The 61,347-nt window shown below is 40.6% G+C and overlaps 1 protein-coding gene across 1 annotated transcript; it reads right to left on the bottom strand.

The window, feature by feature from the left end:
* Positions 1-22,271: 22,271 nt before the first annotated feature.
* PPA2 (inorganic pyrophosphatase 2) lies at positions 22,272-56,772 on the bottom strand. Its single transcript, XM_010223559.2, has 12 exons — positions 56,621-56,772; positions 55,182-55,246; positions 53,551-53,595; positions 45,089-45,142; positions 43,483-43,602; positions 41,011-41,097; positions 39,638-39,764; positions 32,336-32,463; positions 30,466-30,551; positions 28,891-28,960; positions 24,150-24,189; positions 22,272-23,097 (listed from the first exon to the last, which is right to left on the bottom strand). The coding sequence occupies exons 1-12, from the start codon at positions 56,760-56,762 to the stop codon at positions 23,066-23,068; spliced, it is 996 nt and encodes a 331-aa protein (XP_010221861.2). The 5' UTR covers positions 56,763-56,772; the 3' UTR covers positions 22,272-23,065.
* Between the last annotated feature and the right edge of the window lie 4,575 nt (positions 56,773-61,347).

Raw genomic sequence — 61,347 nt, 5'->3', positions numbered from 1 at the left:
GGTGACAGGAGCCTGCCAGCCTCTCTGCCGGGGCTACTTGAGGGGATCCAACAAGTTTTTTAGGGGCCCGACAGATGTCCACATGCACTATGCAGAGGGCCAGACACAGATGGCATTTGAGCAGATGGGAAGGTAAGCAGCTGTTTTCTTCCCCAGCAATAAGCCTGTCGCCAGCTGACGGTGCCCAGCTCGCAGCCCTCTCCTTGGCTGCGCCCCGCGCCACAACTCGGGGACTGCTGCTTGGCCCAGCACTGTACCTGGTGCCAGTCAAAAGCCAACCCCGAGACCTGCTGCCCTCTGACACCCGCCTGCTCGCCCCCTTTGATCCAAGGAGGGGCTGCTGCCAGCGAGCCACCCTAAAGGGCACCGAGGAATGAGCAAACAACATTCCTGCTTGCTCCCTTAGCTCAGGCCAACCAGTTACAGTCAAAAAGAGAGATTGTGTTAGGCATGACCTCCCACCACACGATCCATCGGCCACCAGGCCCACAAGTGTTCTCCCCACACGCAGCCAGGTCGCTTTGAGGAAGCACGGGGCTCACTGTTAAACTACAGCAGAGGAGATCCATGTCTTCAGCAGGGCCCAGGATGCTCCCCTCCTCGGGGAGTGAGATTGCTCCTGCCATTCGCCTCCTGCTACAATAGCCTATTTGCTGAGCCAGAGAGGGAGACTTGGCAGCGCAGGCCTGGAAACCTCTGTAGCCTCCCCGCATTCCTGTTCACGGACCCGATCCCAGTGCCAAGCAGCACATCACAGACCCTGCTCAAGGACAGCACTTGACCCAGGCCATCGTCTCCAGAGATGAGCTTCCTCCTCACCGTCTCTCTCCTCCTGCTGCTATGCTTTAAAAACGGTCAACACAGAGGGACTTGATGCTTGCCAGGAGCTCAGCTCTCATAAACTACAAACACTTTGACTAGAACTTGGGTAGAATAAACTTAGTTTTGGGTCAGGTCACATTTCATCATGAATTCATCTTGAGCAATCCTAGGCACGTGCACAAGCAAAATCCACTTGTTCAGAGAGATGCATCATCTCCAGGGCTAGAGAGGGATTTTGGCATCTAAGTTCTGCTTAGACCCTGTGTTCAGTATCCAATTCCCTTCTTTCTAGGGGTTTCTAAGTCACAGTTCCCTTGCAAAGGGGTCTGGCAAACCAATACTTCCCAAGCCATGCAAGAATGTCCTTACAATAAACACATTTAAAAATTAGATATTTAGATATTACCATAACACAGCCTGAAATATGTATCCTAGAACTGGGAGAGCTCAACTGTCTTTATGTTATTTTTCTTCTGTCTTACTTCAAACTTGCACCCTTGATGACAGAAGCCCGATTAAAATACTTTGCTTTTTCCATGTCTTCCCCTCAGAAAATGCCTCCTTCAGAGAACCATGCCATTGTCAACCTGCAATTTATCAAATAAAAAATAAAAGAGGAGCAGGGGAGCAAGAGAAAGAGAAGGCTTTCTATAAAATCTTCCAGTTCATCTAGCCCATCTCCAAGCAGGTACAGACAAGAATAGCTGCTCAGTGTGCGTGGAAAATTGTTTTACTAAATGTGGAAGGCGCAGCATTGATTCAATCTCATGGCCATGAGAAGCCCAAATTGCAGAGAGCTGCCATTAGCGTTCTCGCTGTGGTGAGAGCTGAAAGGATGCAAGCGGCCACTCGTTCCGAGGCCAACATAAAGGCGACGAGGGAAGCCAAAATTGCTCCTCTGAATCTCTTCTCACTGCTGCTATAATTGGACCCCCCCCCAGGTATTCTCTTCTCAGCCACAATGGTGAGCAGTCAAACCTGTCACTGCATATATAGTAGGCAGCACAGAATTGACAGCCGGGGCAACTTTCTGATTGATTTCTCATAACGTGATCAATAAAGTATTTCATTATGGCCCATAAAATCCTGTGTGCATCACCAAGAGATGGGAAAGATGCTGTCATGTCTGGGAGAGGATGAAAAAAAAATGTAGATTTGCTGACTTGTTTCCAGTAAAAATCCATACGAAATTATTTCTTTCCCGACTTCCAATAATACTGCATCAAATGCTGGATTGCTGGAAAAAAACAGTGACCAGAATTAACACAATTTGACAGTGATGCTTCTGGGTGTCTCAGACAGAAAAGCTGAATGCAACAGGGACAGCTCTCCACATTATGCCTGTGCTGTACTGCTGAGATGGGGAAGAGCTTCAAAAGAGAAGAGAAAAAGCTGAGCAAAACCCCCTGTTGTGCCAAACTCCTTCAAACCCTCTTTGGAAAAGCGCCCTGCTGCCATGCCATGAGCAGCCTGTGCGAAGAGGGCAGCCCCAGCACCGCCCCGTGCCCTGCTGCCACCGCGACAGGAGGATATTCTGCTCACATGCCCCCTCTCGTCTATCAGAGCAAGGTAACTGGACATGAAGATATTTAACCTCTCTTCCTAAAGTTCAATTCCATGCATGTTGAATCCACCTTTCCCCCCACTGCTCCTTTTTATTGCCAGGGGAGGGAAGGAAGCAACACCTGAAAGTCTGTAGAAAGCCCAGGGCCAAGCTGACTCCAAGCTCTTGGAGCCATCAGAGTTTTTCAGAGTGCACAGCTTGAAACCTTTTAAAGCTACCTGGAATATAGACAGGTACTTCGGCTGCTTTTTAATGTCTCACATTTACCATCCAGCAGTCAACTAGGCACTTTGGAAAGTATTTGAGTGACAACATAATGGAGACCAGACTACATAAACATCTCTCCATTTCAATACTTCTTAAAATGCCTTTCCTCCCCCCGCTACCCACCTTCAATTACAAGTTTAAAGAGGTAGATCTGTTTCTACAATTTTGATTGTTCCCAGAATAGTCTGAGATAGGTTATGTGGATTCTGCAAGATAGAGAAGAAACATGCATTTAATCAACTATAAACAGAGCCCCACTTCCAACGTCAGACTGCAAGGGCTATCTAAGAGAGCTGCCCAAGCCCTCCCGCCATTTCAAGACACAAGCAGCCCTCAACAGCTTTGCTCGCCAAGGGTCTTTCCAGAAAGGCTATCGGTAAAGTTTTAGAGAAGCAAGATCACACTGGATATGGGACTCCGGTTTGTGGGAAAGGTCAAGGCTGGGCACTGTAACCATTCTAGAGAACAACCACAGATGCGCAGGAAATAACACGAGTGAAACACACTCACCGTTGCTTGTTTGTTACAAGCAGTATAGCCATCCAGCAATTCTTCCTTAACTCCAGCCAGACCCAAGAGAGATTTTACTCCTAAATACACCCAGCCACACTGAACTACATCCAACTACACTGAACAAACAGCAACATCTTGTAACTGCTGGCAACTAAAACACAGTGAATGCATGACATGTGACAGGGGAAAGACAGACCGAAGGTAGAGAAAAAGGAGACAGTTCTGTCCAATTCAGTTTCCTCCTTAAAAACAGAAACAGTGAAAATTGGCATAACCCTGGCACAACAGAAGCAGGGAGGGGAGGAGGACAGTCTGATGAGCGAGACTGCAACACTTCCCTGCTCTGGATGTGATTTTACAGTTGCCTGTTGCAATGCTATAGGAAGCCAGGCCAAAATAAAGAGGATTATTTATAAAGCAAAGGTAATCTTATGAGTACCAGGTTTCTTGTTTATAGCATAGCTCTCCATCTGAGGAGCTCCATAAGCAGAGGCCTGAGCTGCAGACTGGGAGCAGAGGCGGCTACCTGCCGCACGAGCAGCTCACTTAGAGGTCAGGCATGAAAGGAGCCCTCAGGAACAGCAGGGACGTTGCTTTCGGCAGCCAGAGCCTAGCCTCAGAGCTGGCACCACAGTCACTGCGGCAATACTGAGGTATCGATATGGAGCACAACCGACCAGCACTAGCTGTGCATACGAACCGAGGAAAAACATGCACTTCAACACACAGCAAGAATGTCTCAAACCCCTCCTGGGACACACTAGCTTCTCAAGTTTCCAAACTCCTGTAGGACTGGAGCAAAAGGGGAACTCGGCCCATGCTGGAGGATTTGCTCCTCTACATCTATTTGCAAATGCTCCTGGGGTCAGTTTGCTCACCACATCACAAACAGGATCGCCCCCACAGAACACAACACTCATGTCCTCAGCGCGCACTGCTGTGCCCAGGCTGTTACCCCTGCTTGGGACCTCCAGATCTTTAATGCATCTGTAGCCAGACCTCTCCTCTCTGCTATAGGACCAGCCCCTCCTCACTCCTCCACTCTCAGCCCTTCAAATCTCTGTGTGCTGCCTGCAGCTTTCCAGGGAGCTGCAGCTCTCCAGGTCCCTGCCACTCCTGCCACCCTAACCGACTCCATAGCACAAGTCCGAAAAGAGAGGGAAGAAAAACCACAAGTCTTTCAGAGGAAAAAAAGCATTAAGAGAAGTTTTAGATTACTATTTATCATTATTTCTGTTCAGAACAGATTATTTGGGTAAATTGCTTTGCAGTCTCACTGTGCATGCTTGCCTGCTGCCACCAGCCTCCGGGGCTGCTGATGCCTTTTGTGGTGTTTGCTTGCCAGGGAGCTGCACTAGCATGACCAGGGGCTCCAGATAATGGAGAGGGCCGGCCACGAGCAGCAGCTCGCTCTGACACCAGAGGGAACATCCTGCCTTTCCAGGCTCTGTGGCCCCTGAGACTTGGGACAAGTGCTCTTAGCACTTATAACTCTAAATATTTCCAGAAGATCAAAAGTCCACCTGTTTTTGCCCTGAAACCCTCTTTTCTTCCCTCCATAGGGCTCAATAACCAGCTTACCATTTCTGCATAAGGTAACATCATAAAGAGGAGAAGAGTTGTAACCTGCAAGGAAATGAGTAGCAAGAGTTTTCTCAGAGTCTCAGGGAATGAGATTTAAATTGGCACACTAGCCAAAATTCACCAGTATTTCTTTTGAGCTTTTTTTTTTTTTGTAGCCTGTTGTATATTTAAAGAAACATAAAAATAGAAACATCAAGGCACTTGATTTTTTTTTTATACCTTTAAAGGAAAATCAGTGAACAAAAAAGCAGTCAAATCATCCACTCTCACATGAGAGCCACCACACCCAAACTGCAGAACTTTATACTTAAGGCTCCTTGAAAATGGGAAAGGAAAAAAGGAGCCAAGGATGACTACGACCACCCTTAGGCTAGAACATGGCAAGACTGCTAGATCCCTAGTAAAAATGAGTGACATTTAGAGAGCCTACAAAATAAGTAGGCATTAAGTTTCAGGTAAAAAGAAAACAGGAGGAAAGAAACATCTGAAGTGAATGTCAGGACTTTCATGCATATTAAAGCTACGCATGCTTTTTTTCAGTATCTTTCACAAGAAAATACACTTAAATAATAATAATAAAAAAATCTTGTAAAGTGACCTGACCCACTGTGGATATATTCAGCAGGCAAGTTTCATTTACTTGGCAGTTCCTGGTTTTGTTGTTGAAACAACCAGCGTGTTGCCTAAACAGGGTAGGACTATTTACTCGCTCCACCTGCCCAGTGCCAGCCTTACTAGCACAAGGCTCCTCCACACTGGCGTCTGGGAGCACTCAGTTTGTGCTGAGCAGCCCTGAAATAACGCACAGAAAGCATTAACAGCAAGAGTAAACAGGGAGAGAGAGCACCAACAGCTAGTTACTAAACTAATTTATGCTTCTCAGCAGAAAGTCTGCCTTCTATAAATAGGAAGAACCTAGCTAAAGCTCGAGAGATCTCCAGTCGCACGCAGTTTCTCCCTTGCTTACAATCTCAACTCTCTCTTTAGCAAACCACGATTAAATAGTATCCTTCCTCTTGACAACGTGTTACCTGTTTCCTTGGGCCCCGGGCCACAAACTTAATTTATGTACACAGTCTTTTGTGCTCGCTGCATGTTTACTTCTAAATGTGTTAAATAATAGATTAAAACAGCAGTTTCACCAGTATTACATCAAAATCTCACACAATCATTAATTATTAGAACATTTAACCATAGCCTGAAAACACTTCAGCACTAATGCAGGCTCTTCCATACCTTACAAAACTTTTCTGCATCCACTGAGAACACCGAGCCATTCTATCTTTGGCAGCATATCCCCCAAATACATAGCCCAAAGAAACAAGGTAGTCCAGCAGCACTTCATTTCTGATTCCGGGGCTTTGAGCAGGGTTTTGGGAGTGCATTAATATGAGCACTAAGTTTACCCAAAGGTGACAGAGAACTTGCACAGCTACAACCACCTCGAGACAGGCACACTACAGTCCTATGCAGGCCCATCAGGGTGCTCAGTCTACAAGCAAAAGCAGCACAGAGGTACAGATGCCATGGGAAGGGCAAGAGGCAGCAAAGGGACAACTTTGCTTCCCTCGAATGAACACTCGCTCCTACACTCAGGCTTCTGGCCACTTAAGATGCTTAGGCTTTCCAGACACACACCAAGCGCAGCCATCCTGTTTTCTCAAGTGAACCTGAACTTTAACTAGGCTGACGTGAAACTTTCAGAAACTTAGCACGAACGCTGGAAAAACTTTGAAACTAGCACACCGTAACCTTTACAAAACCCAAAAGTACTAAACTGAACTCACCCTGAGAACTTGTTTCTCCCTTAAAGGTTGCTTAGCATCTACTTTTAAAAAGAGTCCTCCCTCCTCTGCTGCCATTTGACAGCACGACACAGGAAACAGGGACCTTTGCACAGCAGCCTGGCCAGTGGAGCAAGAGAAACCCTTACACCTGTGGCATGCTGGGCTCACAACTCCCTCCCTCCCCAGCAATTAGCACGAATCCCTCCCACACTGCTCAGCTGCAAATGCTCTCCAGGAAGGAACAGGCAAATGAGCACAAGCTGGCAGAGAGCAGGCTCATCTACAACCCAGAGAGTTGTAGTACTACATCAGCGTGCCAGGAATAGAGCAGTTGCTTTGGGATGTTTTCCTCCTCAGCACAGCCTGGGACTTCCACCTACACACCACTGCACCCTTAAATAATTCCTTCACATAGACATGCCAATTCATCTTTAAAAAGTGGAGATGACAGGAGCTGCCTTTGCATTCCTGCCAGTAATTGGATTTAACTGGGCAGAGAGGACAGGAGCTCTCTCTACTGGCGTGGGGAATTTCTTTGTACTGCTGCAATTCACATTTTCCCTGTCGCTGCAGAGCATGTCCATCCCCTGCTTGGTAGAAAACTCCCATTTCCACAGCAAAGATTGTTTTTATGACTCCACAGCAGATTTCTGTCAAGGGTGCAGAAGCATAATTAGACTCATTACCCAAGAGAAAAGATAACAGACACAGAAGTTCCCTTCCTTAATCAGCTCTAGGTCAAAGCTGTACCTGCAGCTAACAAGGAAATAATCTATTAATGAGCCCACATCAGATCCAGCCTAGGCAGAGCACTGCAAACATGGAAAGCCATAATTTGCAACAAATGGGGAAGATCTACATTAAAAAAAATAGTAGTCTTGGGCTTATTTAACTAAAGATGTTACTATTTTGAAAATACAATTGCCTCAGTGCTCAGAAAGATTGAAGGCATTGATCCAAAGCAATGGATGTGATGCACAGAAACTTCAGAGCTCAGGGCTGCCAGCTGTTGAGAAAACACTGCGAGTCTAGAAACAAATTTGAGAATCCCCAAGTATCCAAGCAGCTTCCCAGAAAGGTGCTCTCTCTCATTTCTCCTGCTAAGCACACTGCATATTCAAGAGAAAGATACCATCTCCTCTTGAATTATGGTAGTACCTATACCAGCAGAACTCAGCGTGGCAGACCACTTCAGGCAACTCCTGACATTTGAATGAAATTGGACTGATTTTTCTTGTATTCATGTTTTCTTAGATGTTTAATATACAAGCAGGACACTGAGAAATTGGTGGTTAGGTCCACAGAAATATCAGTGTAGGCTCTGCATATGCACTGGCTGGATTTTTCTGTAACTGCTGCTGGATGTCCCACCAGCAGCAAGAGTGCAACAAGATGCAAGCAACTGATTTTCAGCACTATGTCATCTAATCGCTTCTGAAAGCGGTGTTGCAAGCGTTAAGTTATCCTCGCTGCACTTTTACTGTCGCTGTGACTGATAAGCTTTATCAGAGTGCCAGGCTGGAAGAAAGCCTGCTTTTTATTTTGCTGTTTTCAGGAAGGCAAGCTGCACACAGATGCAGATTGTGACTGACAAGCCTTCTGACAGCTGCCCACAGCGCAGGTGGGACATGGGCTCGCTTCATGTTAGCTGCTTTAATTTTGTTTCAACTGTCAGAATGGTGTAGCTCTTTTTGGGCAGAGTGGTAACGTAGTTTTAACATGCATAGCGGCAGGGGGAGGGTCTGGGAGGGAAGCGATAACAAATGCTACTTTTTCTCTGTACAAACTCATACTTCTCTTCAGAGTATTGTGGTGTTAATGCTCCTAAAGGAACAAAACTATTCATGTAGGTGCGGACAGAGGTTTTCGGCACACGCACTGCCCTTTTCGCTTGCAGTTCAGCACATTGAGCTCTGCCTACCCCTTGCTCTGATGCAACCGAGCGAGGGCAACAGCTTTCCTTGGCCACGTGGCCAGAGGAAGCAGCAATTTCCCTGCCCCTCCTTAGCAGTTAGAGCCCTGGGTCAGGCTGTGCAAGTTAAACGCAATTCCCTGGTTGCTGGGACTGAGATACATGCGTTCAACTTCTCAAGAGCTGAAGCCTCTCAAAAACAGGTCTCAGTGCATCAACCTCTGAACTGCTGGGCCAAGGCACTGCTTGGAGAGCTCTCCCTGTTGAGCCTTGCTCGTGGTTCAGGTGAGAAGGATGCACTACATTGCTTAGCCCCAGCTGCTTCTAGGCATGGCAGGAGCCAGACTGTCTGTGTCTGGGCATTTGTGTGTGAAAAAACAAGCCCAAATAACTTCCAAGTCTAGCTGGTCACAACTCAAGCCAAGATGGGGCACCAGTCCCTTCAGCACAGCCCAGGACAACAGCACACCAAGCTGGAGGCAGAGTCACAGCACCCAACCATTGCTACCTGTCCCTTCAGACAGACAAAAGATCCAAGTAACAGTGCAGTTAAAGTTTTTTTTTTGTTTTGTTTTAGGGAAACTAAAATAATAGGCTGAAAATCTGGCTGTCTGCTATTTCTATTTCCCCATTTCTTCTCATTGTGTTGATTTGCTCACATATGCATGAGCACACATATGGTATAGTTGGAGCATTTTACTTCTGGTCTTCTTTAATGGTCCCTGTTGCATGACTGATACTAGTCCAGGATCACTTCTGAGAGTCCTTGGTAAAGGGAGGGTTCTTCAGATACCACCAACCCTTTTTAAAAAGATTTTATTTCTAAAGACAATGGGAAACAGTGATCCAAAGCAAGGTGAGGTAGCATCCCTGGCCTTATATTAAGAAAAGTCTGACACCCTCACATCAAAGACAAAGGTGAGAGTTGTTTTGTTTATGACCATAGTTAGGATCTCAGCACCAAATAAGAAAAGCAGTCCCTGTAATGAAATTGTGTGTGAATGGGAGAATGACCTTATACTCTAAACAGAATAAACCAGCTCCTACCGGTTTATATAAATGCCCTAAATGACAACACCAACTGTCTGTGTCAAACCAGTGAACCAACAGAGCACAAGATCAAACTGCTGTTGGATAATCAACAGTTCCTCTGAGACAGGTTGTACTTAACTTTAAGGGACCGGTATTCACCAGATTCTTTAATGCATCTCACCCCCTTATGCCCTAGCACTTCTCTATAAAAACCTCCAAATAAAAATGACAGTAAAGAGGAGAGACAAGCATGGCATAGAGAAAAATCTAATCTTTCCTGTAAGAATACATCTTCTGCAGCTATAGCTACTACAGTGCTATTAACATGTGCAAGACCGCAGAGTTTGGTTATCAGGTCAAGTGCTAGTCTCTAGTCTCTGAGTCCTCTTCTCATGACTCTCCCATCTCCACCCTGCCACTCTTTCCAGTCTCCAATCTCATGGAATTAGACAGTTGAAACAGCCTTGCCTGCTGAGCACCAGAAAGGGTAGATAGTGGCCAGAAATTACATGCACTGCTACATACAGGATCTGAGCATATCCACAGTGCACCAGGCTGCTGGTTGGGCTAGATCTGACAGCCTTGCCCCCAGATTGGCCCTCTGCTTTTATTTCTGTAAAGTGGCAACAATCCAATCACAACTGTAATCTCAAAGGTAATTCTACAAATGACAGAACAAAAATCCTTCTTCATTTGCCACAGCAGCCTGTTTCTCACCTTGTGGGATAATATGCTTGTTTCTAAGTGTTGGGTGTTTTTCTGGGCTAGGATTCTGTTCTGATTTGCAGGTAGGAGCAGGTCATGCGAAAATAGCTGTCAACCTTAAAAACCTATCCGTGAATATGAAAGTTGAGCCTTCTTTTCCAAGCAAGTGATTTCCTGCCTTATTTGTGAATGCAATTATTTAGGGTTTGATAACGTAGGAGTCAGAAGGCAATCTGCTTGCTTGCTTTTGACTACACTGACCACACAAAGCAGATCTTAATCTAAACAATAAGCAGATTCAAGCCAGAAACACACATGCTAGCCTCCAAGCAAAGGAAGCCTAGGGGATACTCTCAGAGCAACATTTTTCAGGATTGGTTCCACTGCTATTTAAGCAAAGTAAATTGGAAACAGCCCCTTTATTGACCATGACAACACAAAGCACTGTGGTTCCAGTTATGATTTCCACTGAAGTCTTAAGACACCAGGTGTGGGTTTTTTTTTTTTAAGCTATTACAGAGCACATAGTTAAGCAGAGGATCCAGAACACGTCTACCAATCCCTTGCCATTGTAGCATTTCATCTGCCCTCTATACTAAAGAACAAATTGTGCTGCAGAATCATGGGGGTCTCAACAAAGCTATTAGCTATTTGCTTTGCAAAATTCAAGTATTGCCATTTTCAAATAATTTGATTTAGTATCACACAAAAGCAACAAAATTAAAGTGGTGATATTAGGCAGTCCTTGTAATGTGGGTGAATGTCAAAAGCATTTAGCATTTTTATAAAGGAAAAATATCTTCAAACTAGGCCACTTCCAAACATCTATTTATTCACAACAGCTATTTACTGTAGCACCTATGATTTATGAATCACAAGGATGTACTTTTACATCTGCAATTTCATTATTATTTTTTTTCATACCGTTAGCTTATAATTTTGACAAGCTGTTGTACAGGTAACCAGTGGAAAAGTTGAGGATTACAGCCACAAGAGAAGCAAAGAACCCAGCTGCTCACCATGATCAAGAAAGGATTATTTCCAGTGACAGGTCAGAGTGGACGTTTTTTCTTGCTGTTGTTTAATACCTGCAACAGCTGAAAAACCAGCTGCTTAGTTTGAACATTTCAAAATTCCCCAGTGAAAAAGGTTGGGGTGTTTTTGTTTAAAAAGAGAGAAGAAAAAAAAAAAGTGAGTGCAGAGCTCACTAGCAATATGTTTGGATCTCTCACATACATATCATCCTGCTCGTCTTCTACCAACACACAGCAGTCTTTCACGACAAACAGCAATGTAGTCATAACAGCCTGATGAAATAACCACGACTGCATTAAACATATTCAGTAAAAGATACAAAGCCTTGGAGCATTTCCAGAGTGGCAGAGAAATATTAGGTAGCCAACAGCTAAGAGGGGCCTCTCTAGCTTCTCCTGCACTTCTGCACCCAATGGCTCCAAGGCCTGTGGAACTGCACACGTTCTCCCAGCGTTGCTCTATCATTACGTCCAAAAACGTGTGCCTCTCCTGTACTTGGCTGCTGTCTTCAGCAAAGTTCTTTCTTGAGCCAAAAGACTAGAGCAAGAGACCTAAACAAGCCACGTGCCATCCGCCTCTGCTTTTCCTTCCACTGCCTGACTTATACTATCGTGCTGGGTGGAGTTCTGAGAATGCAAACAGTGAGGCTGATTCATCAGTTGTGTGGATCAGCAGTTAAGTAACACCACCATCACCACTGGTTTGCTGCATATTGCTGGTAACTCCCCAAGTCCTTTGAGAATCACCATTCACTTACAGTACTGTAGTTTCAAGCAGACTAAGAGCAGTAGTTCACTGGCTTCCCTCCAGCTAGCTCAGGAGTTCCCAAGGTTGCACACACCATACCTGATGTGCAAAGCCAGTTCAAAGTAACACATGCTAAAACCAGAGGCACCTACAGTCATTCCTCTGCAGGTAATCGGGACAGTAAATACTGCCCAGGCAGCTGAAGGCTTCTTCCTGTGCCCTGCCAGAAGCAATAGACATGCCGCTGCATCTCTTTGTATGAGAAAGTCACTGGTGGAAGTGGAAATCAGCAGTCTCTGAGCGTTTCTTAGTCTGCACAAGAATCCTTTGGGCTGCTTTGCCCCAGAGCCTGGGCATTTGCAGAACCAAGCTCTGCACACAAAGGAATTTGCTGTTCCCAATGCCCCAGCACAACCCATAGCACCAGCCACTCTCCTTTGTCACATGACAAAGGGTTCCTCAGCACTCACTGCCTTTGCCTCCCCCGTGAAGTCCCCGAGAAACACCTCTGTCAGTGAGGATGTGGATAATGTAGACAGACATGCAGCTGTGCTCAGTCATCTGACAACCATGTGGTGCTAACTACAAAGTAAATTGGGATGAAGTTGTCATTTCTCCTCTTCCCTAGTCTCCTGTACGCCCGAAAGAGATACAAATGGCTTTCTTATATTCAGGACATTAAAAGATTCATCACAAACCCATTTCAACATTGAGAAAGCTAATTTGGGGACATTCAACCAGAAGTCTTGCAACAGAAAGAACGCAGTGACAGCAACTTCCATCTCCAGGCCCGAGGGCCCACATCCATAGGAAGCAGCCTGTTTCTAGCAAAGCAGTCCGCTAGGCTAACACACAGCACCACTTCCCCTTTCCTGTCCTGGTTCCGTGCATACAGGGAAAGGGTGAAGCTCTGTGGTTGCTCTCTGGGCCCCTTCTGCAAGGCAAAGGGCAGCAAGGAACGGGAAGGAAGAGGACAAGCAGCTGCTCAGCTACCTCTGCTGAGGGCAGATAGGAACGTGAGGGGCCAGGCAGTACAGGGCAGCTGCAGAAGCAGCCACCTCTGCCCCTCTCTGCGAGTCTGCGCTGCTTGGTCAAACTCAAGTGAGCCTGAGAGGAGATGCAAACATTCCTCACTGCTCGGGATCAAGCTCTGTGTGTAGGTGTTTAACCACCAGTCACCCAAAAGGTCATCAAATGACTCAGTTGCAATAAAAGTTGAAAGTCCTGATGCTATAAATCTGCCACTTGCCATAACCACTAAATCACATACAGAAATCAACATCTGCAACATGTCTTGAGAAAAGAGCTTCACAAGGCATGGCTGCATTTTAAATTTGGAATCTGTTATGCAAGAGACAATTCTCTAATTATTTCAAGATAAATAAAAAAAACTTAAGTTTTCTTTGGATAATATCGTCACTTTAACTTAATCTTTATTTTTGGGAGAATGGAGAAAGCACTACATATTTTTTCTCTAATGTTTGAACTCATTTTCCTTTACCTGCACCACTGAGTTATATTATTCAACTGACTTCCAAATATGATCAATAAAGAATTCAACAAGCTTACTAAATACAAGAATAAATCAAAAACACGCATGACCAGATACATGGAAGTAATCCTTCCATCCTTCCTGACATTTCCCCCTCAGCTTGTCCTGCCTTCGGAGGTGGCTGGTACCCAAAACAACTGGTGCAGTCCGGGCAACCATCTGTATTATTCCTTTCTAGGAGTGACCTACTGGCCACCTCAGCCTAATTGCATCCTCAGAATGAAAAACACACTGCCAGAGTCAAAGCACGTGTCACAGGATTTTGCCGAGTGATATGAGAAAGCTGAAGGGCACTAAGAAAAAAGAGGGGTCTTGCTCTTTGCTCCCCTTCATATGAAGCTAGAGCAGTAATGGAAAATATGTGTGTGGGGGGAAATCCCTACCTATTCCTCTCATTTTCAGTTTTTTTGTAACCCAGTGCACCATCTCCATAGTGAAAACTGCCTCCTTTCACACTGAGAACCCAGGCAATAACTCCTAACACTCCCTCCAGTAAATCCGCACACTCCAAAAATGACTGCACAAGCCCTGACTGTGCCTGAGTACCCACTGTCCCCAGCCTGGGAAACCTCAGTAGAGTCAAGGACAGACTGTCTGCAGTCCCTGCTGCTGCCTGATCCTATGAGGCAGATCAAGTCTTCCTCTGTGCAAGTTCCCCAACTTCTCAGCACAATCTCAACTGGATGCTTCCTCTGCTGCCTCTTGTCTCAGCAAAAAGACACAACCCAGCCATTTTGTATGCAGCCAGTGTGTATTCCATACAAACTGCATGTGGGCTGCAGAAGCTCCACCTTCTGCACAAATCCCTGGCAGCAAGATCACGGTGCCAGCCCTCTCCAAGGTCATCTGGATTAGGCCTAAGCAGACTTAGCAAGTTTGGGTGGGGGGGGGAAAAAAAAAAAAAAAAAAAAAAGAACACACATGAGTGTTTGCCAACAAACAAACCATGAAAGTGTCACTAACTTCTCCTTTCTGCCCTCCTCAGATAGCTGGTTCTCTTTTTCAGATGGAAAGGGGAACTGTAAAAAGCAAGACTTTTCTTAACCTCTTTCCAAACCAGCATCAGTTTTAGATGAACATCCAGGGCCTGAGCTGGTCATTCGCTTTTTGTTACTGTTCTTTTATTTACTTCTTTAGAGCATGAAGACTTGTGCTGAGTTGCACCGTCACATTGACTTACCACTAACTGCGAGACGACTAGAGATACAACCACCTTTGTGCTGTGTTTTAAAAAGTGTTGACTCCTGCACTGCAATTCCAGTTCTGACAGTGCCCATGCACAGACCCTCTCCCCTGCCTGCAGCAGGGCAGAAAGGGTTTCCATCACTAACCACTCACCTCAGGCCTTGCTCTAAGTCACCACTTCCTCTAAAATGATGACTTGTTTAGTCTGGGTATTCCTCCATCAGCCATTTCCACCAAAACATCCTTACTTCACTTACATAAGCAAAACAATAAATCTTTACAAGTCCAATTTCTGAGAATATAGTTCCATAATTGCTGTTCAACTTATCCGTGTTAAATAGTGCACTTAAAACAAAAATTAAAAAACAAACAAACAAACTGCACTTTCTACTCAGCCGAGAGGGACTACACCAAAAATCCTGGGTATGCTTACTTTGCTATCCTGCCCTCTTGAGGGTTGCAGGTCCAACTGGAACGCCTCTTAGAACACACTCCACTCTGCTGCACTAGGGCTAAGGACACTAACTGGAGTGGAACTTCCAAAAAGGGCAGATCTGCCTGAGCCTGTTCAGAAAATTAAAGAGGAAAAAAAGGCAAGAGAATTCTCAACTGACTTCACTAGCTGTTTTTGCTGATAATACTATAATCCAGTTAATAAAGTTGCAGTTGAGTTTAACTTGGCTCCAAGTCCTTTAATGTAAATATTCTGCTCCTGCTGGCATTAAACACATCAACATTTGAGCATATGGTTGAAACACCACCCTTTTCCTGAAGCAAACACGATCAGCTTAAATAAAAAGCCAAATACAGACTGGCTACCACACCGAAATTCCTTCTTAACAGAAAACTACTAACAAATATAATTAGTTACCTGGATTGTATGAACAGTTCAACTTAAATGGCTACAGTACCAGTATATCAATACATACAGCCACCATGCCAGAAGAGTTGCCCTATTTCACACTTATTAGCATGACAGGATTGTCAGAAAGCAGAAAGACCAGAGCGCAAAAAGGCTGCATTAGATGTAAATGCTGCTGCTTCTAATACGGGATTTTACTCTCCTATCCCTGGCCTAGAGGTAACATGGCAGTTCTCTGCCAAAAGTGTAAGGATGTTCTACAGTAACAGGCATAGGTCAGTAGTCTCCAGATGCCAGCTCCAGGGTAAGCAAAAATGATTAAAGTGAGGCCAGCCTAACTTCCAGAAAGCATAAGCAGATGAGCATGCGCATAAGTGTGTGTATATATATACTCACACACACAAATATTTAAGTTAAGTTATATTAAATTTATCAACCTGTAGTCCCATTTAAGCGATGACTTTATGTTACGAACAGCCACAGTTGCTTTGTGTAACTGTTTATCAAGTAACAACAGCATGATACTATATCATACAGGTTGAGGTGTCAAGATCATCCTCCAGGGACTGTGTCAAATCCCTAAGTAACTAAAGTTAATTACTCCTCTAGTTCTCTCAAAAGTATTTATTTTTTTTCCTCCTTTTACCTCCTTCCTGCTTAAAGTGTTAGTGCTTTGAGATATTATGTATATACGAAGTACCTAGTACAATGGTCTTGATTATGATTACAAGTTCTAATAGATACAGAGAATGGTTATGACTGCAAAAAAATGAGGTTTTTTATTATTCATATTCTGTAAAAGAGCATCTTTAAAATCAGGAAAAATACCAGTTGTTATACAGGATGAGTATATTATTGTTCCATTAGTATTCACTATCTTTTGAAGGGCTTGAAGATTTGAGTAAAAATAGTTTCAAAATGAAAACTGAACTTCTAAAGAATATCAGTTCTAAATAGAAAAAAAAGAAAAAAAAAGAACTATTACAAAAGACAATCGAAAATGAGCCACTGCCTGCTCACACTCACTATGCAACTGATCATCAGAAAGAAACAATTTTTGCCAAACTTATTAAACTTATTTTTAGAACAGGATAAGGCTTTTAAAGTTCAAAGGAAAATAAAAGCCTAAAGTTTTTAAGAACTGGCGTTTGTGTGTTCACTAATTACTGCAGTTAGCTTGGTCCTTTCCTGGTGAAGGGCACTTCTTTCCCTTTTTTTTAAGTGTGATCATCAAATTGTAACATTCAGTGAAAAATACTCATGCAGTACAACTGGCACACACTGCACTTTAAGGCACATTACATATATTGGTATGATTCAGTTTAGTTATACCATGTATACAGTAAAGAGCTTGCCTGTCACAGAAACACCATGACTGTATTTTCAAGAATTGTGTCACTTCTTCCAAGAAGTGTGAATTAAAAAGAAACATCTCAGGCTAATTTGCATTTCAGTTAGAGGTCCCACAAACTATTTCAGCTCCAGACAGAGTGCTCAGTGAATCAAAGAGCTGCTTTTCAGACCACAATGTAGCAATCTGCACAGGGACTCTCCCCCATTACTTTCATAAGGCACAGTATTGTACTTAGGGAATAACACCTATACACAACTTCTAGGAAACAGAGCAAGGTGACATTTAGGACCACCAAAACATGAAGCCCAAACCTCTTCTAGTGTTAGAAGCTGCTATATCCTTTAGCCCATTTGGGTGCCCTCCTTCTGTTCCTGTTCTCTGGTTGCATTATAAGTTACAACTTTCTTTTCATATGCCGTTCGCAGTGACCCTTGCTCAGCTGTCCTGCTCTTACCCTGGCTCCTTTTCTCTTGCAGGATTTCCCTTCCGCATGCACAGCTAAATGAATTTTGTTTTACAGGAGTCCCAACCACCTTCTCTTGTCTGAATGCCTAGAAGCTTTGTGCTGCCAACCTGTGGGGTCAGAGAGACATCTGTTAGCAATAAGGCTTCTGCGATGTTTAAAGTTTTCAGGCAAGTAATGCCCACAACATTACTGTAACATAAACAAATACTGTCCCTATTTATAGATGCAAAGAAATGAGGGAGAAGTTTATATGATTTGCCCTGAGACACAAAGCCAGTCAAGTAAAGAACTAAAAATTCTGAAGTTCTTCATTCCCAAATTATCATTTAGGAGGCATAAATAAATCTAGCTAAAATTGGACAAGAAGGAGAGGCAACAAGAAACTGTTGCCACACAGCTCTGTCAGGGAAATTGTATCCTAACCTGACTATGTCTTCCTTCTAATCTCAGCTCTCCAGGGAGAACAGGTTGCCAATGGCCCTTCTAATAAATGTATTTTTTACTACATAGTAAACCTTCTAAATAGCAGGCACTAAGAGGATATTTTGACTTTGAGTCTTAAAACAACTTTGATCCTAGGTCTCATTTGAAGTCGAAATGCTCAGAATGTCCAGGTGGCGTTCCAATTCCAGTTTGAAACTGGCTTGTCTGTAGCCTAGAAACACCACACAGGCAATTAGGGCAATTGTTAAGACCTGCTTAACAATTGAGTTGAGCCTACTGCATCTAGGACTAAGATGCCAATTTACACCCTGAACTTGCACTATCATTGATGCATTTTTCACTCTTAAGAGAATTACACTAACACACAACCCTAGGGCACAGGAATGTGACTTACTATCAAGACACGGGTTTGCCTTCAGGAATTCAGTCAGTACAGCTGATTTTCAGTCAACAAAATTAAATGTATCCTGTGCTTTCCTAGAAGGAGTTCCTCTCTCCTAATATTAGTGCCAGCTCTGTGTTGGGAGAAATCGGACCATTCACAAGCAGAAACTATGCATTTTGCAGAGAGCATAAAGATTATGTGGTCTGTCCAAGCCCACATGGATATAAAAAATGTGAAAACTTAAGCTATTTTTTTGTATTCCAACCCAGTGCTTTTAGATGTTTACCCCTCAGCATACTTAAAATGTGAAATGCACTATAAAATCCTGTAGCTGGTATAATAGCAGCAGGCAATAGTTGACTACTTAAAGTAGTCAAACCAGTTCCATTACATTCCAATACCCTTGTCTGGGTACAAGCATCAATAAAAGAGCATAAAGCTGATTATACTTACGAAGTGCAGACATTTCAGTTACTGCACTCATTCTCTTCACCCTGAAAGGGAAGCTTAGGGGACCATCTAGCGATTTATTGGCAATGAACATTACACACAAAAATTAGCATCTCCAGATCTGAACAGATTTTCACCTGCAAACAGAAAAAATACCCTCTTATTTTCAAGACAAGCAATTCATAACGAGCAATGCAACTCGTGAATTTGCATGTGTGCTGTAATTGTACATGTGCATTCTTCCAAAGATAATAAACCAAAATGTTAGTATTAAATTTGGTGACAACTGTAAAGAATTCACAAACCTTGCATAGACGCTCTGATAGAAAAAGCTAAGGGGCAACAGTGTTCTGGCACATAAGGCATATTCCCCATACACAGAATACTGCAATTCTTTTTGAGTTTTACATTTCCCACTTGAGGTTTTTGACTCTTGTGAAAGTAAAGCAACAAAATCTTCCTTCTGACTCAGTACACTGAAGCACTTATAAGACTGAAGATTCAGTTATAATGTAGTTATCAGATCTAGAAAGAAAACATGGGCTACAGTATCTGAATTTTGTCCACAGCTCCAGAATATTTAAAAGCTTCTGCCCCAATAACCATCAATGAATTAGCCAACAAAGTAACATTTCTCTAGTGAACTTGACTTTTTTGGCTTAGTCTCTGGACCCCCATCTGTAGACTTAAGAGACCACCGCATACATCCAGCATCCCGCTGTGTAGGAAAGTCATACGAAATCAAAGACTGACTGCAAATGAGTCACTCAACCTTTGCTAAGTATCCACATCACCTTAGCGCAACCCTTAAAGCTTAGAAGTTCAAGTCAGAAATTCCTGCAAGTCGCTTTCTGTTCCCTTCTCCCACCCAAGTGACTAAGGAATAAATTCTACTTCCAGGGACTTTGGGGATATAATTCCAACTTGCGCCCTAGGTAAACATTCTTATTCCTTGATAAATACATTCCACTGACGCCTCCCCAGTTGTATGAAATCAGTAATTTATATATTGTGGGACTATATAGAAAAAAATGTTTAAAAACATTGCCATTGCTTCTGTTTTACATTTCGTTCACTTCTTAATTTGCCTGAACCTCCTAGGTCTGGGTTCCATTCTTTCTCTTCTCTTTCTGCTATCTTTTTGCTTTCTTGTCCTTCAAATCCCATTCCTCTTGTCTTCAGGGAGCAGAAAACAGATTATAAAATCTGGTAGGAAATCACCTTACACTCTACAGCAAAAGTAGAAAAACAAACAAACATTAGTTTGCATCCTACTGACAATATTGGTTTTGCTTTGAAAACTACAACTCAGTAAAAAGATTCAAACTCAGCAAAAGCAAGGGGAAGCATGAAATAATACTTTGATCAATTTAAGACAGCTTCATGTCATAGATTTCAAGTGTTAATACTTTGTTTGGTGACACCAAACAAATAATTGTGAGAATTTCTCCACATACCCACTATGAAATTTAGTTCAGAATTACTTCCTTTTTTGGGGGGGAGATTTTTACAGGATGTCCACTGTTACTAACAGCATGAAAATAACATCCTAACAGTGAAACAGCAAGCTGCTTTCATAACTTTATTATTTTCACACTTTAATGGATACACTTCCGATTGGGGGGCTGAGAAGCATGCTCCATGTCAGTCAAAGATAATATTTCCAGTAGCAGCTAATGAATTACAGAGATAAAATGAAGATTCAACACAATAGGGAGAAAAGAACAATCTCCCCTTTCTAAAACCAAAAAAATAAAAATTAAGACAAAAAGATAGAGTTGTGTTTGCAAGAATTAGATACCTACGTATACTACAGATTCACTGGCAAAGAGTTATTTATTTCCCTTCAAGACTGGTCATATCCAGGAGATATTGACATTAGAAAAAAATTATTCATATAGCTACTGAGAAGCAAACACTGCTGTTGTAAGCTTCCCACTGCAATTAATCGAGTTTTAAATGTATAAGAATTCAGCTTTAAACAAACATGAATACAAATAAAGATAAACAGAATAGCTGGTCTTCAAAACAAAACCAAACCCAAGTATTCATTGTAAACTTGTTTTTCCTGAATGATCTGCAAAACATAGTCCAGGTGTCTCTGTACTATCCCCCAATTCTCCTCTTAGCAGACATTCTCTCCACAGCTTTTTTATTACACTTCATTTCCAAAACTTTTGTCAGTACCATTCAGTACATTTTAGCTGCAAGGTTACACGTAACTGTACATCTTTTTCTCTCACTTGGGGAAAAACCTTTAGAAAATGTTCATAAGCAGATGTTGTAAGCAGTTTGAACACAAAGCAGTCATCTGTTTATATACTCTCCATGCAGGAAATATTTTAATATTTTCAAAATTTATGACAGCACCAGGCATTTCAGTTCATATCGGTTTTCATCCCTCCCAAATACTATTTATTATTTACATGTAAAACATCTAATCTGATCTAAATATTTACTTCTCAATTCTTAATCCCATGTCATTAATGTAGTTATAAATTAAAAAGCACTAAAGTTATTTACAGTAAAAAAGAAGCAACTTTTAAAAACAAAACCATACTTTCGACTCTTACCTACTCCTGAAAGTGTAGCACGGGTATCTGTAAATGACAGCTTTTTTTTTTTTTTTTTTTTTTTTTTTTTTAAAATGCTCACATTGCCTTTCCCTTACTATCTCCAAAAAGTACGGAAGTGAACTTTGTATAGGGAAGATGATTCGATAATTATCAAGATAATTTTACACAGTGTCCTTTATTGTCCAACTGTCCCTCAAGGACTTTACAGAACAGCAAGCCTCTTAGATGTAACCACCATACAGGCAAACGTGGCAGCTGTTCTTTACTCCAGAACAGCTCACCTGTAACAAGAGTAACTTCATACCAAGAGACTGTGCGTGAACCCAAGACACTAGGGAAAATATTTAAACAATTAAAAAAAAAAGGGCATTACATCTGTGAATATAATGCACACTATCTTACAATTCTGTAAACACGCAGAATCGGTACTCTAAGGACATGAGGCATGTAATATATGTCTGGATTTAAAAAAAAAAAAAGTCTTTAGTATCTGAGAATTAGGTTACATTTTTCCACTTCACACCTTACACCTAATCCCTAAGTATAAAACAATGCACAACACCGTACAGATGGGAGAACTCAGACTACTCCAAAGTACTGAGGCCCCTCACTGCTGTTCATACACTAAGCGCAGAAAATTAACTCCTAACATAAAAGAATCAAGTCCTGAGGGTGAAATTTTTATTATTAATAACAGTCTTTGTAAAGAAAAGCTAATCCTCTAGGTAAAGCCCACCACTTATATTTTTTAGTTTTCTGTCCCCCACTTCCATCAGGTGTCAGCAATATTAAGCCTTTGTTTCAGGCTGTGTACAAACTGGACTCTGCTCACCTCTGCTCTCAGTAACACGCTGGGTAAAGCTGTCTCTGGGTGTGCGATCATTTCCTCTCTACTTAACAGCTTTGGGTTTTTTTTTTTTTTTTTTTTTTCTTTTTAAGAGAACATCAAGCAGTACAGACAGATCTGGCATAATCCTGCAGCAGAAAATATGGCAGATATTTTTACCAGGAAAACACAAAGCTGAGTTCTATACATTTTATTAACTTTGGCCCACTGTGTGCAGGGCTATCAGAAGCCTTCAGGCATACACAATTCTAAAAATGGAAACATTCCATAAGGAAAATCCTTCCTGTGTGATGAAACAAAGAAGTTACCACAACAGGATGTGCTGCACGGAGCACATGTGCATCCTTATTTCAATTGTTATGGCATTAGCCCTTCCTAATTGAATTGCTTTTTGGAGCGAAACTTTATTTGCTTTTTAAAAGCAAACATGCTACACCCATAACTATGAAACATGCAGAGACCCACAGGCACAAAAAAGAATTCGCCTCAGGAAGCAGTGCTCAGGTGCATATCTGAGTATGTGGTAAACTGCTAAGCTCACAACATACAGATTACTGTTTCTCTGAGAAAGATTAGTCACAGTGGACAGACAAACCCCAAGATGCAAATTAACACATCCTCCTATGCACTTGATGACTGGATTATTCCAAAATCTGGAGAACAAAGGTTGAAGGCATCTTATCTCCCATCTCTTTTGATACATGTGAAAGAGGAATGCCAGAGTTTTAAAGCTCAGGAATGAACAAGAAAGCAAGCGGTCCTCTTCTCCTCCGCCCTACACAAGACAGGCATAGGAAGGGAAAATAACCTTACGTCAGTGTTTATTTACATGATAGAAAGTTCATACAATTCGAAAAGTTGTCTCAATAGGAATTCAGCAATTAATGTATTTGCCTGTGTGTCTTCAAAGCTCAAGAGAAAAAAAAAAAAAGGATGATTTAAAATCTGATGTTGTGGCTTCAGAAAGTACTGGCGATCACTTGGGAGAAAAGTACCAGGCATCATCAACTAAAATAAAAAACACACATCAAGAATGGCATTAATTTCATGCAACTAGCCAAACACACAAACATTTCAAAAGGAACATTTAACCCTTTTGGATGCCTCCCCTCCTAACACAACACTTCTGGGTGAACTCCATCTCCAGTCTAGGCAAAGCATGTCCTCAAAATAAAGGCCCTTCACTTGAACAGTTTGGCTGAAGCTACCCTGCAAGGAATTGCAACACTGATGTGACTATCCCTGAAAAACATCAAAGATTAGGCAGATGATGTTCAGTTGTCTGTCAGATGTCTGGGCTGTAATACTTTAATAAATAAATGCTATTTATTGGCATGCCATATAAGGGCAAATGGAACGCAACTTGCTTTCCCATGATACGGGCTACACAGATGTTACTTCGCAAACAATTTGGAACTTGACTCATGACTTCCAGTCTCTTACTGTTTCTGTAACTCCATCTGTCTCAAACAGTGCATACATTTCTCTATGGAGTTCTTGCCAGTGGAAATTTACTTTTTTTTTTTTTTTTTTTTTTTAAAAAAAGAGCATAAGTAGCTAACAAATGAAAATCTCAGATGTAATCTTATTTCTTGACTAAAAGTACATGTTGTTAACATGGAAAACAGCATCACAAAAATTAATGAATTTTGCTTTTTAAAATTACACTTGAAAAGTAAGTATGGTTATGTCACTTATAAGAAAAGGGGCTATTTATTTGATTGGCTAGCTACTATAAAGAATGACAAAAAATAAGGCAAAACAACTTTTCTCAATTAAAAAGGATAACTGTCATACGTTTGCCTTACCTGATCAAAAGGATAGAAAGAAATATTTAATCTTCTCATCTTTTTATGCAGACTACGTGTTAACAGTAATCTTCTCCCATAAACAGCCCCTGAATTTCTGACTGCAATCTATTTAACAGCGGACAGGCATTACAGTCTGAAAATATTATCGTCATTCTCATGTAGACTTTTTTCCTTCTCCAACAGGACATTTTTAAAGTAAATGATTATAAAGAAAAAAGCCATATAGCATTTGGGACAAAAAGAATATACCTTTGGGGGAAACAGAATCTCCATTCACAGGTGCTGGTGCCTAAAACAAAACAAAAACAATTAATATGCTGTTTTTAGTTTCTCAGGTAGCATCAAAACTCAAAGCTATTTCACAACTGAATAGATTTGCCCTCGATTTTAATATCAAGAAATATTAATACAAACAGAACTTTCTGTAGGTCCTGCAGAACAATATCTGTCTTTTTTCTTAAGCTACTGTACAATTTTCTTTGTTGTTCATAAATGACAAATTAATATCTTATCTAACACAAGGGGGATTTTCCTACTCTATTGTCTTTGAGGATAACAGGATTTGGCCTTTACATACTAAAGAGTAAAGAACGTTACATGTGCAATAACAGTTACATTACCATGCAGAAGGGTATATGCACACAATTTATATTAGATTCAAACATTTGAAAATAAATGTATAATTATACTTTTACAACTATATTTTGACAGAGGAGTCATTTTTGTGGAGAATAATGAATTCTGTTTCAAAAAAAAGTATGTCTGTAGGTCCAAGTCAGACCTTTCTCAGCAAAGTTGGAAACAACACTACTACAGCATATCCTGTTCTTGTACTTAAAGCTAAGGGAAGAAATTAAGGTCAATTTTAAAACCAGCTGGAACCAGCCCTCCTTGCAATGAAGATGCAAGTATAGTTATACTAATAAGAAAAATAACTTTCCACTGTCCTTCGCTCAGTTCCTCAAACAGGCAAGTTCTCCAACTGACATAACTGATGAGGAAATGGTGAATATCTCAGCACACAGGATCTTGCAACATCCAGCTACGTGCACAAATCAAGTGAAAAAACATTGTCCTTTGCTGTGACACAGGCCCATCTAAGCTGGGCTTACCCAAACAGGCAGCCCTGGGGCAAATCACTTAGGTGACTTGAGCAGCAAAAAAAAGGGAAAAGAAAAAAAAGAAAACACACCACACACACACACAGTCTGAAAGACAGGGCTTATTGACACTTCGGGAGAACAAAGCTGCACTGTGAACAACATTGTCTTCTGAATTTATAGGTGGAAAACACTTTCTGCTATCACTAAGAGCACCTAAAGACATTAACAAGGGCTCTACAGTAATTTAAGGACAGCCAAGCTCAAACAGATGCTGCAGCAAGAGGGCTCAGCACAAGGCACAGCTCGAGCTACACCACGGTGAGCGTGGCTGTCTCTGAGCACGCACAGACTGTTTTGGAGAGCCAGCCCTGGGAGCAGCAAGGGGAAAAAAAACAGTATTCTCCTTCTTCCCGCTTTACCCCGCCACATCCCCAGAGGGGCTATAGGGCCAGTGCCTGGTCAAAAAGGAGGTGTCAGTGTGCTGAATCCAACCGAGGTCTCTGGTCTCATCACCAAACCATTCTCTTCAGAGTTATGGCGGCCTTTCCAGCCTTAAATATAAACAGTGAGAGTGAGTGGTCACTGTGTCCAAAAGGTGCCTGCCACTGCTGGCATAATTGCTCTCAAAGCTTAGGCTGAGAACTCACAGGACCAGCTTCCCACCTGGAACAGGTCCAACAAACCCATCCCACTGAAAGAGGGGAACCTTCCTGACAGAATCCTTTCACTTAGGGTCCAAATGAAAAAACAAACATAATCTTTTGTTTCACAACTGGCCACTGAATAGATAGTTCTGCTTCTGCTAAGTTCTAAAAAGTTGTAGATGAAAGGCAGTTAGCAGACCTCTCCACTTAGATCTGAATTATTTTAAACACATTAGTAAACCTGCAGGTTAAGATTTTGGTGGATATTTTGTTAAATGATACAGAAAATCCAAATGTTTTGACCAAAGAGATTTTTCTGTCTTTTATCAAAGAGACCTCATCTACCAAAGCTTTCCTAGTTCGTTTTCTTTCAAGAATTACAAGGGGAAAACTATGTGGTAAGTCTGAGAAACACTGCTCTACTAACTATACATAGATTGCCTTGGAGGTTTTCCAATTTAAAATCTCTTCAGCGGCTTCTTCAGAGAGTTGGTGAGCAAGCAGTTCTTGGGATTACTGTTAAATAAAGGTCTGTCTGTCCTGGTCAGTTTTGCAGATGGCAACACTCAGAAGGCTGAAACAAACAGTACATCTTAGCACAACATATTCAACTACAAGGCTGCCCTCCTCCAGGGTTGAGTCCTCAGTGTGTTCCAACACTGGAGCTGACAAAGAGATGAAAGTTTTCAGATGCTAAGAGACACCACAAACTTTCAGTGGGCTGACGTAGTTCGAATGTTCAGTTCATGTCCTCATACGTACAGGTTATCTTCAGATCTCACTACGATTGACTGGACATGGCAACTTCCCCAGCTGTAGAATTTTTCCTGATTTACTACATATAATTTGACACATTTTCTGTCCTGAAAGCACACTGGAAATTCCCCAACATAAGCCATTTTAGTCCCACATCTAAAATAATGAAAGGTCACATTCTAGCACAAGTCCTACTGGAATCAGGACTACCTGTGGAATTATTCAATCAAAAATGCATCTAAATCTGAACTGTGCATAATTTGGTAAGCACTTGATAAGGATTCTTTTGCTGGTTTACCATTTTTTTTTTAGTTAATTTCTCTTTTCACCCTAAAAAAAAAAAAAAAGGTTTACAATAATAGTGGGTTTTTTTTGTTGTTGTTGCTGAAAGCCTGCTATATCTGATTTAATAAAAGACAATTAACACTACCTAAGAAATACCATAATTGAAGTCTGACCTAGGAAACAGAAGTGTAAAATGAGTTCACAATGCCACAAGTTAATTATGCAGTAGTTGAAATGTTTCTCATTATAAAAAAAATGTTTTTTCATCCCTCTGTTTTTATCCAGAATTTAATATATGGACAAAAAATAGAAATTTGTGCTTTTAGTTTCAAAAATATAGATACAGACAGCTTAAATTTAAAATCACCAAGGCCATTAAGATTCCCCAGCCAACACTCACATATTTTCACTTCTGCTCGAAACAGATGAATGCTTGACAAGCAAACTGGGCAGTGTAGTGTACTAGACAAAAAGATACCTGCTTAAAATGCAGAGGTCAACTTATTTGCTTATATTCAGATTTCAACAGTATCTTCCAAGCTACTTTAGACGGAAAATTGCATATAGTAATAATGGTATGTAAAACAGGACTGCATCTTTTCTGTGTTTGGAAAACACTAAAAACCAGACACCTACATCAGCACAATTTAAGTATGTAGAATATACTGAAACAGAATGATGAAAAAGAATATGGCATGACAACTTCACAAAACAATAGCACTGCAAAGACAAGTCTTCATATTTTAAAGTCTGACTCAAAGTATGGGCTTTTATAAAGAGGATTTATAAATCCGAAACTCCAGAAAAATTGTAATTTGTTGTTAAGAGCAAAATAATAGATACTGCTGGTTTAAACAGATATTTATTTACTTACATGTTTTGAAGTACAAGCTGCACAGAACACACAAAAGGAAATACTCCTTTGCACATTTGTCACTATTCAAACTAAGAACATATTTGAACTTGAAATTTTAGTTGCATTTAAATATCCATTAAAATTTATTGCAAATTTGAAAGTATAGGAGAGGTAAATATTGGCCTACACCTGTGACTGACATGACTAAAAGCATATCTGAATACCCATGTAAAAGTTACAGTCCCATTAATCAATATGGATCAAAACACACTCACAAGTGTGAATGCTGAGCTTACTGAAAGCAACACACCAGGCAAGGAAAAAAAAAGTTCAGTTTGGCACCTCCTTAAGTTTTAAACAACCTTCTTTTGCAAGTGACTGAGCCTTACTTGCTTATGACAAACTAGCACTGAGGACAATACCTTCTTCCTAGAAACAGTAGTTGGAGTCTTAACGGCACAGACCATGGATGTTGTCTCTTTTGAGACCTGCACTTGCATAATTACTGTGACTAGTGGGGCAAATCCCTGACTGTGCGCAGCCCTCATTAGTTAGCTACCCAGGCAGCCATGCACACGGGCTAAATACCTGGCATGCTCCCGTGGTCATGGTCATAGGCACAACCACAACCCAAGTATGTCAAAAAAAGGAAGAAAAAAAAGTACTTTGGGTTTCTTTTCTTTAAGTAATTTCTCTTAACTTTGCTTACATTCTGGCATCCAAACCAGCATATTTTAAAATGGAAGAAATTCTCTTTCACTAGCATTTGCACATGAAAGCATTAAGACCTGCAGGACATCTTTCTCACCTAAACAGGAAACCTGCGTGTTTTAATTTTATGTTAATTTGCAGAATATGACAGGCATTCTTTAAGAAACATCAAAAAAGTGATCCTCTTTTTACAGCGATGCATTTAATTATGCAAGTAGACAAACAAAGGATGCTTTTAGTGATTAGGGACTACAGTCAGCTAGTCAATGAGTTCTAACACTGGGTGGTAACTCATGGCAACAGGGGAGACAGAAGACAGCAGGCTAGATACAAATAGCAGTCCATCTTGCTATTCAGGATCAGAAGGAACAACACTACAGAAGGAAAAAAAAAGGGAAAAAAGGAAAAAAAACACACAAAAAGCAGCAGAATGGTAATGAACGTGCCAGAAAAATACAATTGGACCACTGCAATGAAAGGTTTATATTATAATATTTCCATCTCCCCCCACTATCTTTCTGCTCTTCCTTTTAATTAAAATGAAATCTAAGGCATAAAGTAAGGGCTATTTCAGTTTAGTTACTTTTTCTTCTTTTTTTTAATTAACAGATTAAAAAAGTAAATATTGCCCTTACCGATTGTACAATTGATTGGGCATCCTCTTCACTGCAGCAAAATGGGCTATCGCCCACCAGAACATTTGTGCTGAGAAATAAAATTATTATGTTTATCAACTGTTATAAAAGAAACAGATAATTAAGTGTGCAAAGGGAAGGAAAAAAAACAAACAAAACAACAACAACACACAACTCCACAAAGAGCTCAGAAATGAGGAAACCAAAAACAAAGTATCCAGCAACGTTGAAGGGGACTAGGAGGATATTCTTTGTTTCTGTGGGACTGCGTTTTGGGGGGGGTGGGAGGGCTGTTCATTTTTATGCAAGTGTGCTTCATTACCGTAAGCAGTACTCTCACACTCTGCTTCTGGCAGCTAACTCGGGAATAATGCAAAGATCCACAGCTAGGAATCTAAATCTGCCCAGAAGTCAGAGAGACAGGGGCATTACTTGAGGGAGTTACCTCCTGGGCTAACATGGATGGCACAAATGTCCTGCATGTCCCTTCTGCATTAAAGGACAGCAGATGCTACATGCATACAGAGACACTCTTGGTCTGCTGCAGCCTGCTGCACCCTTAAGCATGGGCAGAAGAAGAAAAAACAACAACAAAAAAAACCCCACCCCACACACAGAAAAAGAAAACCCAGACCAAAATTCTGCTCTTACATAAAGCATCAGATGCCTGTACAGCTTCCATAGAGAAAAAATAGTATCAGTTACCCTGCAGACTATGAATTCCTATCCTTTTACACCAAAATTAGTTTGGTCATGATTTTTTAAAGGTCCCACACAACCTCTCAAAGCAAGACTGTGATTTTAATTATTTTTAAATTGCATTAACATGTAGGTCAAAGCATTTCTCAAACCATGAAAACTAAAGTTAAACACTAAAAAAGTTGCAGAATAATATTCAAACTAAAATTATAATTGGTCCAACTGTAGAATTTGTTCAGTGAGTCTCAGGGAAGAGAAAGTCGCATTTCACCAAGAAAGTTCAAGAGAACAGCGACTATATGAGCACAGCCTCTGCCCTCCCAATTGGCTCATGTGAATCTACAGCCCTTGGACAGCACCAGGGAAACACACCTGCCGGCACTGCAGGGCAGAACTGCCACTGCAAATGAGCAAGAGAGTTTAATACTCAAGTCCCTTTCAGTTTAGATCAGGACAAAGGCTGGCAATGAACAGTAACTCGGCATTCCAGACAATCATTTTCTGTTTATTTTTTAGAAAAAAAGGAATCTTAAACAGCAAAGAAATTAAGGAAGGAGTAAACAGTGACAAGACAACTAAATCAGGATTTGCATGAGATATGGAGATTCTCCTCAAATAGTATCAAACACACTCTCTGGGACTATTGCTAGGAAGTTGTAATAGTCTACATTATTTTATATAATCAATATATTTTTGAACAACTTACTATATTACACAAGGTGCAATTATCACATAAAATTATTAATTATCAATCTTAAAAACACAAATATTCCTATGACCTCGAAGCAAAAAGTCTAAGCAGTTCATGCACAGCTGCCACGTGTTGAACACCAATAGTACTAGCACAAAGAGGAAAAGATTTGACTGGATACTTACCATTTAATAGTACCTCCATCAGCTTTTTTATGAAGCAAAGCTTTCCAGTATTCATGGGTAGATTTAATAATTTCAACAGCAAAATCCTGGTTTATACGAAGGAAAAGGCTATTTAAATAGGCTATTTAAAAGGCTATTAAAAAGAAAAAAAAAAAAGTAATAGAACTAGTTCATTAAAACATACTGTTTCACATGTTATATTTTCCAGAAATTTAATGAGGCCTCAAAAGAGGCCCCTTAAAATAACACCCTCTTTATGAAAAGAAACAAACTTCACTATCTGTCAAATACACTGGCAATGCATTCAGGACTTTCCTTCAGTTGGCAGCCAGAAAACTGAAAGGCTGCGTGAAAGAATGAAATTAGCACTAGATACTAAACAGACATCTACATCTACAGAAAACTGTACCAGGTCCTAAGCAGGACAAAGTGCATAAGCCTATGAGTCCTCTGCTGTACGTGCATATTGGGCCAGAACTAACAGTTTCCCTTCCATGCTAAAATGTGTTTACCTCGTTACTTGCTCAGTCACATACACATTCACAGCAACGTAACATGTCAGCTGCTTAACTGTTTTTTTTTGTTTGCTTGTTTAAAAACAAAAATAATATCAGGGGAAGAGGAATGAAAAAAATCCATAGTGTCCAGATGCTATCTGGACTGCCTTGCAAAAAGCTGCCAACAGAACATGCGCGTTTCCTAACAAGGAGTGACTTGGCAAGATGCCACCAGAACACTCTGAACTTCATCAGAGCTGCTGGAAGGCAGCCATGGCCGCCTTGCCACATCCTGGGTCTCCAGAAATGCTTGAGAAGCATCCGAGTGCTCCAAACTGGCTACACCAGGCTCTTCAGAGTCTCAAATCCAAACTCCAACCATTTGACCACATCCCAGTTAAACTGTTGCTATGGCAGGACTACAGGGCAAGCAAATCAGAAAGAGTAGTGACTGGGAGAACAGGGAACAGATCATCAGGCTCTCCAGCCATCCTACTCTAGGTTTGATTGAATTAAAAGACACTTTTCAGTGCAGAGGGGAGCTGGAACCCATGCAATAAATAAATAAAGCGTAAAATTGTTTGTGCTGGTTAGAGAGCATTTTATGACTCTGAAAAGCACACTGCAAGGCTGGACTTGCTGACACATGGACATCATTCATTAGGAACTTATGATTCTCTGCCAAAAAGTGTACCGAGTGCACAATATATGATTTGCAAAGTATTTCTACTCAAATCAAAATCAGTTTCCTCTGGAAAAGCCCAGGCATTTTCCTCAGCAAAGTCTACTCCCAGGCCCACTCTCCTTTCAAACACTGGCCATTTTTGCTACAGGATGTTTAAAAAGCGATTCATTTTTTTCTAAAAAAGGAAAAAATATTTTTTCAGTCTTCAAGCCAAAAACAGCTCAAATGTTCTTGTATAAAATTATCAGGAAAAAGTATACCTTATGCAAACACCAAATATGGGAAAGTCTGCAACCTATTGTCATGCTTAAACTGCACAGCTTTGAAAAGTGTTACAAAAATTATCAATCAAGACTAGAAGGGGAAGAAAAAAAAAAAAACACACACAGTCTGCTCACTCCTCAGAGAGAGGTTGAAAATATTTTAACAAGCACCGCAAGCAGTCTATTTAGGATTGGGACCAAATGTTTTTAACTATCTTTAATAACACATATATTTCCCTTGGATAAAATGAAAGACACCGAAAATTATTTATTACTGTCCGCATATCCTATGTTCAAAGATCCCTCATATAAAAATTCTGTATACTAAAGCTCCTCCTCTTTTGCAATAAATTCCCAAAAATCTAGGATGGATCAAGGCAGCCATACGGCAGCAAGATACACCTTTAATTTCGTATCATCTTCACCTTGTCTTTAAATTCTCCATTAAACGCAAAGCGATTTTCTGGTTTACCATCTGGGACCTTATATGATCGGAACCAGTCAATTGTAGCCTCAAGGTAGCCTGGTTTGTGCTTCCTGACATCATCAATATCTGTTGATAAAAAAAGAGGGGGGAGGTCATTTTTACTCACAGATTTGGTAATACAAATTGATTTCACTGAACGCTTTCGAAGTCATCAAGGAACTTCACTTTATTGCATCAGCTGCCGTAGTTGATATTTTTATGATTTCAACAGCACACTAAAGAGGTAAAATAGTTGCCTCCTGTTCTTCATTAAGACCCAAGGAGACAAAGAATAAAAAGCCCATACTTAAGAAACATGAAGAATATTTCATGTTTATAGATCTTCATCTTGATATGCCTCTCTTGCAATGCCTGCAAAGCAAGTCTTGTGGAATAATCCAACAACTGTAGCCACCACAGGAATTTTTTGATAATGAAATAATACCTACTAAAAACTACATTAACATATGGATTTTAAACCACTATCTCAAAACACAGTATGGGCTTGACTTCTCAAAGTTGTATTAAATGCATCCCTTTATCCTCATTACTTCCAAATTCAGCCCTGTAGATGAGATGAGCACGTGCCAGGCGCTCCGAACACCAGCTCTGCTGATAACCCTTATGTGTTATCTACATCTTTGCAGTGATAAGCCAGCTCAACCTCCTGTTGTGCAGAGTGGGACAGGACCCAAGGAGGAACGCACGCAGAGCACGTGCAGGGCACACCTGGAGACAGAGATGAACATTGTCTCAGTGGGTAGATTAGGAACAGGAAGGTTCTACTCTACAACATTCACATCCTTCTTTTTCCAACTACTTGTCTCATACCGCCCCTCCTGACAGAAACAGGAGCTGATTTTTTTTTTTTTTAATCACCATGTCCCTTCTGTACGCAGTCTTCCTACTATTTCAAAACTCCACTCTGTCCAGGTGGCCTTTTGCAGCGTTCCTCTTTTCTCCAGTGTTTTGCAAGTCATTTGTTTGCTTCTCCCTTCCTGCTTCCCCAGCATCTCCTCTGTCGCTCTCTCCCTGTCCTTCCTGTCTGGCTACTCTGTTCTCCTCTCCTGTGAATGGGTCTCAGTACCAGCTGACAATGACTGCTGAGAGACACTCGCCTGTCTACTCTGTCAAAGGTACTTAGTTTATGGGATTAACTCCTAGTCATGTCCTTTCCAGCTTTAAGTGACAGGAGTATCTTTCTAAAGTCTGGACCTGAGGGGAAGAAAACAACAAAACCAAAACAAACAAAAAGCACACACACACACACAAATATACACACAAGAAGCTACAGACCATTCAATTCTCTACAGATCACTGAGAGTTAACAGACGGACTGAACACTAAGACTAAAGCTATACAAGATGATATGCTAAGTGTTCACAGGCATCAGATAACTGCCACTCCCAAATTCCACTGGATCACACACTATCCAAAGAATAAAGTATAAAACCCTGAAGAGCTCTATGTGCATTTTTGCTTCTGCATGCACTTAATAAGCCTACGTGCCTATGGACTTAGAGTAAAATACATTTTGAACTTGGCTACTGCCTCTCTGCCTGCAGAAAATCAGGGAGTTTCACTGGCAGAATCCCCAGGAAAAAGGAAAGAAAAAAAAAAGAAAAAAAATAATAAGAAAGCAAGGGCATGTAAGGCTGGGCTGAAGGCGGGTCTTCCTGAAATGCAAGTGTAAAAGGACAAGAAACCTTTCACAGCAGTGGGTGGATGGGTGGTTGGGTGACCAGAAGGAATGCGTTAGAAAATGGTAGGTCTTGGTTGAAGGTGGGATGCTCTATTTGAGCAGTATAAAACTACAGCTACAATTAAAATTAGTTTTAGGATGCCAGTGCACCATCCTCTTCCATCTAAGCAAGGGAGCATCCCCCCTCCTGAGCCTGTGTGACCTCCTCTTGCGGAGACTGAACTTGCAACTTCGATCATTTCTTGAACACATATTATGGCAACAGTCTTCAGGTCTATAAAGCAAAGCAGGCTGCAGCAACTTCCTTGGCTCCCAGTGGGGGATGAACTCCAGGTCTCCCTCTCCAGACAGCGTACAAATTCAAGTGCGCTTTCTCAGACTGCTGTTCCTTTGCTGGTTGTGGTTCCAGCAAATCTCTCACCCAAAGTTTCTTCACCATTCCTCTTCCTCAGATATATGTCTCCTATTTCCCTCAAAATTATTTATCAGGAAGGCTTCGCTGATAGACATTTGAGACCCTCCTCATCTGGCACGCCATATATTTGTTTCTTTTGAAGACCCAAATGCTAGAATAGACTCCAGCAGACTCTCTTTGCCTTCCTAAGCCAGACCATCTTCATAAACAAAAATATCTCTTCAAATTTTTGTATTCTTGCTCTTGGAAAATATCTAGCCTATGTAATCTGACTATGCTCCAGCATTAGAAGGCCTAAAAGAACTATCTGCTGTATATTCTGCCTTGAGGACTGGAGAAGTAACACATTGGCTGCTTATTTTTCCCCTAGTTCTTTGTAAACTAGTTTCCTTTCCTTCCATGCTTCACTTCACTATTCTTTACTATGAAGGAGAGTTACAGGGTACCAACAGAGGCTTATCCTGTTTATTACAAAAAATAAAAACTGTGTAAATGAGAGTTGGGGGTCAAGTGGCAGGAACAAAACACAGTAACAGCCAAAAAAAAAAAAAAAATCCTACTGCTGTGGACTCAGCACACACAGCACAAAAATATAAGAACAATAGCAGCTTTCACAAGCTATCTCTCCAGTTTATTAAAAGTATCATAAAAAAGCTTGAAAGAGAGCCTGTCCTCTACTTTTGTTTGAAGTCCAAACCACAGCTTTGGGGTGTCAGGGGAAGGAAGAGAAAAATATCCTCAGAGAATAGAAGAGAAAGCAAACAAAGGTAAAAGTTTGCTTTGTTAATGGTAGGCAGTACACTGATTTAATGCACTAATATCTATTCAGTTAGCTTCATATTCCGAGGAGGATAAAAATAAAAAGGAGTCAGGTGTCCTCTCCACAGCAGACACAGCTTTCTGACCCTGACTGCCACTCTTACCTTGTCTTGGAGCTATGTATTCACACAAACATCAAAGGGGACTAGGCATGCATGGAAGTTGCAAGCACAGACCCAGTCTAATGGGACTCTCTCTCTGCAAGCAAGCCCTGCACACTGGGACAGAGAACAGAAAGGTCAGGCTCCTGCAGGTAACATACCTCAACAGGCATCCACTGGACTCTAGGCTGTAACTTCTCTCTGTTGCCTACGGGCAACTAGAGATACAAGTTTTCCAGTCACCAAAGTTACGCACCAAGGGTTAAGCGGGCAGAATTGGCTATCGCATTATAGGCTGCAGTTTAGGCTCAATAAGGAAAATCTCTCGAGGCTGGCACAAAGAACTGCTGCTAGCTCTCTGGCAAGGCAGTGAGCCAAGGCAAATGGAGCTCCCAACTCTAGCAGGCCTTACAAAAGGGAGCGACAAAAAGATTTGTACTGAACTACCATTTTTAGTACAACAGATGCTGCTTCTTGCAAGCAAAGCTAAAACAACATGCTTGCAGCAAGCTTTCTAAACAAGGTCTGTGGGAAGAGAGGACATATGTTTTTAATAACATCTTATAAACATTTAGAGGAAGCAGCAGCTACATTCCATATAAAGGCATTTGGTGTGTTTTGTGCAGCATGGTGTGAGGGGGTAGGAATGGAGCCCTAGTACAGATAATTAATTTCTTTATATTGAAGGCTTACACAAATCCACAACAAAGGTTTTTAGGGCCTCTGCTGCTGTTCTGCATACAAATGCACTTACAAGTAAACCGTATATAACAATATAGAGCAAAGTGTGCAACATGCTTTATTTTTGCCATTTAGGGTACGATCAAATAACTCAAAATGCCATCTTGAGTGGCGTATGGGGAAAAAAGCATGACAATATAGCACAGCTAACTATCAGCACTAGGAAATGCTGGTGTACAAAAGCCAGTAGAAACCACTTTTGTTGACCATAGCTAAACATCTTTCCAGTGAGCAATAGCATAAAACAGCTGCTCAATTCCGAAGCCAGCAAGTCACCTGTGGAATGCCATCTTTGTCCCATCTACATCACTTGCCCAACTTGTTTAGAGAAGGCAAGAAGATTGAGAGTCAGATTTTTCACAAGACGCTTCATACATACTTCCATTGCCAGTGATTTTCAAAAATTCTTGTCCAATGTAAAAAAAATACTCTATACAGTTAGACCAAATTACAACACCAACACACTGTTCATCTTTTGGGGTTCCCTTGTAAAGCACATCAGATACATATTGCAATTTATTTAATTCAGTCCAAATTATAAGATAAGCAGACAGGAAGTTTTCCTACTCCAAGAATTTGCTTCTTTCTTTGGCCAATGTTACATTAAAAAGAAGGCCAGGAACTATTATACCGCCAAGATTTAGTGTTTCAGAGTGCAAGGAGATTTTAGGCCCTTTCCCAGATCTGCTTGGACTGAAGTTGTTTTGCTGGTCTGCTAATAGCCATCTGGGTAGCAGCTGCCTAAGCAGAAAGATAACTCAGTGGTTTTCAGGTAGCTACAAAGGCAGATCTTACTGAAACAGATAAATCTGAAAGCAGATAGCTTTAGCATAAAAGAACCTCTCACACACACACCTGCATCTGATGTAAAGCTTCTATATATATATATATATATAGAGAGAGAGAGAGAGAGAGAGAGAGAGAGGGAGGGAGGGAGGGAGGAGAGACAGAGAGAAAGATCCACCAATATTAAGCACTATAATTTCAAACAGATTACTTTGTAAACTCAGACCAAAAAGACACTAGCCCTTGCTACTCCTATTGATGATGAAGTTCCCACTTGAACAGATTCTGAGCATCACTGATCCTTTCTGGGTATTGTAACCATATACTAGAGTTTTTCATTATTCTGTATCAAAGAGGGAGTTGCAGGCAGGGTTTCCAATCTAAAGCTGTATTTATCAATACAGGCTTGCAGGACACAGTACTGTGGAATCCTGTGAATATACAATGAGAATTGCTCAGAATTTGGGACTGCTCCATTTAAAGTTCTGCAAAGTCTCAGAAAAATCAACTGCATTTACGAGAACAATCGCAATCCCAGAAGGAGAGTATACAGAGTACCTTGGGTGTGCTTAAAGTAGCAAGAAGCATTAACACAGCGCACAGGCTCAGGATGGGCTTTTCAAGTAACCATCACTCTGGTGCCTCAGAATTATCTTTCCAAATGTTTGCGGGGCTACGCATCCACTGGGCAGAAAGCAAATGCAATGATTCTCAGACCAAACGGAAATGTTTAATGAATGACACAAAAATGACCGGACAGACTTAGAAAGCCTCTTAGCCTCTTTCTTTCCCTAGAAGCCCGCTACTGTAACATGGCAGCATTTCAGTTATTAAGCAAGATATCAGTTTTATCTGCAGCTGCTATCCCTTTATGCTGAAATAATTAACATCTCTAGGAAGGAGGAAGAACAAGTATAAAAGGACATATTGTACTGCATATTCCAACAGATTTATTTGTTTTCAGAATGAAGAAGGATTGCTGTTAAACACTGCAGGCTACATGCATGCTTTGTGAAAGCAGATGGGGGACACTTTTTTTTTTTTTTTTTTTTAATCCTGAACTGCAATTCCAACCCCAAAGGGAAATTATATTAAATCAGAGATATTTCTCCACTTCTCTGAATCCCAAAAGGACAGCTCTCTCAAGTTTTGCAGCTATTCTCTGATGAGAAAGGATGCACAATGATATCAGCTACAGGCAAGATCTTATATTTCTTAAAAGACTTTTAAGAACTCTTACTCCATTTCCAAACAAATGACATAGCTGACAAATCGGTCATTGGCAATCAAAAAAAAATATTGTTTGAGAAAAACATGGAGCTTTCAAATGGAGCTACTAAACTCAGTGGCATGAAGTAACCCAGTTTTGTGCCTTTTTTTTAACCTCTCATAGTTTTCTGATGAAAGTCTCTCAAATTACTAAAGAAAAAAAAGAGGTAAAAAGAATAGAACACTATGTAGAAACAAAGTGCTAATTACTTGCCTTAACTGACACTTATAGCACAGCCTACTATACATCATGGAGAGGTTTAACAGGACACTAGTACTAACTAGCACTAACGGCAAACTATTACTTAGTATTTTCTTAAACTGAACTTCTTAATCTCTTACTGCCAAAGTACTGAAAGCATCAAACGGCACACAGTATTTTCACCTGTGCAGTGATTTCAATCAGCATCACCCCAAGAATTCCCTTTGCCTCCTTTCTTGATTCACAAATCAAGTAATCTCCATTTCCGAGCAACCTGTGAGAACTGAGAATGGGAGGTCCAGTCCAGGAACATACTTGCTACACATTCAGAAACTAGAAGAAAGCCTTAATGACTGAGAAACATAGTTCCTCAATAATTACCAGCTAATCCCATTCTTACAGAGAAGCTATTAAAATGGATGCTCCCTGGCAGCAAAGAATGGGCCCTCATCTTACAAACCTGAGGCTACAGAAGATTTTGACCAATAAGAATCATTAAATTTTACACAGATTTCCTTGTTCAATTCCCATGACTCCCAGTGAATTCATCCTTGAGAAAGTCAAGTTCTTTTTGCCAAGAAAACAGTAGCATCTTTTCTGTGCTATAAAATAACTATTCTCTCCAGGCTCAGTATGTCCGAATTTTCTTCGGAGAGACAATCTGTAAGCAGAATACAATATCTCACAGCTGATGCAAGGCTGGTATTAGTGTGATCTGCATAAGCAGTTTGCTTTGCAAATTTACCAGTTTAAAAAGTGAAATGCAAACATTCATATTAGGCAACAATCCCTGGAAGTAGGCCAGCTAAAATGCGACAAAACACTGAAAACATTCGGTCCATTTCAAAATACAAGATGATGCTACAAAAATAAAAGCAATCTTCAACAAGGAAAATGGGCAGCATACTACATCACCTGACTGGATAAATATGCACGCTCTCAAGCTTGTAACTGTCAGCAGTGACTTTGAGACAGTTGTGTTTCAACAGTTAAAACATTTTCTGCATGACAGGCCTTCTTGAAAATCCAGGTGAATCATTCCAAAAGCTTAACATTAAAATACGTATGCCCTCCTTGAGGAAGACCCCTGAGTTCCTACAGTGAAAAGAGAAAAAGCCTCGTCTCTTGCTGTCTGCCTCTTCTTGTCCCGGGTGTTCCAAAGCAAGATGCTCTTCTGTTTGCAGGTTGCTGACATAACCTGTTTTAGGAAAGGTAAAGATACTTGCCATGGATTTTCTGGGCTTCTGGGTCATCCACACTGATAGCAATTATCTTCCAATCTGTCTCTCCTTCATCAATAAGAGCTAAAACTCCCAGGACTTTCACCTGAATAATCTCACCAGAAGAACGAACCTGAAACAGAGCATGATCTCACAGATTGGGAAAAGGCCACATTTCTCTCCTACTTCAGAATTTCTCTTTAGCTTTAGGGACAAAGTGGTTTCCTTACTTTTTTTCACCAGTGGTTAGAACTGCAAAACATGCCTGTAAACCCAATGCACACCATTTAGAGTTGCTTTCATCTATCACCACTCTATTCAAATCTCAATTCTCTGATAAGCACTTATTCAAGGAGAAAAATATATACTAGAAGAATCTTTTCTACTTTAGTTCCTCTCCCACCTTTTCTATCTTCACCCAATCCGCACGTCAAAGGTTTCTCTTGCTCATTTTCTAATTTCTTCTTCCTACCTTCTAATTCTCTCAACTCCTGGTCTTCATCTTTCTCTTGCTCTTCCTTCCTCTATACCCCAACACAAATGCACATGAAGTCTTCTCCAAAACATTACTGCACCTCTTCTCCATGAAAGGAGATATCTGGTAACTGTGTCCCTAAAAGATAACACTTCTTTTAACTGCTTCTGGATCTCTGCAAATTCAAGCTTAGATTCCTTTCCACCTTAGCTTACCTAAACTAGCCCCAGAGATACTTCCTATAAACTCATTCATTTCATCTCTGTAGACTGGGAGGTACGCTCCTATCTTTACTGCCTCCACATTTTGCGATTTTATTCTTTCACTGAGTTAAATCACTCTCCTATTTCTCCTACACAAAACAGTGCTTTTGGTATCTCTTTTCTTTCGTCCACTACATATTCTGTAATTCTGTAAGAGACTCTTGTCCCTTCCTCTAGGGAAAAGAGCCTACTTCCATTTGCACCTATTAGAAAATTCTAAAATCTACTTCTGTAAGTTTGCCCTTGTAATCTTATATGCATTGTGCTGTCTTATTACCTTATCTTCCAGAAACCTACTTTTAATTTTAGTGCTGCTAACAGATAGGGGAGGAAAAAAAAAAAAAAAAAAAAAAAAAACAGTTTTCTTTTTTCTTCTCCAAAATTGCAGCCCTCTCTTTCCTCATATAAAACTCACTCTTCAGCTACAGAAGTTTGGGATAAATTTCTCTTACTTTTCCTCTTATCCCAGACTTTTTCTTCTCTTAAAAAAAATCCATATTTTCTTATGTATTCCCTCATGGATCTTCTATTATTGCTCTTGTCATTTTGTCTTCTATTTTCCATCTGCCTTGCTCTTCCAAGAGCAGTTACCAAATTATTAAAATAATCTCAATAAATTTATCTCAATGAAGATAACAAACCTTTGAACCTATTTCACAAACATCAATAGGATCATTATCCCCACAACATCCTGTAATCTTATCTGTGTGGTTTGGATCTTCCCAGGTCTGTTAAAAGAAAGAGAAATATAAGTTAGCAACTATTGTATAGCTACAGTTCTTCTAACCACTGGATTACCAAGATTAATGAAAACATCAGAAAAAAACAAAACAAACAAACAAAAAAAACACACACACACTCAGCTTTCTGAGAAGCCTTGCTACAAGGAGAAAGAATAATAATAAAAAAATATAGTAACAAAAGGCTCACCTGCATCAAAAAATACAATTTTACAAACACAGCTTTATCCATTTGCAGTCATCAAGGTGTCTGAAGACACCGAACATGCATTACTCTGGTTACTACTGCTTGCAGTATTAAGCTAGGACACCCTACAGTAACGTACTTTGTATATTCTTCTGGTATACCTGTGCTAACAGAAGTTGTTTTCAAAAACATCTAGGCTTTGAACTGACCAAGCTTCTACATATGCAATTACAAGCATCTATCTCTTTAAAATTCTGAAATTTAGCTATGAATTATTTTTCAATACAAAGATGCACACATACTCCAAACAGACAGCAGCTCAAGACTAAAGAATTTTTCCTGGATGTAGGTTCAAAATCCTGCTTTGAGCTCTATTTCAGCGTCTAATCATTACCAGGCCAGTATTCACTTTGTCTTATTGGCTTGGGATAAAAACTTTATTGAGAAGTTACTCTGATAAGAATTTTGATACCAGTGAAGTTTCACTGAAAACATATTAGGAAATACACTTCTGAGGAGCTTTACTGTTAATTCCTGTTGTCCACAGTTAGGCTTCCACCTAAATCTCATTCTTGAAAACCAGACTAACATTAAAATGTGAAACTGTAAAAAGCAAGTACTAAAGTATTTAGGCAGCAACATAGTTATCAATAATTGCTTAAGTGGAATCAAAAGAGAATTTAAATTTAAAATTCAGTTTTCAATATTCTTCTAGGGCACTTTTTAGTTAAGGCTGCATTTTAGGCAAGTACTGATATATGAGCACTAGAAAACTAACGATCCTCCTACTGAGGCAGATCCCTAAGACAGTAGCTTTCATAAGGACAGACAGACGCTTAGCTAGGAATGTAGCGTTCTCCAGACAACACTGCAGCAACTCCTGAAATATTGACAGTCCTATTGTCTAGTCATACTTTTTGCTTCTCTGTTCCACAACATAAAACAGCAGCCTCAGTAAAATCTGCAACAAATAGATATAATTTAGCTATATAATACAGCTAAACTTCTGGCATCTGCTGATCTTGATGACAAATCCTGCAATAATGGCGACTCAGGCTCAGCATTTCTGAGAGCTGTTAATAAGAATCTGGAGCATCATCTAGACGTCAACAATTGGAGGTGTAATGATCCAAGTGATCTTTAAAAGTTATTAGAGAAAAGAACAATGAAAATTACCTCCAGCTCGCTGACTCACAAGGTAACAGGGGGAGTTGAACCTGCCTCCTGGGGAAAGTGTCATCAGTCCAAACTACCTCACTTCATACATTCAAACTTTTCAATGTTTAACCTTGGCTTTGTATTAAAGTGCAAACAAACTTCCAAACATTGGAATTGTTGGTTTCCAACAATCTTTAATTAGAAATTTTGTCTGCTAACTGCTGACTGGATATGAACTTTGCCATATTTCACCACCTACCTGATAATCCCCCTTCAGGGATTAAATACATTAGCAGATTTTCAGAAGTAAGCTTTCATTGCATAAGCAATAATCCATCATTGTACAGACAATAAATTACTCTTTCTGGCTCCATCAGGTTTTATAGTACTAATTTAACAGCAATGTGTTATCCACAGAAATGAAATAACCAAGTTAATAAACTTTCAGTATGTTCAAAACTTCTACTATGAGCTTTTCTTTTTTCCTCCCCACAGGGCTCAAGTGGAAAGTTTTAAATGTGTTATAATCAAAAAAGTCTCATAGCTCACAAGGAAGTTAACTGAGGCAGTCAGGGTTTAATCTGAAAAAAACAGCTCTTGGATTTTTGTTTTTTGATATTAAGAAATCTCAATTAACATTTACACTGCAATAAATGAAGCACTTTTTTTTTTTTTTTAAGAATGTCTTGTTTAAACAGGAAAGCACTACTTGACAAAGTATTCTCGAATGGCAGACCATGGCAATTTAATTCTGTCACTACAGTATAGAGAGGCAGGCAGTAAAATTTCAAAGTTTCTTGATTATTTAACTCCTTCCTGAAACAGAGTACTTATCCACACCCATGTCCAAATGCTGATCAAAATTTATGGTCACAATAAAGCTCTACATTTAAAAAAAAACTAATTTACAAACCTATGAAACAAAAACATCCTTATTCCAACTGATTTGCATTCAGGCACTACTCAAGATTTACAAGGCAATTTACTCAGAAGACAGAAAAGTTTCACCATTATAACAAAAATGTTACCTGAGGGAGGGCACCATAATTCCATATATAACCCTTGTGAGGAAAGATATTTGCCACATATCGAAGCTTGCCTTTCTTTATATCTTGTTTAATGGGATTCAATGGCTCCTCAGTGGCAATCTAAGCAGATCGTGAAAGACAGAGAGAAAGAAAAAGAGAGAACTGTAAAATGGAAAGCAATTCATTTTGTACCCAACCAGTTAGAAAGCTCCATCTGGGAGCATGTGTTTGTGCTTCAAGGTGTATTAAAAGTGTGATGGCCTCACTGCAAATCTCAAGGGTCACGTTCAAATAGCAACTTATTAAGGTTTTAAATAACGTTGTGAAGTATGCAATGAGGAAAAAAAAATAAGAAACTTAGAAAAGAAAGTCATAAATTTAAGGAGATTGTCATGGTCAAACATAAATACTGAAGGGAACCTAAGTTAGAAGCTCTTGCACTTTATGAGACAAGTTCAACAAAGATAAAAATGGCAGCATGAGTTCTTCAAACAGGGCCTTTGACAGCCACTGCATGTTTAATCTTCTCAGACCTCATTCACTGCTTTCCTACTGCACACCCTCTTTTGCTGCGTCACCTCTCAGCATACAAATCCTTATCAGCAAGGACTGTAATAGTAAGAAACGCTCATCTAAGGCAACATTTATTTGGTTCCACATGAGGGAATCCTAGCACGCAGTCCAGAGCTAGTATCAACAGATTACCACATCCTCAGCTGAAGGATTCTCAGGGCAGAATGGCAAAGCAAGACAAATGTCTTAATGCCTTAATAATAATACAAAAGCTTCCATATATGTCAAGAGTTATACCATATATGTCAATATCTGACACCACATCTTGTCTTCTGTTACTAGGACAGCAAACTTTTTTCCCTCCTTTATGTAAAGGGCTGGGCAGGAGTGGGGGGCAGGGAGAAAGTGAGCACTATGAGCTTTAAGCAAAGACTTAAAACAGCAGGAATAAGGGCAAACTCTGAAAAAGGGATCTCAGCTTCCACAAAAAGACATCATCCCAAAAATGGAAGCTAATTTTACAAGATAGCCCTTTTTCTACAATAACAGTTGAGATGATAAACATCGTTCAAATGATATTCCAGCACCATGGAAAGAAGATAATGAAATTCTGAAATAACAGTTTGGGGAAGTTCTTATTGATATTTGTAATAACCAGAAAAGCTAACAACTCAACCAACTTCCTTAAATGTATCCAGGAAACATCCTTAAAAATAATACAAATGTTAAAAAACACAGGAAAACCTCTGGAAAGATCTGTTGTTTTACCAACAATGCAGATGAAGTATTACTCAAATTCTGTATTCTAGCAGTAGAGGAACAATGCTAAGATCTGCTTATTAAGCATCTTCTGGCAGGGACAGGTATTTTCTACCAGTGAGCTCCCCAAGCATCTTCTGTCATAAAGAAACAATTAGAACCTTAACATTTTCCTTAACCACAAGAAACATCTCTGTATGCGCAACTTCAAGTAAATATTATAACAAAGAAAATACAAGAATAACAATAAATAACAAAAACTCTGAAATCCTAGAATAGATTAAGTTCTTATATGCTTCATAAATGCCTAAATAATCATTTTTTTCTTAATTACCTCCATTTTTGCATTTGTCCAACGAGGCACTTCCACAACCATATTAAACAGTACCTAAAATAAAAACAATGAAAGAATCTCAAATGAAAGTCCACTTCATAATTAATACTTGGCAATAAGACAAGTTCTAAGAAAATTTGTTTACAGCCACCAGATCCTCACAGTGATATTCAATCTCCTTGGTTCCTCCTTCCTCTTTTTCTGTCACTCTTTCAGGACATAAACAACTACAAGACTGGAATGAAAAGCATCACGTGGATTTCCCTATCTCTATACTATTCTGCATGTAATATTTTATAAGCTTATGGCATGATATACCTCAAGACAGTGTCGAGTCTACCAGTCAAAGACGAACAACCACTGAGATACCTAAGCCTTAGTCACAACTAGCTGAAGGAAGCCAAGATGAATTCAAGAGTGATGGGGGAGGAAGGAACTGGACACAGATGAATAAATAAATAAAGCATGTAAGCTTAAGGTTTTTTAAGTCTAAATCCTTCTTACTGCAGAAGTTAAAATGATATTTTCCAAAGAGAAAAAATTATTTGTGTAGCTATCTCTTGTAAGATTTCTTCTTTCTAAAACAGAGTTAAGCACTACAAAGGAGGATAGAGTACAGATAACTAGTCCAATGCATACAGCAATTCCTACAGTCAATTTTCTCTAAGATTACTAAAATAATCTCAAAATGCTACACTGTCTAGGGTACTCTTGACATCTCACTACAGCCAAGGAAGTACTGGTATTAGAAGTGACGGTATTAAAGCACTGGTATTAAAAACACACCAGCCAAGGAAGGGCAGACTATATTTTTAAAGAAATTTGTTAAATGCAAGGCCAAACTAAGCTAAAAGTTGCACTAACTCTTTAGATACTTTGCAATTAAAATATGGGCTTTTTTTGGCGTAGTTTTGCTCTTTGTAACCTACAGCTGCAGCAAACCAATACCATTGCCAGGGCCAATGTCATAGTCTGACTGAAGTCATTCCAATGGTTCTATGAATCATTCTCCTCTCCCCAGACCTGCAAACACAGAAACAACAAAGCAAAGGAAAATCCCAGCTGTCACTTACTGTTTTTCCTGCAAGATCACAAGCTATCCACAAACCTGACAAATAGCCAATGCCCAGAATATTCAAAAAAGTCTCCCATCTGTGAGTACTGTGTCCATATTGTAACCAATTATATCAAATACATTAAAACAAGAAAAAAAAAAGAAAGAAAAAAGGAGAGGAAAAGTAGGTGTTTCAGATCAGTTTAATAAGGCACGCCTTAAGAGAAGTTGAATAAGTGCAGCTGTATAAGAATAGCTGAAATAAGTTCAGAGATGTCATCACTAAAGAAGCGGACACAGACAAGGGTGATACACAGACAGCAGCAGGTACAGAAGTCAAATAAAGTTTGCTCAGTCAAGAAATACTCGGAAAAAGAAATACACAGCATGAAAGGAAATATTGACAAGAAGCTTTCAGGGGACCACCAGCAGGGGTTCTGACTGGTAGCTACAGGCGAAACAAAACAAAACAAAAACAACCACCACCACCACCTTTAAAATTACTCCTGGAATGATACAAAGTATGACAAAAGTATAGGAATATGGTGATAAGAGATGCCACTGCATATCCTCCTGACTGATACTCCAATGACCTGAAGAGCCTGCAAATGTTGTTTCTGAACTTTGTTACTTGGGGTTTTCATAAGTTACTTGGGGTTTTCATAAGAACACTCATGACTGGACCATGGCTGGACTGAAGCCCATTTAATATTTTTCTCACATAGAATCATTTGCATTTTACCCAGCTTTAAGACCAGGGCTTTATAGTCCGTGGTATCAGTCAAAAGTGATTTGCCAAGAATCTTAACTGTGACAGCCTGACAGCTTAATTCATATGCAAAAAAAAAAAAAAAAAAAAAAAAAAAAAAAAAAAAAAAAGTACTCTCTAATACTAAGCTGCCACAGCATCTATAAGAGATGAATAACTTCATGCAGTGCTTACATTTAAAAATAAAAAGTTTATTTATAGGACAACCAGATCTTCAGTGATGAGGCAGGATTTACTGGAGTAGAGAGGGGAACACATTATATCTAATGTGTCTGACAGCTGGAAACAGAAGAGTAGTACATTTCTATCTCTATTTCCCCCCCTGCTCTTTACTGTCTTGTGTCTCTTCCTTGTTCCTTGTCTAAGTAACACCCAAGGACTTTTTTTTCCCCACTACTCTTATTTTCCCCATGCCAAATACTTATTCATTCTGTCCATTCGACCATTCTCTTCCAAGATCCTTGCTGAAAAACATTCCTTGCCACAGCTACCAACAGAAACTCAAGTGTCAGACACCACGCATCTCCCTAGATTACCACCTGCACGTGCCACTGAGTGATTAGTTTTGTCCTGTCAATGAACTGGATACAAAAATATACCTGATACAAAAATATCCCACCACACCAAAAATCCAAGTGGCTATTTCTATCCACTCCAGCAATGGTGACAATGCTCCAACAGCCCATTTGACACACCTTCCAAGAGGAAAAAAAAGAAGAAAACTCAAAAGCAGATCTCTTCTGAAAGGAAAGCTATTTGCTTTAGGAAGCTCCTAGCCCTTTCTTACTGACCCTCTTTAAAGTTTCTTCCCTTAGCATTTCTGTTAGGCAATGAATCCACTGTTTGTATATGTTCCAGAGCCATATACCTTTTGCAGGAATAAGAACTATATAGAATAACAACAAAAAGATTTTGTCTTCCAAACAATTATCAATTATATTTAGCAACCTGAGCATGTTGTCAGTCAACATGCCTGCCTAGGAGATCACTGCTTGATAAAATGCAGACTAAACCCAGCTCTACAAGAGCTTAATGTAGAAAGGACTTCACTTTCTGAAGGTAAACTGTACAACAGGTCAGAGAGTGGTTCGAACTACAGTCATACTAACCCTGCTGGCTAATAGTTTCTTCAGAAACCTGTAGCATGAGAGAAAAGATGAAACAGTTTCCTAGATTCAAATGAAGGGACAGACCCTAACAGCTAAGAAAAGAAACTCCTAGCATAGCCCAACATAGAAGGATGTTCAACTCAAGACATTATGTAGCTTGATTGACTTGGTTAATGAGAACAGAAGGTGGACACTTATGCTCTATTAGACATACTGAGGAGGTAGGGGAAAAAATAAATCTATTTGCTCAACACAAAAGTCAAAAGTGTATTTCTTAATTCCTAAAACTGAATATGAAAGCAGGCAGCAAATGACATCAGAAGGAACAAACAGTACCTTTAAATGATAAAAACTTCCAAAGAACTACAATCCAAGTTCACCAGATGGAAACACACATAGGAAATGTTTGCTTTACCAGGGTGTTTTCTGTAACAAGGCTTCACAATTCAATGCATTTCACTAACTGAACATCTTTTTAAATTTATCTTAATATTGCTTTTGATGATGCCATTCCACATGAACAAGAGTAGCCTTCTTTCTAAAGCATAAAAAAAAACACACACACACACTCAGAGATAGCAAAGTACGGAAATTCACTGTAGCAAGTATTCGGAAAACCAAGAAAAATAGAGATTGTTTAACCTAGGTAAGCCATTAGTCACCATTCTCTCCACTAAGAGAAGGGAGAGAAAGACCAAAAATAACTGCTGGCTCTCACTGTACAGACTCTTATAAAAAAAAAAAAAAAAAAAAAAAGACACCTTATTCAGATCAAGATGTTACCACAAACCTGAATATCGAAGGTCAGCACAATTGAGTGAAGCATATTGTCCAAAGGTTGCAACAGGCAAGGCTCAACTACAAGGGTTCAGGTAATTTGAATCAAAACTGGAGCAACTCGTATACAGCATAGGAAGTAACAAAACGAGAGGTAGAAAAAGATGGAAAAAGAGGAACAGAAAGTCAGTAAGATTTCATAAAAAGACAAACATCACCACTTTTTAAGTCCTGAATGCCATTCACCATCATCTCTGCATGAGGGAGAAAGAAGATATGCTGAAGCTTACAATTACTTTAGTCATTTTTACAGTAGAGTGCCTTCAAAAAAAAAAATCTGAAAGCATTACAGACAGCATTTGGGAGCTGCTGACCCTCCTCACTGAGAAGCTCTGAACTCACACGACATAAAGAAGAAAAAGCAGCTACCATTTCCATTTCTTTTCTGTCTGCTCATTTGCAATCTTACAGGGATTCTCATGAGCCATCGACTGAATACAGCAGCCTGCTCTTGAGGACTAACGAGAATGAAAAGGATGAACTACAGTCCAGCAGCAGTCGAAACAAAGAACAATGCCACCAATAACGTAAGTTTAAAAGAAGGAGAAAAAAAAAAAAAAAGGATGAAAAGAAGGACTGCCATGAAATACAACCAGGAATAAATGGAGAGGGGCTTGCTTACAACATGAGTCCCATTCCCAACCTAACACTTGCTACAAGGTATTTGCCAAAGAAAACATCAAAACAGATGCCAGCAACATCTGGAGACCAAATATTCTCTGCCTAAAAGAAAAGTAAATGGAACTTTTCCAACACAAATTAACTGGGGGGGAGGGGCCAGGGGTGCTGGAAGGATGCATGCAATGCCAAGCATAAATGCAAAATATCTGCAGTCTTTTCCTACTCCCCTCATGTTGCAGTGAAAAAGAAATCAAGAACACTATGAAGAGTTTTTATTCATAAGTATCCTAGGGGTCAGGCACATTCACTTATAAGCTAAACTAGCTACTGGGTGAATTAGCTTGAAAAACTACGCAGCATAGCATTGACATGGATGAAAAAGAAAAATTGACTTTCTCAAGTTGTTTCTTAGAAGATAAACTTGATCAATTCACTGATGCAGCTTTCTCAGAAAACCATTTCTACCTCAGTAGATACTAACCTTATTGGTATACAAAAATTACTTTTGTTCTTCTCGACATTTGCTAATCTACATGAGTACAAAGCAAAATTTATGACAGTTCCACAGAAAAACACTCAAGTTCATATAACAGGATGAAACCTCTAACAATGAGCAGAATTCAGAACATGCAACAGCACATGTGATGGACTCATTACAGTCTGGGTGACATATTGCAAAAGGGGGTCCAGCATGACTGAAGGCTGTTACAGAGGCTGTAACACAGAACACAAAATTTGCACCTGTAGTGTATGGGAAACATTGCCAGCTTTCCCCGCTCATGAAACATCCTGATTCAATCATAAGACAACTCTTCACACCAGTTTTGAACTCTGTTCCAAGCCTGAGGCCCTCTATCAGATCACCTATTCAGACTGCTTGCCCACTCTGATGACCCCTTATATCTCATGTGACTGGCTTATTTATCAAAAGTTTTCGCCTGACAGAGGGAATTCAACTCAAGTCCACAAGGGCATTGCAGTACTGTGCAATCCACAAGACAGAACAAAACAAAAGCTGTCCTGCTTCTTTCTTCCTCTCCCTGCCTTTTTTTTTTTTTAAAAAAAAAAAAGAAAAAAAAATTAACTGCTCTCGTGGGTCTCCACAAGTTTAAGGAGGATAATCTTGACATGCATGGACAGATTCCTTACTAAGGCCAACATTTTAAATAAAACCTTGTATTCAAGAACACCTGAGTTCTCTGAATGAGCTGATATGTGAACACTTCACCAAAGACACGTATAATGACAAGGGGATTAGAAACCCTTTCAGTACAGCAGGGAAGCAACACATCTTGAAAAGACAGCAGTGACCTCTTGGAACCTTCTTCCTGCCACCTGGCTCTGAAGGCCATACTCAACAATCAGTGCCCAACAGAGTTGTCACTGTAACCACAGGGAGAATACCCACTCTCCCAGGCAGAGATGTGAAACTTTTGATGCCTTTCATAGAGATTTATTTGGACAAGAGTGGATTTTGAGTGTTTTCAATGCTTAAGACAAAGCTGAGGTTCCGACTGCAAGCTGGCAATAATTTGAGACTAAGGCTAAATATGATTTCTTCCCACATAGTTCTTCTCTGAAGACAGCCTCACTCAAGTCTTCACACAGTTGAAAAACATTCATGGAAGCCAAAGATTAGTTGTCAACACCAGCTGCAAAGACAAATTTAATTGAAATTTTGGGGAGATCTATGATGTTGCAAAAAATGGCTACACTACTGAGAACAGAAATGCCACTACTTTCAAGCTGATACAAGCAGAACTAATACAAGAACTATTAGCAAACTAGCTAATATACAGACTCCTAAGATGTGTGCTACTCTATCCCATGAATGTTGAAAGTTGAAACTCCTGATTTTGAAACCTTTTTTTCTTATCGCAGAGGCCAAGAACAATTCAAAATAGATTAGACAGACTGAAGAGACTCATACAAAACTATCTTCATTTTCCACAGCTAAACTGCCATCTTATGAAAGCTATTTTGGCACAATTTAACACATACTTTTAAGGGGCCATTCAATTGTGGAGACTAACAAATAATCACCATCCTAAAAGCACAAGATTAAAAATGTGACAGTATATGTAGGGCAAAAGGAAGTATCTATCACCTTTAGATTCTGGCCAAATTCAGTGCAAGGGTCTACTAAACATGAGATATCAATAGTAGCTTTCACATACCTAGAAGAGAGTAAAGAGACAGTGATTCAAAGTACTGATTGGGAAGTCAATAAATAGCATTAATATCTCCTTTTTCTCTTTTTTCTCCCCTGATTACACTTTCTCAAAATGCAGTGATGCATATCTCACTAGGCCAAGATGAGAAGAACTACTGAAGAACCTAGTGTAAAAGGAAGGAATAATACTTCTTGAACACGAAGACTCCCTCTCTTTTCTCTCTTCCTCTCTTCTTCCCGGGTCCAAAAGAAGGAAAACGCGATTTCTACATCACTTGCCCTCTTGCATTTCACATTCTCCGTAAAGACCAAGCAGGCTGAGAAGCTCATATTCTGCATGTTTGCTTACTCACACTAGGAGCCCACAAAGACTGAAAGATACAGTTGCCTTTGCTCCTTTTTTCCCATTAAATTGCAATATAGAGCACGCTCACAGCAGGATTTCAGAAGCAGCTCAGGGTCTACATTGGCCCCCAGGAAACAGCTACTCAGCGTTGCTGAATTCGCTCTCAGGAATAGACTGATCCAGATATCAGAAGTGAACTAGAGACATGGTTTTAAACAAGCTATCATGCTTTCCACTAAACAGACAAACGCAGTTTAGAACTAGTTTCAGACACTGCACAGAACAGATTTTGCATCTTCAAAGCTCACAGATATTGTCACAGCACTTATAAGCAGATAAGGAAGAGAGCACTTGATTTCTAGCAAGAACAGTACTTAGGTATTCATGTTGTAAGACAATGTCCCAACAGCCTTTCTGAGCAGCCATACTTCCTCCTCTGCAATTCAGCTTTTAGGCATAACTGCACCAAGTAAGTAGGAAATCTGAACAGCATTACCCAGGCATTGTAATCTAAACAAATCACAGGGTAAAGGAAGAGTAAATACATCTAATGCCTTGGTGTAGCACTGCATGGGGACAGGTGCACAGTAGGGGAACCAGTGTACTGCACACTAGGAGCAAATCTGAGCAAAATACAGTTAGGTCAGTTCTGCCACGAGACATGGGTTGTTACAGCTTTGCAACATGACTGGTCAAACAGATATTGAGAAAATAAAATTCTGGGGAGTCCAATGGATATTTAGATGCCTATATAGATGGCCTGAAATCTTATCTCAAACTGCACAGTTCTACAAGGTGATATACCAAACATCATGCCCTTAAAACAGTTCTATTACTATTTTTTTCCTCCACTTTCTTCTATTCAATTTTTGATATATGCCACTACCAATGAAAGCATCACAAAAAAAATGCCACACTTTGGAAAAGAAATGCTTGCATAAACAAATCTTATTTCACAGAAACAATTACAGTAGATCTTCCATGTTTTTTTTAGGCTTCTCTGAGGTTTAGCTTTAGTATGGGTTAATTCTAAAGCATTAGCACACGCGATCATCTCTACTTTGGACTTCTCAGATAAGAAAAGGACATACCCTCAGATCTAAAAAAGAGACAGTAAGTTTAATTTCTGTCCTAGCTAGATCTCTAGAGTTTTGTACACACCAAATATTATCTCATGGTGAAAGCATAACAAATATTTCATTACCGGAGTTTTCTTTGCAAATGTTTCTGGATTCATTCAGTGAGGGGAGGGGGAAAGAAATGATAATGTATGAAATTTGCAATAGCTGTAAGGAACCTTTCAGAGAGTGGTAAAAAGAGAATGTCTTGGAGAATCTTAACATTACCGGCCCATTCAAAGAAGAGATTATTAAATCCCTTTAAGTCTTCTCCTCCTAAAACACTTGCATTTGAAGATATGTTAACTATTTTCCAGGAAAGACATGTGATGCTGAACAGCTCTCATTTTGTCCACCATGACTGGAAATGCTGTTAGAGCTCATTCATTACAATAAGAAAAGAGCAAAATGATGCTTAATAAATCTTAGCAGTACCTCACTTCCAGTAGTCTTTGATCTCTTTGCTGGAATCTCTTTATCCTAGAAGAAAAGAGCAAAGAAAAGTGTATGAGGAATAGACGAGAGGAAGAATAACTTACTGACATAAATATTGATAGTTCTAGTTTTAAATGCAGCTGAAGCATCCCTCTGTGAATATAAGGGCCTAAACTATTATTTTTTAAAATGTGTGTTCAGTCTCTTCTGTTTGTGAAATTATAGCTTTTTAGATGTTATCAGAGGATAATTAAAATGGACAGGGATCCTCTCTGAGGTGCACAAAACTTTTAAGCAGTGATTTAGGCCTGTCCTCAGCTAGTTTAAAACAAACAAACAAACCAAAAGCAAAAATATCAGAATAATTTTCCTGTTCATTTGAAAAAAAATAAAAAGCAAAGTTTAAAAGCAGTACAGAAAATTAGTCTGGAGGTATCCATCATTAAAGACGGCCCACAAAGCTTAGATCAGAGAATGTAAAAAGATAATATAAAACTCTTCAACTTTCTCCTCTCGAAAAGAAAGTAAAATTAATATAGACTTGCCTAATGATTCTCTTCCTTTCTCCTCCCATTAGCACCTATATTTTGGAGAAAGCACTTCTTGAAGTAGTCAAAGCGAAAGGTTCTCCATATTACATTACAGAACATTGATGTTTTATCAATCTATAAATTTTCCATAACTCATACCTCCAAATCTTAAACTCTAGTTCCACAGATAACAAGACTCCCATGGAATATGTGGGTGAAAATGCCTTTCAGATTTTGGCAATAGCACAGCTACACTGGGCATGGTAGTAATGAGAATCTGAATAAAGCCTACATCTTCTCTTGATTAGCATGCTTACATCTGCTGCTCAAAAGAATTTCAGGTACTCTAAATAATTCAAGGGATTAAGACTTTTGAACTAACAAATCAATCTCAACCTGCATTACAGATATTGACTTTTCTCAGAGGATCCCCAAAACAAATCAAGGAAACGGATGAAATTTTCCCAGTCTGTTTGTGCAACAAGTGCTGTGCTTCTTATGGTACCAAGTTTAAACCAAGGACTGGCAGCTCCCACTGGTGACACATAAAACAGGCGTTTCATTATTGCTATAATGAAACTCCAGGGAGTATGGCTAACAAGACGTGAAAGTGCTCAGCTGCACCTCACGCCTTCTAATTCTCCAAAGGTGCGATTACCACTTTTCTCCTGGGCATTACGGTTGGCTTCCAATTACAGTGCTCCTTCGGGGAATTAAATACACCATAAGTCACACAAGTACACGCTGTACATTTCCTGCAGCAAGGAAATGCACACATTTAATTGCAGATGAAGAAAAATATCATTTTAAACGAGTAACGCTGGAAAATTAATTCTAGAGCATATAAACACAAGCTTTAAACAAGAGAATTATCACAAGATAAAGGGAGAGGGCTTTTTTTCTCTCCCATCACTTGCGGTCTTAAGAAACCTAGGCTTGTTTAAATAGTTATCATGTAGTTTCACTACATGTTATTGAACTCAGAAAATACCAGCTGGAGAAAAATAAATAAATAAATAAATGCACACTTTTATCTAAACAGTACCAACACAACCACTTTCATTTTAGAAATAAACGGTATATTAAGGCATAAATACATACTTCTTTAGATCCAGCGAACAGTGGGATGTCATGAAATGGAGAAATATATTTACCCTCTGAATTCTCTGAAGGAGAAAAAAAAAAGGCATTACAAATCTAAACATATGCCATAAGATGTCTGCATTCCCAAAACTTACTATGCATTATGGAAACATACAGTGTGCAACAATCATATATAAACCCAACTTTCTGGAATTTAAGGACTACAAAATACTCCCCCTGTATACAGGGGAAACACACACAAAAAAAGTTTTAACAATGATTCATTACAATGAATCAAAATGAGAAGATCCTTTTATTCCCTCTTCTCTTCTACCCTGGCAACACACAGCCATTGGCGATAAAGATGGAAATAATGCGAAATACCCAGAGAACCTCAGCTCCATGAGTTATTAATGAATTTGTCTGGGTTTATAGCAACACTCCCCATATGGCTTCACTGATAATAAACTGTATTTATTCTCATAAACCAAATTTTATAATCAGAAAGAGAAAATCCACCAGCCTGTTCTGACTGGTCAACAGATCACAGTACATAACAGAAGGGAGGACTGCTAAGGCTCTAGAATTGAAAGTAACTGAGTTGTCCGCTGCTTGCTGTTGCACACGCTCCATGGACTCACTGGATATAAGTCCCTGGACAGACACCCTCTGGAAGCAAAGCACAACGGAGTCCTGGCAAGGCACTCCAACAGGAAACTCACCGCAACCATTTCTCTCACACCAGCAAGAAGTGAGGGGGCCACAGATGTGTAAAACCAGCACTGGTGAACCAAGTACCACATCCGCACGGGCAGCTTGTTACTGAAAGGTGTAACACTGAGCCTGCACACCAACAGCTCTGGTTGGGTTTTGAGAAACCTCCCCATACCCATGGGCCCAAGGTGCCAGCCTAACAGGCAACATGGCACTTGGTGACTCCCATCTTGGACGGCAGCCTCTCCTCATCATGGCATTTGCAGGAGAGAGGACTGTCCTGGTCATGAGGGGGAAGGTCATGCTCCCTGCCAGGCCGAGGAGAGGCTCTTGCTGTCAAGACCTTGCTTGGTTTTGGCCTCACAGAGCACATTGTAGCCCTGGCTGACCCCACTGCCACTGGGCTGGGGGAGCAAGGCAGTGCTTTGGCTTTCAACCTGTAGGATCCTGTGGTCCCCTTACCCTTGCAGGTTTCTGAAGCCACGGCCACTCAGGGCCACCCCACCCTGGGCTGAGAAGGACGAGCATCCCGCTAAGCAGTTGATTTTCTGGGAAATCCCGACAGTTTTCACACTGAACTGCCCCCTCCCTGAGGCGAGGTGGGGAGGAGGGCCAGGGCGAGCCCTCAGAAGCCCTGTCGGGGGCCGCGCTCCTCCCTCCACGCCGTGCCCCGCCAGGACGGGGCGGCGGTAAGGAGGGAAAGGGTTTAATGGAGCCCGGGGTCAGGAGAGGCTGCTACTTACTAAAGTAGAGGCGGTAATCGGGCGAGTGGGGCTGCCCCCGCTGCTCCGTGCCGTAGTGGGCCATGGCGCCTCGGCAGCGGCGCGGCGGCCTCCCCCACCCCCGCGCCGCCAGCAGCCGCAACAGCCCCAGCGGCGCGCGCATGATGGCGGCCGCCGCCGCCGCCTCCCTTCCCTCCCCTTTCCGCGCCCGCCCTGCACGGGAAGCCTTGCACGGCAGGAGCGGGGGCTCTGGGCTGCCCCCACCCGGGCTTTATCCCCTCCTCAAGCCACTGCGGAGCGGGTAGAGCCGCTGCCACCGCCACCGGAGGGAGGGAGGAAAGGAGGCAGGCAGGGAAAAGAGCGCGCAAGCGCGGCCGTTAGCCCCGCGGGGCTCAAAATGGCGGCGGCGCACGCGGGCCGCTTTAACGGTCGGCGCATGCGGGCAGTCCCCTCTAAGGGCAGCGCCGCGGCAGCGGCGGGGTGTGAAACGCGCGAAAATGCCCCCAAAAGCGAGCGGACGGCTTGATGCGACGTTAGACAGGAAAGGGGGAACCTTCTATACATTCCTTTTATCGTTATCTTCATTTCATCGTTAGGGAAACTGAGGCAGGGCAATTTCTGTTGCTGCTGTTGTGCAATTAATATCCCAATCCAGCCTTCTTGGTTGTCCATCTCTGAAGAGAGTCAACATTCATTTTGAGTTTTAACTCTGATTTGAATTATTCTGAAAGATCTATGCAGGATGACCACATATTGCCCTGATCATTTTATATGGCGCAAGGCCATTTTAAATGTTACCAGCAATAAATTATATGCAGCAGAAGGGCCAAGTCAATCTCATTCGCCAGGCTTGAGCATGACATAACTTCTTTTGGCCCCTGTCGCCTTTAGTGTTTGATAGATTAGGCTGTAAAAGCATTGGAAACTGCCCGTTCGCCTGTGCAGTAAGGATGCAGCGATGGTTATTTTGCACGAGAGTGGGAGGTTTTCGTGGTCGCCTCATGCACAGTTCCCTGGTGTGCTGCACTGCTGGGAAATGTGCAAGTTGCGCTTCTAGATTCTGGTGGCCGCTGAGTTCCGGCCTATGGATTTTTTTATGATAGTGACAGGGCTATACCAAAAACAAACAAGCAAACAGACAAAAAACTTGCTGATTTGCACCCTGCTTTGCTAAATTTGTCCCAGCAGACCAGAGGTGATATTGCAGGCCACTCCATCATTTGTTACCTACCGCCGGAGAAGCCACTAAATACTAGTGGGTATTTCACTAGAGTAGTTGTCATCTGTCTTCACTAAGTACACTAAACCTCAGTTTTTCAGAGGTATCTTCCTGAACTGGACACTTAGGTGTTGAAATTCTTCATGTAAGGCCTTTCTTTGAAGTTTCTCCTCATTTTTAAAGTTTGTAAGGGAAGAAATTAGCAATTTGTCATGTGAAGCGATGGGGAAAAAAACATAGAGGAACTTTGATTATTAAAAACCAAAAACTGTCTTTGAGACTTTGAGATGACCTTTTCCTGCAACTTACAAGGTTAAAAATGAATCTGTGCTGTAGGCCTAGCTTTCCAGCTCTTTTCTGGACTCTGGGTTTCATTTGGGTAAGTTCAAAGCCTATGAAAGTCGCTTAGTGAGGGTGCACATACCATGTTTTTAAACTTGTAAGGTTTAGAGCTTGGTGTAATGTTGTTCCAGAAGGATCCCACCACGTGTTTATTTGCTTAGGCACGCTATGGGGTAAAATACATAGCTATTGCCCCAGCAAGATGCACAAAATCTGAGTGTAGAGCTCTCCATTGCCTCGTGGTTATTTAATGCTTTTGCATTTGCAATGGCGAGCTGTGAAGCACTTGTAATTTATCAAATATAAACGAGCTTCTGTGCAGGCACTTTTGAGATGCATAAATGATGTAATCTATTCATGCCACCTAGCAAGGGTACATGATGCAACAGAAAAAAAAAAAACGCACAGAAACTCTTTGAATGCTGCCGGAGTAGAGAACATGAAATTTTAGTATTCTAAGGTATCCAAAATTCTCTTAGTATTGCAGGAATAATGATAATAACAATGAAGCCCTGAATAGGTTTGACTGTATTTGCCAGTATTACACATCATATTACACAAGACTTCTGAAGTCAGGTTTAGGTAATACTGCAGCTTCCTTCTTAGTATAAATTTTCTTAATGTTCCAATAGTTCTTGAATGTTGGAACAAGTGAGCATTTTGGTTCCAGCATGTACATTAAGCATATTCTTCAAAACTATTGAGGCTTTTACTAGCCGAGTACTTTTTTTTCCAATTCTTCCTATTTCCAAGTGTTACACTCCTGCTTACTGACCTTGAACCAGCTCTCGCTGAAAGACAATGGTAATATTGCTATTTATTTCAATAGAATTAGAATCAGATGTGTTAAACTATGTTAACACATAGTTTAACTATGTTAAACTATATAAACCTATGGTGCATAGGTTTTATGCTTGGCCTCTGCACAGGGCTGAATCTCAATCCACCAGAATGCCACTGAAGTACAGCAAAAACTCTACACCATTATAATCATCTAAGCCTGAAGGACATCCTTACTTTATAAGTCTGCTCTCTGCTCTGTACATTTTTTTTGATACCTCATGAAACTGTGGATCTATTTTGCCTAAGAAAATGCTGTGCAAATTAAATGCAGAAAACTATCTATATTATAATCTTTAAAAAAAAACCTTCCTCCTGAATAAAAGTCATTTTCATCTTTTAGGCTAATAAGGCTTTGAAGAATTTCATTAGTACATCTATGTGCTATTTCAGTGCCTTTGCTCTTGACTGGTGATCACATCATTATCATTAACTTTTGCTGCAGTATAACTTCTATCTCCATTGCTTGTAAGACCGTTAATCAGAAGGAATCAGTTCCTGCCAGCCTCCACCTACCGCTGTGCAAAGGGCCAGTGCAGCCAGAGGACGGCCATCTTCTCCGTCCCGCTGCCCTGGTGAAACAGGTTGCTGCTTGCACTTCCTTTTAGTGCTCCCTAGGTTGGAGGCCTAAGTTAGCAGGGCTGCTATGTGACTGCAGCGAGTCAAGGCACATGAGCAGCTCTATCTGCAGCTCTGTGCACTGACAGTCTCCAGCAGGAAGAGGATGACAAGTTGTTGGAGTCAGTAACCTCTTTCATTGGCACAGCTGGGTATGGGAAAGGATGTCTATCCGCAGCCTATTCACACAAGTATCTGCATTTTATGTGCTGACAAATACCCCATGGTACCAATCATCTAATTAAGAGGAACAAATTGTGCATTTCAGTAACTAGGGCAAGGTTTATTAGGTTATGTTACTTACAGCTTGAAGTGAATAAAGACAGAGGCTCTTCTCCTGAAGAAACTGTAGTTTGGGTCAGATTTCGGACCTTTAGTTACAGCAGTGAGCAGCCCTGTTGGTTTGAAGGGACTCATTCTCTGTGTTCAAGCAAAATTTGATTCTGGTCATAAATTTCACTGCTGTGTATAGGAAGATGTCAAGTTTACAGCCTGTTTTTTTTTTTCTGAGTAAATTCTCTCTGTGAGCAGTTAGTTTTGTTTTTAACCATGCCTTCCAGTGGACTCCTCATATCATATATGAGGATTCGCTTGCCAGATTAATTTCTCTGGGAATGGCAGGATTATCAGGCACGCAGGCACGTCACCAGCATTGGTTGGACTCATGCCTAGGCAGTGATTTACGGATTGAGTCAAGTTTGGTGCCTGTTCCTTCCTTCCTAGACATCTGCGTGGATCATTTTAAGCCCTGTGAACCAGGGATTCCCAACCCACTGTAACTCCCACCAAAAACTGCTTACCAGCATGAGCTGCACCTTAACTCCAGTCATTTATAAGTCTGAGCTTTGTCACTTCTAAGAGGCTTTCACATTGCAAAACAGAAATCTCCCAAATAGTTGTCTTTCCTGTTCACTCATTCATTCTTTCACATACCTGCACAAAGAGAAAGAGAGGTAAGGGAAAAAAAAAGGAAAGAAAACGATATGTTCCTGTTCAGCTGGAAAATGCTGTTTAGAAAAGTACAAAGTTTCAGTGTAAAGTTGCAAGCTACAATAATTGGAAATTGGGATCTAGAATGAAGATCTCACCTCAGGTTCATGATAGCTTTAGCCCTGTGATTTTAGGCTCCATTCCTGTCTTGATTTTTTGAATTGCCAAGTGTAAAATTCTCTAAGAATTCCACCAAAAAAAAAAAAGGGAAAATAAAAAAACTCCTCTTTGGTAATTTTACACCCCCTATTTTACATTAAAACATAATAATCATCGAGATTCATCTTCCTGTACTTTTATCTATGCCTCGCTCGTTTTCTTGTCTTTCCTCATTAGCTTTGATATCACAGTGCCATCTACTTGATCAACGGAGTCAGGTTATTTTCCTTAGAAAATAGCTGCGCGGCTGTAACCCTGAGCAAATCAAAAGGCTGCTCCGTTTGTGAGCGGGTTCCCCTTCCCTCGGCACCTCCTCGCCCTTTCAAAGAGGCAATGCCATTAGATATGCGCCTTTGAAAGCTGGCCCAGCTCCGAGCGCGTTTTACAAACTAATAAAATGCCCCCGTCGCCGGACAATGACGGATCCACGGAGAACAAGCCAAGCCCTGCTGACCCCTCTCTCGGCATTCGCTCTGCCCCTCTTTTCTGGCAGGTGTCTCATTTGAAAGCTGGGTCCCTCTCTGTGCGCATGAAACGCCTCGTGATGCCTTTTGTACGCGTAAAGCAGGGCAGAGCCTTT

This window comes from Tinamus guttatus, unplaced genomic scaffold (assembly GCF_059628265.1).
Source record: "Tinamus guttatus ecotype Peru unplaced genomic scaffold, ASM5962826v1 Tinamus_guttatus_pri_ptg000202l, whole genome shotgun sequence".
In the NCBI taxonomy this organism is placed as follows: domain Eukaryota; kingdom Metazoa; phylum Chordata; class Aves; order Tinamiformes; family Tinamidae; genus Tinamus; species Tinamus guttatus.
This window is presented reverse-complemented; position numbering and strand designations above follow the sequence as displayed.

Bases quoted from the DNA above. Each gene is read 5' to 3' on its own strand.
- PPA2 (XM_010223559.2), bottom strand. From the start codon at position 56,762: ATGCGCGCGCCGCTGGGGCTGTTGCGGCTGCTGGCGGCGCGGGGGTGG. The intron at 55,247-56,620 runs GTAAGTAGCAGC...TTTCTCCTTCAG, and splicing joins CGATTACCGCCTCTACTTTA to AGAATTCAGAGGGTAAATAT. The intron at 30,552-32,335 runs GTGAAGATGATA...CGTATAAACCAG, and splicing joins ATGGAGAATTTAAAGACAAG to GATTTTGCTGTTGAAATTAT.